General features: G+C 46.7%; 1 protein-coding gene across 1 annotated transcript; it reads right to left on the reverse strand.

Moving 5' to 3' along the window:
- Nucleotides 1-1813: 1813 nt before the first annotated feature.
- On the reverse strand, nt 1814-56537 carry HORMAD2 (HORMA domain containing 2). The gene is made up of 12 exons (XM_065417950.1): nt 56487-56537; nt 54705-54849; nt 52362-52425; nt 50143-50179; nt 47118-47138; nt 45640-45666; nt 43992-44059; nt 39109-39260; nt 37875-38122; nt 20310-20418; nt 17823-17887; nt 1814-1918 (listed from the first exon to the last, which is right to left on the reverse strand). Exons 1-12 carry the CDS (start codon nt 56535-56537, stop codon nt 1814-1816), a joined length of 1092 nt encoding a protein of 363 aa, XP_065274022.1.
- Nucleotides 56538-57408: the final 871 nt, after the last annotated feature.

Genomic DNA, 57408 nt, shown 5'->3' on the forward strand with positions numbered 1-57408 from the left:
GACAATTGTGTGTCTTCGGAGAGCAATTGGATAGGTGAGGTCCCTCACGGATCTGTCCCATCGCCACTGTTCAACATACAGAAGGATGACTTCTAAACACTATGGACCAGATCCTCAGCTAGTATGAACTGGAGTAGTTCCATTGACTTTCATGGAGCTACACTGATTTACACAATCTGAGAAATGGGCCCTGTTGCCCTGGATTTGAGGGGTGTATATACCCCAGAATGTGATCAAGCCAATTGCAACCATATTATGTGCACTCAGCAACTATACATTCATAAAATAAAACACCACATAGTTAAAAGTTAATTTAAAAACAGGCTTTCAAAAGCAAGGTCATAGTTTTCACTATTTCCCCATGCTAATTTTTCCCCCTACTGTTACTCACACCTTCTTGTCAACTATTGGAAATAGGCCATCCTGATTATCACTACAAAAGTTTTTTTTCTCCTGCTGATAATAGCCCACCTTAATTGATTAGTCTTGTTATAGCTGGTATGGCAACACCCATTTTTTCATGTTCTCTGTGTATATATATCTTCCTACTGTATTTTGCACTGCATGCATCCGATGAAGTGGGTTTTAGCCCATGAAAACTTATGCCCAAATAAATTTGTTAGTCTCTAAGGTGCCACAAGGACTCCTCGTTCTTTTTGCTGATACAGACTAAAACGGCTACCACTCTGAAACCTATCCTAGTTCTGGTTCTTAGACTGTGCTCATCACCATGGTATCTGAGCAGTTAAGGCAGTGGAATCTTTGCTGTGGTGGGTCCTTGGTTCTCATCTCCATTGCTATCCATCCTAGTCTCTCTCGCTCCCCACCATGACTATAAAGTGATTTAAAACCTTTTCCCCAGAGGTTTTTTTTTAATCAGTATGACCAGGACTGACCTCAACTATTACATTCCTCCCATTCCTCTATTATCTATTCATAGATTCCAGCACCAGAAGGAACCATTGTGATCATCCTAGACTGACCTGTATAACACAGGCCAGAGAACTTCCCTGAATTAATGTTAAGCATTGACAATGCACTCAGGGCTGTAGAAGATACAAAATACAGATTCCTTACCCCCAAAGAGCACAGAAACCACGTTCTATTGCTTTGGATCTTCTTACATTTGATTTGAATTGTAACCAAGGAGGCTTTTCATTATAGTAATGTTTTAAGTGTACTGTATTTCAAAATGGTTTACATCACACAACAGCCTAAGCCTCTTGGTATGAGGTGGGGTGATGCTTTAGAAATAAATTGATCATATAACTATAGCAACACTATTTGCAAAGTCAGAAGAAATTACTCAGTGGCATAAAATGTCTAGATAGTTTATTTCCACAGATAATAACAAACCAGAACTATTCACCGGAAATGGCAGATTTGATGCAGTTAGGTACAAACACCGAACCATCTGACTTGTGCTGCTTGGAGACACTGGCAGCTTAGAGAGATCATCCTGAAATACTGGAACTGATGCTGGGGGCCACATTAGAGAGTGAGAGGGAACAGTCAGTGTGGGAATGAAACCCAGAGAAGCTGCCCAGGAGAGATCACTGGTCCTCAGCTTCAGAGCATCCAACAAGTATCTCTAATCTACAGTGGTGTGAGAGTAACTTTGCTTGCTATCTCTATTCAATAAAAGGTTTAAAACCAGAAGAGAGATATATACCGTATGTAAAAATAGAAATATGTACACTGTCTATAGAGTTAAATATGAAGAGAAAAGATTAGACATCTCTAAAAGAATGCATAAGGTGTGTTATAATCCAAATCAGCACATTCTAAAATGTCCTATATGCCACAGCAGCTATCAGTTCCTGCCTGCTGGAAGCAGCTGCACTGGCTCACTGACCTTCCTCTTCTTCCTTGGCTTCCTCATCTCTTCCTGGCTAAATGCAAGGTCCAGGCTGTATGTCTGCAAGAACCACCAGAGAAGGAGGTCATGCTCATAGCACAGACTGCCGGGTGGTTTCTAAGCAAAATATGAGACAAGAAAGCCAAACTTCAAAACCCACATCTTACTTCAGGGATCCTTTTGGTTTGGCTAGTTCAGCCTTGCTCTCTAGAAAGGAAATCAGGCAGGGAATCAAAACTAGGGTCCTGAACAATCTGGACTGGTCGCTTTGTTAAGGCAGGAGGCTCAGTCTCACAGAGCGGGAGCACATCTGGCAGCTACTAGGAGCAGCATCCATTCCTCACTGCTGAAAGAGAAATCTTTGGGGAGCTGATTAGTGTTTGGGGGGTAAAAAACTCTCGTCACCAAATTCATCTAGCCATTCAAACAAAGAGCAGAAGGATGGTGTTCTTTATGTCTGCATGTACTAAACAAAAGGCAGCTGGAAACTGGTTCTTGGCAGGAGACATAGGGTATGTCTACATTGCAATTAAACACCTGGCGGCTAGCCCGTGTCAGCTGACTCGGGCTCGTGGGACTCAGGCTGCAGGGCTATTAAACTTCAGTGTAGACATTTAGGAGTACGGTGCCGATACCTAGATACCAAACATACTGGAATCAAAATACCATGGTGATTGGTGTAGACAGACAGACAGACCAAAAACTTCCTTACTCGTTTTCAGTTGCACTAGACACTTCAGTTGTACTTTTCAAAATAATGATCTCGCATTGCACTCAAAGCTGCTTATGTCATTGTCCCTTATTGCAGATGTAAAGTGCAATCTTTGGTAATCTAGCCCTTACTGCTAGGAACTGAAGGGATGCTCCCAATACAACACATATTCAAGGCCACTAGTTGGCATGATGTGGTCATTGCAGAATTTCTCAGTTATATCATCAAGACTTTCTATAGCCCATGTGGCTTTGGAATGGGGATTCGTAACATATAGGTATCTACGGTCTTTCAAACATGTGAAATACACAGATTACAGGTAGCATGAAAATAGTCCAAACTTTCCCCCATTCCATGATTCAATCTGTGTTTTTAACTTGTTTCTCTTTCCTCCTCTTCATTACCTACCAAAGCAGAGACACACTTGCTAACAACTTCCTTTCTTAATTCAAAAATGGAAAAAAACAGAACCACAAAGTGAGGCAGGCATGCTCTAGGCCAGCAAAACTCCCACTGAAATCAAAAGGAAGTTTTTGCATAAGAAAGGAGCAATGATAGGGTTGCCAAGTTTGGTTGGACATATTCCTGGAGGTTTCATCAAATGACATAATCTTTAATTTCTGGAGACTCCAGGACAATCCTGGAGGGTTGGCAACCCTAAGCAATGAACAGATCTCTAGGTCAGAGCCCCCAAGCTGAGAATGGCTGCTCAAATGGGCACTTCAAGCAGGTATTTATGCTACACCCCATGGAATCGCTTTGTCCCATCTGCTTCCTTATCCCACACAAAGGGCGCACAGAGGGAAACTATCGGGTCAGTACATTCTCCCACTGGCCAGATGATGAATCAAAGGCCAGATTTCCAGTTAGTGGTGTAGGGAGACCTTCCTTCTGTGCTGCTCTCGCCATGGCAGGAATAGCAGTCAAATCACTGCTGACTGGTAGATCACAAGTATGTTGTATTCCCTTCAGCAGAACCACAAAGCATTCAGGGAGAGTCAAGTTACTTCACCCAACATTAACTCTCTGCAGATCTGCGCATCTTCTTGTGAGTCCTGAGGCAGAGCAAGTTGGTTAGTGAAACTCTTCCCTCTTCTCTGATCCCATCTAGATTTCCCACATGGCCTGGACTATTTTTAGGTGGAAGAAAATGGCCATGGAGAGGAGTGTCCATGGGAGAATCCCAATGACTCCATGCAGCTGATTTTATCTCTACAGAGTGGTATCTCTACTGGTAGTGCAGCTTTGTTCCCCTTCACAATAGATAGCACGAGCAGCATAAGGATCTGAGTATGGAACTATAAAGATCTTTGCAACACCCCTAAAGACAGACAAGTATTAACCCCACCCTTTGAAAAATGGAAATTAAATCCTAGGGAGGAAAATAGAAAGGAGCATAAACTCTGGATAATGAAGTGTAAAAATACAATTAGGAAGGCCAAAAAAGAATTTGAAAAACAGTTAGCCAAAGACTCAAAAAGTAATAGCAAATTTTTTTTTAAATACATCAGAAGCAGGAAGCCTGCTAAACAACCAGTGGGGCCACTGGACGATCAAGATGCTAAAGGAGCACTCAAGAACAATAAGGCCATTGTGGAGAAACTAAATGAATTCTTTGCATTGGTCTTCATGGCTGAGGATGTGAGAGAGATTCCCAAACCTGAGCCATTTTTTTTTAGGTGACAAATCTGAGGAACTGTCCCAGATTGAGGTGTCATTAGAGACGGTTTTGGAACAAACTGATAAATTAAACAGTAATAAGTCACCAAGACCAGACGGTATTCACCCAAGAGTTCTGAAGGAACTCAAATGTGAACTTGCAGAACTACTAACTGTAGGCTGTAACCTATCATTTAAATCAGCTTCTGTACCAAATGACTGAAGGATAGTTAATGTGACGCCAATTTTTAAAAAGGGATTCAGAGGTGATCCCGGTAATTACAGGCTGGTAAGCGTGACTTCAGTAAAGGACAAACTGATTGAAACTATAGTAAAGAACAAAACTGTCAGACACAGAGATGAACATAATTTGTTGGGGAAGAGTCAACATAGTTTTATTAAAGGGAAATCATTGCCTCACCAATCCGCTAGAATTCTTTGAGGGGGTCAACAAACATGTGGACAAGGGGGATCCAGTGGATATATTGTACTTAGATTTTCAGAAAGCCTTTGACAAGGTCCCTCACCAAAGGCTCTTAAGCAAAATAAGCTGTCATGGGATAAGAGGAAAGGTGCTCTCATGGATTGGTAACTGGTTAAAAGATAGGAAGCAAAGGGTAGGAATAAATGGTCAGTTTTCAGAACGGAGAGAGGTACATAGTGGTGTCCCCTGGGGGTCTGTACTGGGACCAATTCCATTCAACATATTCATAAATGATCTGGAAAAAGGGGTAAACAGTGAGGTGACAAAATTTGCAGATGATACAAACCTACTCAAGATAGTTAAGTCCCAGGCAGACTGCAAAGAATTACAAAAGGATCTCTCAAAACTAGGTGACCGGGCAACAAAATGGCAGATGAAATTCAATGTTGATAAATGCAAAGTAATGCACATTGGAAAACATAATCCCAACTATACATATAAAATGATGGGTTATGAATTAGCTGTTACCACTCAAGAAAGAGATCTTGGAGTCATTGTGGATAGTTCTCTGAAAATATCCACTCAATGTGCAGCGTCAGTCAAAAAAGCGAACAGAACGTTGGGCATCATTAAGAAAGAGATAGATAATAGGACAGAAAATATCCTATTGCCTCTATATAAATCCATGGTACGCCCACATCTTGAATACTGCGTGCAGATGTGGTAGCCCCATCTCACAAAAGATATATTGGAATTGGAAAAGGTTCAGAAAAAGGCAATGTTATTATTTGTATTACAGCAGCTCACAGAGGTCCCAAGCTTGGTCCCACTGTGCTAGGTTCTGTACAAACTGACGAGTGAGAGACTGTCCCTGCCCCCGCTCCCATAAACTTACAATAGAAATAGACAAGATAGAAAATAGGTGGAAAGGGAAAGTCTTGCCCAATTTCATCAGCAGAGCTAGGACAGAACAGAGGTCTCTAGACTCTTAGTCCAGAGCCTTATCTACTAGATCACACCACCACCTTGGATGTAAGCAAAGGCACTACTACAGGGGTCTGCAACCTTTCAGAAGCGGTGTGCCGAATCTTCATTTATTCACTCTAATTTAAGGTTTCACGTGCCGGTAATACATTTTAATGTTTTTAGAAGGTCTCTCTAAAAATCTATATTATATAACTAAACTATTGTTGTATGTAAAGTAAACAAGGTTTTTAAAATGTTTAAGAAGCTTCATTTAAAATTAAATTAAAATGCAGATCTTATCAGTTTAGTGCAGTGGTTCTTAACCTGGGGTGCACGCACCCCCTGGGGATGCGAGATGCCCTTTCTGGGGGTGCAAGACATACGAGATTTTTTTAGAAGGTAAATCATCGAAAAAACAAATTAAGCACAGGTACATAAGTACAACTACTTTGTATATTACAGTAATCGTTAAAACATGTATAATGTTAATAAATACATAGGTTTGATGAAACAAACAAAGTTTTCAAGTTTTTAATTGTAGTAATTTTTGATAAGGGCTGCAGAACGCTGGGACCATGCCAGGAGCAGAGCCCTGGGCTGGCTGCCGGTACCCCAGGCCAGCAGCGGGCTGAGCGGGGCCGGTGGCTGAGACCCCGGCTGGCAGCAGCGTGCCAGTAAAAATTGCCTCGTGTGCCGCCTTTGGCACGCGTGCAGCAGGTTGCCAACCCCTGTACTACTATGTACTGACCTGCAGAATGCAATGCATTTCAGCACTGTACTGTGTGACAAGGTGCAATATTTCTTAGTGGAATTTTTTTGCGTAGAACTGCAGCTAAAATATGAATCATGCCATTACTAACTTCAGGCATAAAATAGGGCAGCTGGATGAAGTCTGGGAAAAGGTATTCCCAGACTTCATCCAGACCCAGATTAAAGCCCTCTTAAAGCCTGGGTGGGGGGGAGGGTCTGGCAGCCAAGTAGCTGTGATCTGAACTACCATGCAGCGTCATTCCCAGCAACACACTGCAAAATGATGGTCCAGTTCTCTTCTACACCATTTCCTATGAACAGGTAGCATTATGCCATCTTTGCCCCCCTCATAGTCTAGAGTAGTCACAGACCTGCCAAGCCCTCAGTATAAGTTAAAGCAAACCTAGGGCTCCTCTAACTTATTTTCTGCTTCCCATAGTGGATTATGGAAAGGAGAAAATAGCTAGAGAACAGCAGCATCAGCCACACCCCCTCTTTTCCCTGGCCTGCCTGCATGGTAGGGGCTGAGAGTGGGGCTGGCGCAGAGCCACCCTGATGTTTTATGCCAGCAGGGAAGTCCCTTACCCCAGAGTCCCAAAGTGTTCAAATCCAGGGAAGTGACTTACAGTCATTCCCTGGTAAATTAAAGAGCATATCAATCGATGCTAAGGAGAATCATGCCCCATCACCTAAGCCTGGAGGACAGCATCTACAACACAGGTCCTGGAAGGTGTAAAACAGCAGAATGATCCTCAGGGATTTGTCATAACAGCAGATAATTTTCAAGAGGGAAAATAATCTCAAGAGTCTTTTAATTAAAGTGAGCTGGTCAAAGTGCTATACATTCTATGTAATCAGCTGCAACTTATCCTGACTCACTGGAGCTGGAGTGCTCAGCACTTCTGAAAATCAGGCCCAAGGCTGCCCCAAACCCAAGGAACCCCAAATCAATAGCCACTTTAATCTCTCTCGCTACCTCACCTCTACAACGGGGGTAATTCTTATCCGCCTCACAGACACGGATTAATCCTTGCTTACAAAGTGCAGCAAGAGCGCTGGCTGGAAGATGCTACAGAAGCAAAAAGTGGTATTGCAAGGCTCAATTCTGATCTGATACCAGTTTACCCTGATGTGATTTCACTGACTTAGGTACTCCTGACTTATACCAGCATGAGTGGAGAATCAAACTTATTAGTTTTTTTAAACCTATTCACTCAGGGCAGAGGAGGCAGAATGAAAGCCTGTCATTGCAGCGTTCTTATGGAAACTTGCCATCTTCATGTCCCCAGTAAATTATGCCAAGACGTCACTGTCTGCTAGTGACTCTTCTTTTTCCCCTTGCTCATTGTGGTGAAAATACTATCATGAAACATGAGTTCCTCTTCCACAGGCTGGGAAGCTCACAGACCTTATCTCTACCTTGAGGTTTCTCTTGTGCCTTTTAAGGGACTAAGGAACAGAATGTTCAAGTTTAAAAAAGAAAAACAGGTTCAGAAGAAAAAAGTTCCAGATCCTCTCTACTCCCTCACCAAAGCCCCAATGGGTCTCCCAAAGGCACATGGGGCTGCATTAATAATAATACCTAGCTCTTATCTACCATTGTTGTTTGCAGTGGTGTTGTAGCCATGTTGGTCCCAAGATATGAGAGCCTAACAGAACTGATAAAGAGCTCTGTGTAGCTCTAAACTAAAGCTTGTCTCTTTCTCCAGCAGAAGTTGGTCCAATAAAAGATATTACCTCACCCACTTTGTGTCTCTGGCTCTTACCTAGCATTTTTCATCTGTGGATCATTCGTATATCTGATTGCCATAAAGCTGGGCCCCAATCTTGCATGCTCCCCACTTAGAATCATAGACTATCAGGGTTGGAAGAGACCTCAGGAGGTCATCTAGTCCAATCCCCTGCTCAAAGCAGGACCAACACCAACTAAATCATCCTTGCTTTATCAAACTTCCATGCTGACCCACTGATGGACATTCTTCATGGCAACTACCCTACTCAGCCCAAAGGGGATATCAAAGTTAATGCTGAATCAGTCATTCTTAACTTTTGAGGGTTCCTCCAGAGGGGGTTTGGGAGCCAGTGGCCAGCATAAAGAACAGGAGTACTTGTGGCACCTTAGAGACTAACAAATTTATTAGAGCATAAGCTTTCTTGGGCTACAACCCACTGCAACCGAAGAAGTGGGTTGTAGCCCACGAAAGCTTATGCTCTAATAAATTTGTTAGTCTCTAAGGTGCCACAAGTACTCCTGTTCTTTTTGCGGATACAGACTAACACGGCTGCTACTCTGAAAAGTGGCCAGCATGTATACCATGAACATCTTGTGGAGATAGTGCTGCTATGGAGGCTGACAGCCAGTGGCAGAGGCTCTGGGCATCCATGTGGATATCCCTCTGGCAGATCTCAGGAGATCTGAGGGTATCAGATCTAAACCCCACCAGCTCTACTGGGAAGCAAACCTCACTTCCCATTGTGCAGATCACTAGGACACTATTTCTTGCACCCTAGACAGGAATAACTAAGGTTAAGATTCTGTCATGGGTATTTTAGTAGAAGTCAGGGTCAGGTCACGGACAATAAACAAGAATTCACAGAAGCCTGCAACCTGTCCCTGACTTTTACTAAAAATACCATGGCGAGTGGGGAAACAAATAGAGCACTGCCAGGGACTTGCAGCTGCTCCAGCCCTACCCCTGCTCCTGCAGTAGGAGCTGACCCAACCCTGGCTGCTAGTCTGGCAGGCCACCAGCCACTGTTCTGGTGGCCCTGGGGGCCGCTGCTCCTGCTCCAGCAGCACTGGAGCTGGCCGCCAGCAGCGGCTCTAGCTCATCCACTGCTCCTGCAGCAGGGGCTGACGGCCACTGTTCCATTCCCAGTGTGCTGACTCAACCCAGCCACTGCTTCAGCTCTGCCCCAGAAGTCATGGAGGTCCCAGAAAGTCACACAATCCGTGACCTCCATGAAAGAATCCTATCCTTAGGAATAACTCATGCAGAGAATGAATGGCCCTATCCAAGACACAGCTAAGAATCTGATGAGAACCAAGAGAAGCAGCCAGGAATTTCCTGACCTCACAGTGCTGTCTTGTTCCTCCCAGAATGGCCTAACAGGAAGGGAAGAGGCAAACTCAGCTCTGAATTTCTCTTTGCACTGATTGGGTGCACGCAACCCCAGCTGAATTGGAAGAGAGATGTTCTGGGAAATTCTCATCAGATACAGCATTGTGTTGATAAGAGGACTAGAGATAAGCTTTTTTTGCAAATGTTTAAGATAATGACGTTACTACAAAAAAATAACAGAGAGTCCTGGGGCACCTTTAAGACTAACAGAAGTATTGGAGCATAAGCTTTCGTGGGTGAATACCCACTTCGTCAGACGCAGGGTATTCACCCACGAAAGTGAGTATTCACCCACGAAAGCTTATGCTCCAATACATCTGTTAGTCTTAACGGTGCCACAGGACTCTCTGTTGCTTTTTACAGATCCAGACTAACACGGCTACCCCTCTGATACTTGACTACAAAAAAAATGTTCTTCCATCACTCAGCTGAGATACTGCAGCAGGAAATTTTCACCTTGCAATGGCTTTCTTTCCCTGGCTCTTTAAAAACTGTTTTCGGTGGGAAGATCATAGGACACAGACATCAAGGACAACATTATACAAGCCCCAGCCAGGCAAAGGCCCATCTGTATTAGTGGGACCCACCACAATCTGCCTTCATGGATATGACTGTAAGATCACAGCCTTACTCACTAACAGGATGCTGTCATTCTGTCCGATGGACACTGATGCTCCTTGTTATACTGTCCCATCAATGAAAGGCTGCATTCCCACTGGCTTCAATAAGGGGTCAGTCCCTCAGGCAATCAGAAACAAGTGAATTTGAAATTAAAAGTTGAATAGTTTTCAAATTGCAAAGGCACCGTGCAATTTTTAAATTAACCTATTTTTGGTTGCCCAAGTTTGTATTTGATTTGTTACTCCCCTTTTAACTGATAGCATGGGCTTCCCAGAAACAGCAGCAACCACTGCCTGTTGGAAAACTGAAAGATTTCTTAAGACTAGGTGGCAGAATTAAACGTTTAAAAAAAATTAGGCCTTCACTCGGTTTGCTAAAACTCCTCAGGTCACTAGGAACCACTCTGAGGCCTCAAGGCACAGCTTGCCGTATGAGAGAAAAACATGTGGATATGTACACACTGCAACCTTGTACTCATCTTTTAATGAGATCTCAGTCCAAGTGGTAAGTGTATATTTGGTTGGATGCCTCTGATCTATCCTGCAAAAAGTTTGCTAGGGCCTTGATGCTTGGATGAAGCAAACAAGATCAGGGCCTCATTGTGGTAGGCACTGTACAAATATATTGTAAGAGACAGTCTCTGCCTCACAGAGCTTACAATATAAATAAACAAGACAGAAAAAGCATTGAATGGGAAACAGTGGCACAGAGAGCTGACGCGACGTGCCCAGGTCACACAGCAGGCCTGGAACAGCACCCAGGCCTTGAGTCCCTGTCCAGTGCCCTAACTGTTAGGACAGTGGTTTTCAAAGGATGGGGTGGGCCTCCAAAGGGAAAGTGTCAAAGGAGATGCCAGCTGTGTGCCTTTTTCCCCCCTCTTTCTTAAGAGCTCCGGCTTTGAGCCCCAGGTGGCTGGGGCTTGTGCAGAAGGACCATGCACACCAGGAAGGTGCGGATAAAGGGGACAGCTGGAGCCCTGCCATCCAGGCTTGGGCTTTCCTCCCCTTCCCTCAATCCCTCACTGGGAGGCGGGGGTGCTCCAGCTTCCCTGGGTTGGCAGCAGCAGCGCAGAAATAAGGGTGGCAATGGGGCACTAAGTCTGCTGTGAAAAGTGATACTGACAAATATCACCTTTCACATTGCCACTCTTACTTCTGTGCTGCTGCTAGCACATGCTGCCTTCAGAGCTGGGTGCCCAGCCAGCAGCTGCCGTTCCACTCTGCCTTCAGAGCTGGGGGTTGGTGGTATGTGTCCTTTTGGAGGTTGGGGGGGGTAAATGACTATAGACACAAAGAAGGGGGCCCCAATCAAATATTTTGAGAACCACTGAGTTAGGGTATACCTACACTTCAATAAAAGACCTGCAGACCAGCTGTGGCTGGCCTGGGTCAGCTGACTCGAGCTTGCGGGGTTCCGGCTGCAGGGCTATAAAATTGCAGTATAGATATTCAGGCTCAGGCTGGAAGCTCTGAGACCCTCCCTGTTCATGGGGTCTCAGAACCCAGGCTCCAGCCCAAGCCTGAATATCTACATTGCTATTTTTAGCCCCAGGGCCCAAGCCCTGTGAGACTCAGTACCACACGTTTTTTTACTGCAACAGAAACATACCCTAACGGCCTGATCTGCTGAAATCCTCTTAAAAGCTGTTGGAATTGAAAGTACCAAGCATTTTTCAGGATGGAACATTCAGTCTCCACAAAAGACACAAACAATCAAACAGAGCCTTGCATTTTCTGAACTTCCATTCAAGAAAGATTAGGTGTTAAACATTTAATATCAAACACACAAATGTTTCTGTAAACGCCGAGATAGAGCAGCGGACCCGCGCTCCAAACGGCCTGAAGGGAACTCGCCTGCCACCCGTCCCCTACCACCAGGCCAGAGCTCTTGACCCAGTTGACCCGGGCGGAGGAGGCCGCCGAGTAGATGGTCTGGCAAGCCTCCACCCGCACCAAGTCGCCCGGGTCCTGGACCACGAGGAGCACATCATCGGCGTATGCCGACAGGACCAGCCGCAGCTCTGGCTCCCGCAGCACCAACCCCGTCAACCTCCTACGGAGGAGACAGAGGAAGGGCTTGATCGCCAGAGCATACAGCTGGCCCGAGAGGGGTCACCCTTGACGTACTCCTCGCCCAAAGCTGACCGGTTTGGTCACGGTCCAGTTAAGCCTGACCAAACACTCTGCGGAGGCATACAGCACCTGGAGAAAACCCACAGACTGGGGCCCGAAGACAAACGCTCGCAGAGTGCCCAGGAGATACCCGTGGTCCACCCTGTCGAACGTCTTCTCCTGATCCAGGGACAGGAGGGCGAACGACAGACCATCCCTACACCCGAGTTCCAAGAGGTCCCGGACCAGATACAAGTTGTTGAAGATGGTGCGGCCCGGGACGGTGTAGGTCTGGTCTGGGTGGATCACGTCCGCCAGCATGGACCCTAGCCGCAGCGAGATGGCCTTCGCTACGACTTTATAGTCCGTGCTGAGGAGCAAGATGGGATGCCAATTCCGTAAATCGCGGAGGTCCCCCTTCTTCGGCAATAAGGCGAGCACGGCTCGCCTGCACGAAAGAGGGAGGACCCCGCCCTGCAAGGACTCAGCCCAGACTGTGACAAGGTCCGGGCCGAGGACGTCCCAAAACACGTGGTAGAACTCCACGGTCAGCCCGTCCATGCCCGGAGATTTATTGGTGGGCATGCGGCGGAGGGCTTCCGAGAACTCAGCCAGAGTGAGAGGCAGCTCCAGCCGGTCTCGGTCGCCCACGCTGACCATCGGGAGTTCATCCCAGAGCATTCTGCAAGCGTTAGGATCGGTCGGATCCGGAGAGAAAAGGCTTGCGTAGAAGGCCCTGGCCCTCCCGCACACCTCCTCCAGATCCGTGAGGGGGGTGCCGTCCTCTGCTAGAAGGCAGGTGATGTGCTTCTTGGCCCCCCTCTTTTTCTCCAGGGCGTAGAAGAAGCGGGAGCCGCGATCCATCTCCCGAAGGAGGCGGATGCGGGATCGAACAAAGGCACCTCGGGCCCGATGGTCCTCGAGGGTCCGGAGCTCCTCCCGCTTCGCCCGGCACACTCCGCAGAGGGATGGATCACTGGGGCTGGCGGCCAGACGCCTCTCCAGCTCTAAGACCTCCCGTTCCAACTGCCCTATCGCCGCATCCTTCCCTCGGCTGGCGCCCCGGGTGTAGTCACGGCAGAAGAGCCGGGCGTGCGCACCTTCCCCAGGTCCCACCACCGCCGCACCGAGGGAAAGGCACGCCGCTGCCCTTGCCAGGCCAGCCAGAACTCCCGGAAGGACGCCACGAAGCCCACATCCTCCAACAAGCTATTATTAAAGTGCCAATAGGCCGGCCCCGGCCTCTCTGCGTAGAGAGAGGCTGTCACGGTGGCTAGATGGTGATCTGAAAAAGGGGCCAGCCGGACGCTGGAGGAGTGGGCCCGTGAAAGATGGAAGCGTGACAAATAGATATGGTCCAACCGGGAGTGGCATGACCGATGGACCTCCACCCGGACAAAAGTGAACGTCGAAACATCATCCGGGTGGTGGTCACACCAGACGTCCACCAGGGAGTGATGTTCGACGATCTCCCGGAGGACGTCCGCGGCGGCCGGGTGCTGCTCGGTCCCTGAGCGGTCCCATTCCTCGAGGGTGGCGTTAAAGTCCCCGCCCAGGACCAGGCACTCGCGAGGATCCAAGGTGCCGAGGAAGGTGGACGCCTGCTGATAAAAACGCAACCTCTCCGGGCCCGATGTCGGGGCATAAACGTTGACGAGATTGACCACAAGCCCCTCCATGCAGATCCGGAGGTGCAGCAGGCGGCCCGGCACAGCCTCGGCGACCCCCAGCACCTCGGGCCATAGGTCGGGGGAGAACAGGGTCGCCACTCCAGCCGTACGAACTGTGAGGTGGCTAAAATAGACCCTGTCCCCCCACTCCAGCCGCCAGCTAGCTTCAGCGGCCGGATCCGTATGGGTCTCCTGCAGGAAGATCACAGAGTACCCCCACTCCCGAAGGAAGGAGAGCACCTGGCTCCTGCGGAGACCCATCCTACAGCCCCGGGTGTTTAATGTTGCGAAGATGATCAGTGCCATAAGGAGGGCTGGGGGGGATCCTCGCCGGCAGAGACACCCACGGCCTCCGTTGGGTTTTAAAAGGAGCTCACTTCAGTTTGTGGTGTGAGTGTGAGGAGCTGGGAGCAAGAGGCGCAAGGAGCTGAGAGTGAGAGGGGGTGCTGCTGGAGGACTGAGGAGCACAAGCATTATCAGACACCAGGAGGAAGGTCCTGTGGTGAGAATAAGGGAGGTGTTTGGAGGAGGCCATGGGGAAGTAGCCCAGGGAGTTGTAGCTGTCATGCAGCTGTTACAGGAGGCACTATAGACAGCTGCAGTCCACAGGGCCCTGGGCTGGAACCTGGAGTAGAGGGTGGGCCCGGGTTCCCCCCAAACCTCCCAATTGACCTGGACTGTGGGTTCTTCCAGAGGGGAAGGTCTCTGGGCTGTTCCCCAACCCACATGGTGAATCTCTGAGGCAAGAAAATCTGCCAATAAGCGCAAGACCCACCAAGATAGAGGAGGAACTTTGTCACAGTTTGTACAGTACCTAGTAAAATGGGGTCCTGGTCAACAACTGGGGCTCCTAGACATTATGGTAATGCAAATAATAAATAAAACAACAATAACTAATAATAACAATGGCCTTTTCCTCTTCAACAGATCTGCACCCTGTATGTCTCCCCCAAGTCACATCCGCTGACCTTATGGACAAAAATAAGACTTTAATACTTTCTAATCCTGCTTTCCCTGCACAGCTTTGGGAGAGGGAGCTGGAGTCCATCCCTACTTGAAGCTCATCTACAGAGCAATGAACTCAGCTTTCAGTATTTCTCACTTGCTTTTTATGAGCCCAATTTAAGCCTTAATAGGGTAGCTCAATTGCACATTGGTACTTGTATTTGAATGTCCATTTTTCAATTGCACAAGCTTTTGACTTGATGATGATGCACAAGACAGACAGAATGAAGCAGCTTGACTCAGATCCCAGGGTGAGTTTGTAGGACTGGCAGTTAAAAAAATACCAGAACTCTGGCCAAGATTTTTAAAAGCAACTGGTGATTTTGGGAACCTCTATTTTTGGGTGCTCAATTTGTGATTATTTTAAAGAGGCTTGGTCTAAGGGTGGGTGCTCAGCACTTTTTGAATACCTAGTCCTTACAAGATGTCTCAAGTTGGAAACCCAAATATTGAGGTTTCTAGAGTCACGTCAGTCACTTTTGAAAATCTTGGTCTCAACTTTTAACTTGTAAAATTTGATCCACAGTCAGTGAGGGAAATCAGGAACCCTAGAATGCCATGTTTACGGACACATTTATGGGCCTGGTTTATACTAAAGCCCCATCTACACCATTCTGCCAGTGTCCTTAAAGTAGGTGTACATTACATTTATAGGCCTCTTTGCATTCTCAGAGCAGTTTAAAGGGGTATTAATGTAAATGAGAATCAGGTCATCTGAGTATAACCACAATAAAGACCTCAGGATTTCTTCTACAAGAACTCATCTGAAAACATTTACCTGATTATAAAAAAAAAAATCCTGTAATAAGAGACTACTAATTCTATGAAGCTGTCTACAAAACAGGATGCCTTCATTCACTCACCAATCATTATGTCTGATAAAATGATTGCTTCTGCTCATATCACCTACACTTGACCACATCTGGCAATACTTAACCCACAAATTTCACTTAATACTCTGGCTTCCTGATTCAAGTGGAATCTATACTGGTCATTTGGTTTGCCTCCTTTCTACTCACAAATTAAGAAAGTCCCTTTGGTATGGAAAATAAGATTAATTCAAATTAGCAATGGCTTTATCAGGATGATCTGCTTCTTCTGACTAATGACCTGATTTCATTTTCCCTGAAATTGACCTAAAAACAAAAAATCAGCCAACTTTTAATCTTCCATGATGAATTTTTTGTCAGTAAAAATGGTACTAAAGAGTCAAAGTGAAGAAACCCTTGTCAAGCAGATCAGTGCAGTGCAGATGGATTTGAGGGGTGAATATTCTTTAGAGGTGTTCAATGGGTAGAGCGACTCCTCTGTTTTTTCAATCACCAACGTTGTGGTTCCGAGCACCACCTTCACAATTCCTCGCCAACACCATTGCGTGCCGACTGAAGTTTATCGCACTGCATGAGGTATGTGTCTGATGCTATGAACAGAACGTGATGTCCCACGAAGGATGTCAGAGCATGATTCAGTGGGACAAAATGAGTTACCAAAAAAAAAAAGCTCCTGTTTTCACACTGATGATGGAATAAACAACAATCAGAAGGAAACTGGAGGCTGTACTTCAGAGAAAGATGTGGTTAAAGTTTGATAAAGATCAATCTGGGCACAGATCTTCATCTTTGAGAGACAAACTGATGGCAAATGTTTCAGGCAGGGATAGTTTAGCTGCTGAAAGGCAAAGCTCACTTGGTAGCACATTCTTATCTCTGAGTTAGAGAGTCATGGGTTCAAATTCCCACAACAGTGTTTAGACTCCTATCCAATGCTGACACCACAGTGGAGTACTAGGGGGTAGCTAGAGGTGCCACCCTTTGAATGATATGTTAAGCTGAGGTCTCCACTTGCTGTGTGGGTGAAAGATAGACATCCCATGGTCTATTATCATGCGAATATGCTCATGGAGCACTTCTTTCATCACTCAAACTAACTCACTGTGTAAGGGCTTAGTCCTGCACCATTCAAGTCAATGGGAGTTTTTCCATTGACTTTAATGGGGGCAGGATCAAGCCCTAAGTTGTTTGGAGACTGATTGTTCAGTGGCTGGCACTAGTTTACCAATCATGTTCGTCCCATGGTATCTGAGGCATTGCACAGGAAAATACTAGTTTCTTAGACATTCTGGTGAGTGAATATTGATTTTTCAATGGAGACCAGTGCACAGATCCCCAAGTATGAAATGTGATGTATAAAATCAAATTCTAGGCTCCTGGTCAATGTTCAAATAAATGGGCTTTGTAAAGAAGTTTTCTGCAGTGCTTTGACAAACCTGTTACCTAAAGACAAAGAACCAACAGAGCCTGTGGTCCATGCACTTCCTCTTGGGGTGGGGATGGGAGATCCAATTTTGGCCAGTAGATCTAAATAATCCCCAAACACCACTTGTGGGGTTGCATACATTCACTGAGGAATGCTGCTCCACGATGCCCAGAGGGAATGAAGCCAGTTTAGGCCAATGACCCATCCAGTCTGGTATCGTTTCACCACAATGGCCAATACTGGATGCTCCAGAGAAATGTGCAAAAACTCTTGTAGAAGACAGTTATGGAATAAACTGCCAATACGAAGTTTCTTTCATTGTTGTATGCAGTGTTGTTGTAGTCATGTCTTTCCCAGACCTGAAGAAGAGCGCTGTATAGCTTGAACACTTGTCTCTTTCACTAACAGAAGTTTGTCCAATAAAAGATGTTACCTTACCCACCTTGTCTTTGTAAACCCCATCAGTCAGGGTTTATGCCCTGGGCTATGAGTTTATATCCTTTACAAACTTCTATCCTATTTAATAAAATTGTTGATATTCTTAATCATATTTATGTTTCATTCTTTTTTAAAAAAAATCCTAGACAAAATAAAAGGACATGGCAGTGAATTCCAGTTCTCTGGGAGTTTCTTAGTGTGAACCACAAGCAAGCCACAGTGATGCTCACCTGCTGAGAAGCCTTAGTGCAGGGTACTCTGTCTGTCCCCTTCACTCCCATGAGTTCTTTTTTACCTAAAATGTAAACATTGTAATATCAGCTGTGGCTGTGGCTACACTCAAAACTTCTAAGCTGCCGCAGGAGTGCTCCCGCGCTTTGCAGTGCGAGTGTGGTCGTGCGCCAGCGCGCTGCAGGTACTCCACCTCCACGAGGGGATTAGCTTATAGCACTGGGGCACTGTTTACAATGGCGCTTTACAGCACTGTAACTTGCTGCACTCAGGGGGGTGTTTTTTTCACACCCCAAGCGAGAAAGTTGCAGCGCTGTAAAGCGCCAGTGTAGCCAAGCCCTAAGTCTACCTTAAAGACAGCGTCCAGCAGCGTGACTGGATTTGATAGATCAAAATCTCATGGTGGCTTTGAAGTTGCACTTTGTTTTCAGACAGTGCTGACATTTCATTCTCAGAAACAAACACTCTGTGGTATATTCTCATCTCAATGTGCAGCAAATTACTTACAGAAATTTATTCAGAAATTTATACTAAAACTCAATATTTTTAATTGACTAAAATACTATTTACTGAATTGCCCACTAAGTGGTGTCATTTCACAAGCTATATTTGAGAGCTTGGAAAGTTATGTATAAATTTACAAAAAGAACAGGAGTACTTGTGGCACTTTAAAGATTAACAATTTTATTTGAGCATAAGCTTTCGTGCTCAAATAAATGTTTTAGTCTCTAAGGTGCCACAAGTACTCCTGTTCTTTTTGCGGATACAGACTAACACGGCTGCTACTCTGAAACCTATAAATTTACAGAATCAGAAGTTGGATTATGAGAGAGACAATGTGGTGAATATTCACATTTGTTCAGTTTTAACATATAGGTGGGATTTGTAATGTCTGACTGTAGATATCCAGAGGACAATAGGATTGTTATAAAAGTAGATAATACAATTCAATATTGATGAAATATCTATTTTCTATGTATTAGAACAATTTACTGAGATGCAGAAGTGGAGGACAAAGTAATAAGAATTGCATTTACTGTTAACATTTTACAAACTAAACGTACACATCAAGGCCCACTGTTATCCTCTTAATGAATCCAACCCAATTTGCTTTTTAAGAGCAGTTTAGACAACCCCAGTCAAGCAGGGCCAGTGCAAGGATAGTTCGCGCCCTAGGCGAAACTTCCACCTTGTGCCCCCCCTCCGGCCCAGGGAGCCAGGGCCGTCCCTAGCTACTTTGGTGCCCTATGCAGCCCCCCTGCAGGCCTCCACGGGGGGGAGGGGAGGTCTGGCCCCAGGCCTCCGCAGGGGGGCTGTGTGGGGCCCCGCCCCAGGCCTCCACGGGAGGGGGGGGCTGGTCCCAGGCCTCCGTGGGGGGCGTGGGGCTGGCCACTTCCTGCAGGAAGTGGAGTGACCCGGCCCCAGCCTGCTCTGCTCCCCTGGCTCCCAGCCGCACCACCGGTGAGTGCAGGGGCGGTTCCCCCCTCCCCTTAAGCCTGGAAGCCAGGGGAGTGGAGCAGGCTGGGGCCGGGTCACTCCACTTCCCGCAGGAAGTAGCCAGCCCCCCGCTCCCCTCCGCGGAGGCCTGGGGCCCCAGCCTGCTCTGCTCCCCTGACTCCCAGGCTTGGGGGGGAGGAGGGAGGGGAGAACCACCCCCCCAGCACTCGCGGCTGGGAGCCAGGAAAGCGGAGCAGGCTGGGGCCAGGTCACTCCACTTACCATGCGGTGAGTGCAGGGTCGGGCCTGGCTGCAGTCTTCAGGGGAGTGGGGGCGGGGCGGGGGCGGAGCAGGGGTGGGGGCCATGGAGAAGAGCCGGGGAGCCCACCCGCGGCAGCTCCCCAGTCCCCCCTGTGGCAGCTCTCCGCCCCCCCTCCGCCCAGGCAGCCCCCCCTGCGGCAGCTCCCCGCCCCAGCTCACCTCTGCTCCGCTCCGCCTTCTCCCCTGAGCAAGCCGGCGCCGCTCCACTTCTCCTGCCTCCCAGGCTTGCTGCGCCAATCAGCTGTTTGGCGCGGCAAGCCTGGGAGGGCAGGAGAATTAGAGCGGGAGCGGCGCGCTCAGGGGAGAAGGCGGAGCAGAAGTGAGCTGGGGCGGGGAGCGGTTCCCCTGCACGCCCCCCCCCCCCGTTACTTGCTGCGGACAGCCCTCCCCGCACCCCCCTGCCCCAGCTCACCTCCCCTGAGCGCGCTTTTCGGCGCCCCCAACCACTTGGCGCCCTAGGCGGCCGCCTAGTTCGCCTAGTGGTTGCACCGGCCCTGCCTGTCAGGGATGGGTTTACTTAATCCTGCCTCAACACGGGGTGGGTGGAGGAGGGGTTGAACTAGATGACCTCTTCAGGTCCTTTTCAGTTCTTCATTTCATGATTCTACAATGTTGAGCCATCCTGGAAAAATTCTGCTCACCCGGGGCAGGTCAGCTGATGAAACACCTGTATTGTGTCATTAATGCAGTTGTTCAGGAGCCTTTTGATTTTAAAGCAGGACCTTTACCTGTGTCTTGAGGGTTAAGGAAAGATGCTTCATTTTTGCAGCCTGGATCTGCATCAGTTTCACCCTTCCTATTTTTACTTGACTCTACTATGATGGGCAGAGGGTTGTTCTGTGAAGAAAATGGTGCATTCCCTTAACAGCCTGACAGAAAACACAATGCCTAAGGGCTTGTCCATACAAAGACTTTGCGCACATCAAGCCATGGTGTAAATCTACAGCACACTAGCTTGCCAGGGACTAAAAGTTGCACAGTACACTCTGACAACAGTACATCAGAGAGTGCACTACAGAGCTTTTAATGTGCGGTAGCAGGGTCCACATGGCCAGTTAGTGCACAGTAAGCTTAGGGCACTGTAGATTTATGCCCCATCTTGCCATGCACTAAGTCTCCATATAGACAAGCACTAAGAAATAAAATCTTACCCACAAGAACTACTCAGATTGAAGACAGAGTGAATAAAAATCAATGATTTTAAAAAAATATATTAAAAAAATCAGATTTTTTTGATAAAATGGTTTTTGAGGGAAAAACCTATCTAAAGATAGTTTTAATTAAGATACATTATAGCTCAAAGATATCGCATCATGAAATAGGGATCATAAATTCTAATTCTATAGTATGAGACAATATATTCATGTAATGTTTAAGAAAAGTTTTGTAAATGAGTTCCAATAGTTCATGGATTAGGGACACCATTTTATGGGGTTCCAGGGGCTTCTGTATAGATTATTTAGGTTAATCTTTCTATCTATCCAATGGGACTCAGTGCTCAGTCTAGAAGATACCATCAGAGATGCTTAGTTTTGCCGTTCTCAAACTGTGGATTTGTGTTTCCAGAGACAACATGCTTGTTAACAGCAAAAATGTTTTTAAATAAATAATATATAGAGGAGAAAAATAACAGACCTCAACCCTATTGTCCCTCTGCAAATTTGTGTACACAGTCAATCCCTTACCTCTCTCTAAGGCCTTGGCTACACTTGCGAGTTACAGCGCAATAAAGGAGCCCCGGGCGCCCTCGCTCGCTCCCTGTCCACACTGGCAAGGCACGTAGAGCGCTCTGACTCCGCAGCTACAGCACTGCTGGTTCTCCACCTCGGCGAGAGGAATAACGTTTGCTGTGCCCCCCTGGTGCGCCGCAGCGCCAGTGTGAACGAGGTGTTGCATTACTGCGCTACGATCAGCCTCCGGAAACGTCCCATAATCCCCTTAAGTCAAGTGGCCACTCTTGTCATTGTTGTGAAATCAGCTGCAGGAATGCGGAAATGCCCTTTCAAAGCTCTGTTTCGGAGAAGCTGGCTGCTTATCAGCTCCAAGAAAAAGCAAACATTTACTGTTTGCTTTGAGCGAGTGAGAGAGAGGCAGGAGGGGAGGGGGGTCTGAACTTACAAGACAGCATGCTGACACACTCTCAGCACCCCAAAACCCCACTCTCTCTCCCCCCACATACACACAACACACTCCCTGTCACACTCCACCCCACCCCCCTATTTGAAAAGCACGTTGCAGTCACTTGCATGCTGGGATAGCTGCCCATAATGCACCACTCCCAATGCCGCTGCAAGTGCCGCAAATGTGGCCATGCCAGTGTGCTTGAAGCTGTCAGTGTGGACAGACTGCAGCGCTTTCCCTACTGCACTCTATGAAGGCGGGTTTAACTCACAGCGCTCTACATCTGCAAGTGTAGCCATGCCCATAAAGTGCAAAGTTTCAAAAAGTTCAATGAATAGAAGATTGTTGGGGGCGGAATAGATCTGGACAAGGAAAAGAAGTCTGGAGATAAATGTGAGAAGGGAGGGACAGGCAGTAGAAACAAAAGTGAAACTGTTTGAGCAAAATATTCCGGAAGTCTTGAGGTCTTTCTGAGTGTAGCCTTCATTGATTTGAGATCTACCATGCCATTCTCTCACTACAAGGGAAAACCTATAATGGCAGCAGGCCATAAAAGAAACCCAGTTTGGGAATATTTTAATGAAGTTCCTCTACCTGTGGGTAAGACAGGCATGCGTGCAAAATGCAAACAGTGCAACAAAGAAATGCAAGGTCTGGTTGCCCAAATGAAACAACATCAGGAGAAGTGTTCCTTCTCAGGAGGAAGCTGCATTGAAGATGATGAAAGGAACATGTCTGAACAAGCAGGATCTTCAGATTGGCAAACTTTTTTATTTCATACTTCTTTCTTAAGGACAGCCTGTCTTCCTTCTGGACTATTCTTGAATTCTCACGTTTTAGCAAAAAATAGAGCTCTTTGGTATTATCATTTTAGATGCAGTTGTGATCAAAAATAAATAGCTGAAATAGGCAGATCTTCCTTTTACAATTTTAACTTTAAAGTAGTATTGAGTGTCAGTGAATGCAATGAGTAACACTAAATGAGCAGTATGGTAATAATAATAAAATAACTGCATTGACTTATTTTGTTTAGGAGAAGCCATCCTCAACATACAGGATTCTGAAGACTATCCACCTTCAAGATCACCATCATTTTCTATAGTTTCAGAGTTATCTGCCAAAGATAGTGTTTCAGTCACACCATGTATGTCGCATAGCCACAGTATATCACCTGTAGCAAAAAGAAAAAAAAATCTCCATCATCCAAAAACAACCATAGATAAGTTTGTGATAAGAACCAGCAGATTACAAAAAGAGGTAATTGATGAAAAAATTGCCTGGTTTGTTTATGCAATGAACTCTCCTTTCCGTATGATTGAGAACCCACACTTCATTAACATGGTTCAGTCATTAAGACCAGGATACAGTCCACCCAACAGAGCAGATGTCGCAGGCAAATTGCTGGATAAAGTGTATGAAAGAGAAATTGAGCAGTGTGCAAAAGGTCTAGAGGGTAAAATTGTTAACCTGAGTCTTGATGAGTGGAGCAATGTCCACAATGATCCTGTTGTATGTGCTTGTGTGACAACAGAAGAAGGGAATGTCTTCCTTACAGAAACAATTGATAGATCAGGAAATGCACACACAGCAGAATACTTACAAGAAGTAGCAGTAAAAGCTATAACAAACTGTGAAAAAAAATGCAAATGTCTAGTACGCAGCTTGGTCACAGACGATGCTGCAAATGTATCCAAGATGAGAAGAAATTATTTGGAAGAGAGTCCCAAACTAATAACATACAGTTGCAGTGCTCATTTGATGCACCTCCTAGCCAAAAACTTCAGTGTTCCAGAAATAAAGGCTAATGTTGTTGAAATTGCAAAATACTTCCACAACAACCACTTTGCAGCAGCTGCTCTGAAAAAACTGGGAGGAACCAAACTAACTCTCCCACAAGACGTGCGATGGAACTCAGTAGTGGACTTTTTGAGCACTATATCAAGAACTGGCCTAATCTGATGACAGTTTGTGAACAAAATCGTGAAAAAACAGATGGCACTGTCACAGCCAAAGTTCTCAACATTGGGCTTAAGAGAAATGTTGAACACATGTTGAGTATCCTGAAGCCTATTTCTGTGGCCTTGAACAAAAGGCAGGGAAATAGCTGTTTTATTGCTGATGCTGTTGAAATTTGGAAGGAACTGGGTGAGATCTTAAAAAGAGAAATATGCAATGACAGAGTTAAATTACAAGCATTAAAAAAACGCACGGGACAAGTACTATCTCCAGCTCATTTTCTTGCAAATATTCTCAATACTCAGTACCAGGGTCAAACTTTAACTGCTGAAGAACACACGTTGGCTATGACATGGACATCCAGCAATGCCATAATGCCAACTATAATAAACTTCAGAGCTAAGGGTGAACCATTCAAGAAATATATGTTTGCTGATGATGTTTTAAAGAAAGTCATACCAATGAACTGGTGGAAGTCACTTAAGCACTTGGATTCAGAGACTGTTGAAGTGATAATCTCACTTTTAACAGTAGTAGCTTCTTCTGCCGGTGTAGAAAGAATATTTTCTTCCTTTGGACTAATTCATTCCAAATTGAGAAATCGTTTGGGACTTGAAAAAGCAGGAAAGCTTGTTTTTCTTTTCCAGATTATGAACAAACAGGAAAATGACGGTGAAGACGACTCAGTTAGCTGCTGAAGCCAATGTTTTAAGTTTCTCATGTTGACCTGGCTGACATAGTCGATTTAATTTTTGTTTAAAAAAAAAATTTTCATATGCTTGTTTTGTTAAAATATTATATGTTTGCTGTTGAAGAAAAAAAAACAGAATACATAACTGTGACATTCCCCTCTGGTGTTGTCTGGACCAGTGATCTGCTAGGCTTCTCCAATCCTTGACTCTGGGAGCCAGCCTTACCCTGTTCTGCTGTGAGAACCTCACTCCTGGGTTGTTCACGCACAGCCTCTGGCATGTAAGCTGCTCCCAGCTACTTGCAGGTGAATGAGACTAGCCAGTATCTCCGGTCCCAGACACAACCATAGGAACCTCCGTCTTGCAGTGCCCAGTTATGCCTGCTGGACGCTGCAAGCTTATATAAGTTTGTCAATTTAACAAAGAAATTGATATATACCAGGCTTGTTATCTCAAGGGGAGTCTCTGACACACTGCAAACCAAATGCAGTGCTTCAGGTAGAATAAACAAACAGATTTATTAACTATAAAGGTAGATTTAAGTGATTATAATTCAAAGCATAACAAGTCAGATTTGGTCAAATGAAATAAAAGCAAAACGCATTCTAAGCTGATCTTAACACTTTCAATGTCCTTAAAAACATAGATGCTTCTCACCACAGGCTGGCTGGTTACTTTTCAGTCAGGCTCTCCCCTTTGATCAGCATTGCTTGGTGGTAGTGGTGTCTGTAGATGTAGGTGGGAGAGAGAGAGAGCATGGCAAACGTCTCTCCCTTTTATCATGTCCTTTCTTTCCCCTTGGCTTTGCCCCCCCCTTCAGAGTCAGGTGAGCATTACCTCATCGCAGTCCCAAACTGCCCAAAGGAAGGGGGTGACTCCCTCAAGGGTCTAACAGATTATTTTGTTGCTGCCTAAGCCAGTGTCCATTGTTCCTGTGAGGCTGGGCTGGGTTTGTCCCATCCATGCCCTGACGAGGTGTGAACTGCCTCTCTGTTCTTGGAGAGTTTTTGCATGGTCTTGCTTTAAGCCATGAGGATACATTTTCAGCCTCATAACTATATACATGAAATTATAACCTTACTATAACATTACTGTAACAATTACTATAACATCACTATAACAACCATGCTCAGTGCATTATAAGCCTTCCGAAGACACCCAACATGACAAACTTTGCATTGGATACCACACAATCATTTTAAAAAGATGAACCTGGGGGTGTAGGGTGTTCCCCCGAGGTACAGAGCATCACAATAACATTGTTGTTTTAGTTAAATAAAACAATTTAAATGTCTGTCTGGTGACAGTCTCCTCCTAATACAGCATGGCAAGAAAATCCTCCAAATATTAATGATTAACCTGTTGAATTGGAGATAGTTCATCTTCCAATGACTTCATAAATATCTGCTTCAATTACCTTTGGTAAATGAAACAACCAAACAATCATTCATTTTCTGATATAGCTGTAAAACTAATCCGAAAAATTTTCAAAATAAATCACTTTAAAAATGTATAGTGTGTACCTTCTAAAACTGAAACCTACATCTATCTCTGAGTTGTGAAGAACATGTATTAAGGTTATAACAACCAACAGGAATGCACTTTTATGTAGAAATCCACGATTAAATCGAGTCTTCCTGACAAGTGATTTAAATCAATTTGATTTAAATCAAATCCACCCTAATTGCAGATCACTCATTCTGAATTTAAATGCTTTCAGTGCTTTTCCAATCCCACTTACCCATCCTCAGCTACATGCCCTGCGTGGAAATGTAACAAAGAGAAGATTTTCAAAAGAGGTCAGGACCAGATTTTTAAGAGGTCAGCACCAAAAGCTGGGGCCAGATTTTCAAAATTGCTCAGCTGCCAGCACCTCCCACTGTGACATTCACGGGCAGATTTTCAGATCAATGTACACTGAACTGTGACAGATTTGAGACCTGGGAAGTGTAAAGAGTTCAAACAGTGATGCTGAAATGTGCCAGATGGGCATGGACTTTTGGGACAATAAGCTGTTGAGTTTCCTGGGAATCCATGGGGAATGGTTAGTGCAAATTCCACAACCGCATTTATGCAAAAACTCAGCCTTTTGAAGCTACAACCTGAGGAGAGAGCCATTGACTGGTGACTACCTGTTCTTAGAGATCAAAGGCCTGAGCTGTATAAATAAACTGCTGAATTGTCCAGGTGGGTCTGGTTCCTGATCTAAAACCTGACAAACATGTAACCAAAGGGGCAAACTCAGCCTAGGGTTTGAAAGACTGACATAAACCAGAGCCCTGTATTGGAGCTGGGGGTGACCTCTGATAAGCTTTTAGAATGCATGTAGGTTCTTTTATTGTTTTTTATATGTTTTCTCTGTAATGCTTTTGCCCTAAGAATAAATGCAGTTTGCTTTGTGAAAGCTGGTTGGTGACTGGTGAGCACTGTTATGGTCCCTAAAGAACGAGTAAACCACAGGTGCTGGACCCCAGTCAGACCTGCTGGAAAAACCACAGTGAGGTGCAGAGGGACTGCAAGCCCAAACCCCCATCTGAAGGGAGAGAGTGGCAGGTCTCTCCCCAAGGAGAGGTGATGACTGGGAAGCCTAAAACCTAAAGTGGGTGCCCTCGAAAAAGACCAGGGGTGGGTAGGTGGGTGAGGGACAAAGGTGCAGTTAACCCAGAAAACTGTGACACCAACATGCTGAGCTCTTTTGAAAAATCTGACCTCTATGGCTCCCCATTTTCCATGGTTAGTTATTGGTTATGGGAGCACAGCATCTCGCTGAATGATGCCAAGTGATGGAGAGGCACCACAATTTGTACATTTCTCTTAAAAGGCTGGGTACAATATAATGGGAATGGTTCCCATACTGGGGTAGGAGGAGTGTGGGTTTGTGTCAGACAGAGCTAGTGGAATACAGTCTCCACCATCTTTATTTAACTCATTGGCAGGTTTTCAGGCAGCTCCTCTAGATGCATGCAGGCACAGAGTTTACAGCAGCTAGATCAGGGGTTCTCAAACTTCATTGTACTGTGTCACGGAGTATGGGGGACTCAGAGCCCTGCACCCCCGGCTTCCTGCAATTCACCATGACTCTCAGCCAGCCAGTAAAGCAGAAGGTTTATTTAGACGACAGGAATACAATCCAAGACAGATCTTGCAGGCACAGACAACAGGACCCCCCTCAGTTGGGTCCATCTTGGGGTCTCAGGGCACCCCAGCCCCTTGGGAGGTCAGAGCCCCGTCTGCCTCCCAGCCATATCACCAGCCAGCTCCTGAAAAAACTCTCCCTTCAGCGACCCCTCCCACAGCCCTTTGTTCAGTTTCCCAGGCAAAGGTGTCACCTGGCCTCTAACCCCTTTCTGGGTTCTCATGTTACATGCTCAGGTATTCTCCGTCGGTCAGTCTCCCATCCCCCAATGCAGACCATCCTAGCCACACTCCCCTGTCAGCATTCAAAGACCACAGTAAGAACAGTTCCAGTTCGTCACATCTCTCCCCCCTTTGAGACCGAACTGAGCGGGGTCACTTTAGCCAGTGACCCGGGGAAGTTCGAACCTACCCCCGTTCCCGTGGATGCCCCAGCATCCCTCCCATTCCTTGGTGAGAATTACACCAGGCCCCTCCAGTTTCACGCCCCCCCTTAGGTCGGGGTGCTCGATGGCACTCGTAGTTCGCATGTGGGAAGGTTTATGCGGCCTGTGCCCTTTTCCCACCCCAATACCCCTGGGGTTCCAACTGGGCTGGGGTCTTCTCCCAGCGTTCCAGTCTGGAGGTCTGTGATTCGGGCTCTCTTGGTTCAGAGCCCCCCTTTGAACCTTGGCCACCCTCTGGAAAGGCTCCTCTATGCTGGGTAAGGGTCCTAAAGCCGTTTTCCCCTTGTCCCAGGCCTTCCTCCCCCTCTGACAGGGGTCACAGGATCGGCAGTACTGCCGGACAGTAACAAAGACCCCAGGCCAGTAAAAGCTCCGTAGAAGCCTCTGCTGGGTACGCCAGGTTCCCTGGTGCCCTGAGAGGGGAATGTTATGGGCCCGGTACAGCAGCTGGCGGCGATACTTCTGGGGTACCACCAGCTGCCTCCTGAACCCCCCTGACTCCATTTTCCCTGGGGGAGCCCATTCTCGGTACAGGAACCCTTTCTCCCACAGGAACCTTTTCCGGCCACCTCTCCCCATGGTCTGTACCGCACTGAGGTCGGCCAGGTCCCTTATCTTCCGCAAGGAGGGATCTTTCTGCAACTCGGCCTGGAACTCAGCAGCTGGGACAGGGATGGCCACCTGCTTTCCCTCGCCGGCTGGGTCTGAAGCCGCAGCCTCCCTGAGCCATGTCCCTGGGTGTTCCCTCCCCACCAGGTTAGGGTCCTGCGCCTCAGGCAAGGCACCCTCCCCAAGGCCAGGGCGCAGTGCCCCTCGCCGGCTCTGGATACGGGTCATGACCAGGGCACCCTGGGGGTTGCTTGGCCAGTCCTCCAGGTCCCCCCCCATCAACACCTCAGTGGGCAAATACGGGTGTACCCCCACGTCCTTGGGGCCCTCCTTGGCCCCCCACTTCAGGTGTACCCTCGCCACAGGCACCTTGAATGGGGTCCCACCCACCTCCGTCAGGGTCAGGTAGGTGTTGGGCACCACCCGATCTGGGGCTACCACCTCGGGCCGGGCCAGCGTCACCTCTGCGCCCGTATCCCAGTATCCATTGACCTTCCTCCCATCCACCTCCAGGGGAACAAGGTACTCTCTCCGGAGGGACAGCCCCGCGCCCACCGTATAAACCAAAAACCCTGAGTCTGGAGCATCCAGCCCCCCAGAGGAACTGGCCTGGAGCTCTCCTCCCTCCTTAGCTGGTGGTACGCTGCCAGCCCCCCTGGCCGGGGAATGCTGCCCCTCGTCCAGCTGGGTCTCTACCCAGTCAACCCTCTGTGGGTTGGGTCCGCTCAGTCTGTCCCTGAGCCTGGGGCACTGGGCCCGTATGTGGCCTCTCTGGCCACAGTGATAGCAGCCCATGTCCCGTGGGTCCCCTCGAGCGGGTCGGATGGACCTGACGCTGGATGTTCCCCTTTGGTGGGGGTTCTCCCTATTTCCCCACTGGGAGGTCCCATGGTGACTCTCGCTCTGCGTTGTGGTGGGACTGTTCCTTTGGGACTCTTCCCTGTTATCCCCTGCCCGACTGTTCACAAACTCGTCGGCCAGCTGGCCTGCGTGCTGCGGGTTCTCTGGCTTTTGGTCCATCAACCATCGCCTCAGGTCGGATGGCCACTGCTCATACACGTGCTCCAGTACGAATAGGTCAAGCAGGTCCTCTTTAGTTTGGGCCCCAGCTGTCCACTTGCGGGCATACCCCTGTGCCCGGTTGGCTAGTTGTAGGTATGTGACCTCATGGGTTTTACGCTGACTCCGGAACCTTTTCCGGTACATCTCAGGGGTCAGCCCAAACTCGCGAAGCAGGGCCTTTATGAACAGTTCGTGGTCCCCTGTCTCCGCCCCTTTCAGTCGGCTGTACACCTCCCTGGCTGTGGAGTCCAGTGAGGGGATGAGAAACTGGAGCCTGTCTGCAGGGTCAACCTGGAGCAGCTCGCAGGTATTCTCAAAGGCCGCCAGGAAGGTATCCATGTCCTCCCCCTCCTTACGCTGGGCCAGGAAGCACTTATCAAAGCTCTTTGCAGTCTTGGGTCCCCCCTTGCTCACCGCAGCCGGGGCCCCACTGCTCCTCAGCCTGGCCAGTTCCAGCTCATGCTGACGCTGGTCCCGCTCATGCTGACGTTGTTTCTCCTTCTCTTCCTGCTCATGCTGACGTTGGTTCTCCTCATGCTGACGTTGTCTCTCCTTCTCTTCCCGCTCCTGCTTCAGTTCTTGCTGCCTTAACTCGAGCTCTTTCAGTCTCAGCTCCCTGTCATATTCCAGTCGCATCGGCTCCCGGGACGGGGAGCTCCGCCGGGACGATCCCCTGCTGGCCGCCGGGGTCAGGGCGCCCTCAGTATTCGCTGGGCTTCCCCCAACCCCTCCCCAAGGCATAGGTAGGTAGGGTCTCGGGATGTCCTCGGCAGCAGTCTGACCCCCCCCCCAGCCATGTCAGGCCCCGGGGCCCACGCTGCATCCGCCGGGCGGCTTCCCTCAGGGACAGGGCTTGGTTCATCCAAGCGATCCTTCTCCTCCAGCTGGGCAATTAGCTGTTATTTGGTGGACCTCCCAATGCGCAGCCCCCTCTGCCTGCACAGCTCCACCAGGTTGCTCTTAAGACGTTTAGCATACATCCTCCTGCTGGCCACTCGCCGGCCTGTGCTCTCCGCTTTTCACCGTTCCAGGGGGACCCCTAGTGTGCCAGCCCTTCTTCAGGTCACCACCTCTCTGCCAGGGTTGAGCTGCAGACTCCCCCGCCCCGGGACCACTCGCTGCGATCCCCCGGGGGACCCTGTTACTGCAAAAGACCTTCTCACTGGTCACACACTCCCAGGGGTTAATCACTCCCTGAACCGTCTCTCTCTGACTCTTCAGCCCACCTGGTCCCCGTCGATCCCCCTTCGTTTTACTGCTCCCCAGTCACTTACTGCAGGAAGCGCCGTCCACGGGGTGCAGTAGATCCCACCTCTGCCACCAGTTGTCACGGAGTATGGGGGACTCAGGGCCCTGCACCCCCCGGCTTCCTGCGATTCACCATGACTCTCAGCCAGCCAGTAAAGCAGAAGGTTTATTTAGACGACAGGAATACAATCCAAGACAGGTCTTGCAGGCACAGACAACAGGACCCCCCTCAGTTGGGTCCATCTTGGGGTCTCAGGGCACCCCAGCCCCTTGGGAGGTCAGAGCCCCGTCTGCCTCCCAGCCATATCACCAGCCAGCTCCTGAAAAAACTCTCCCTTCAGCGACCCCTCCCACAGCCCTTTGTTCAGTTTCCCGGGCAAAGGTGTCACCTGGCCTCTAACCCCTTCCTGGGTTCTCATGTTACATGCTCAGGTATTCTCCGTCGGTCAGTCTCCCATCCCCCAATGCAGACCATCCTAGCCACACTCCCGTCAGCATTCAAAGACCACAGTAAGAACAGTCCCAGTTCGTCACATACTGCAATGCCCGTGACAACAAAAATTACTACATGACCCCAGGAGGGAGGACCAAAGCCTGAGCCAACCTGAGCCCTGCCACCCCGTGTGGCGGGAGGGGGCCAAAGCCAAAGGGCTTCAGCCCCAGTCAGGGGGCCTGTAACCTGAGCCCTGCCATACAGAGCTGAAACTCTTGGGCTTCGGGCTTCGGCTTTCATAGAATATCAGGGTTGGAAGGGACCTCAAGAGGTCATCTAGTCCAACCCCCTGCTCAAAGCAGGACCAATTCCCAACTAAATCATCCCAGCCAGGGCTTTGTCAAGCCGGGCCTTAAAAACCTCCAAGGAAGGAGACTCCACCACCTCCCTAGGTAACGCATTCCAGTGCTTCACCACCCTCCTAGTGAAATAGTGTTTCCTAATATCCAACCTGGACCTCCCCCACTGCAACTTGAGACCATTGCTCCTTGTTCTGTCATCTGCCACCACTGAGAACAGCCGAACTCCATCCTCTTTGGAACCTCCCTTCAGGTAGTTGAAGGCTGCTATCAAATCCCCCCTCATTCTTCTCTTCTGGAGACTAAACAATCCCAGTTCCCTCAGCCTCTCCTCATAAGTCATGTGCTCCAGACCCCTAATCATTTTTGTTGCCCTCCGCTGGACTCTTTCCAATTTTTCCACATCCTTCTTGTAGTGTGGGGCCCAAAATTGAACACAGTATTCCAGATGAGGCCTCACCAATGTCGAATAAAGGGGAACGATCACGTTCCTCGATCTGCTGGCAATGCCCCTACTTATACAGCCCAAAATGCCGTTAGCCTTCTTGGCAACAAGAGCACACTGTTGACTCATATCCAGCTTCTCGTCCACTGTGACCCCTAGGTCCTTTTCTGCAGAACTGCTACCTAGCCATTCGGTCCCTAGTCTGTAGCAGTGCATGGGATTCTTCCGTCCTAAGTGCAGGACTCTGCACTTATCCTTGTTGAACCTCATCAGGTTTTTTTTGGCCCAATCCTCTAATTTGTCTAGGTCCCTCTGTATCCGATCCCTACCCTCTAGTGTATCTACCACGCCTCCTAGTTTAGTGTCATCTGCAAACTTGCTGAGAGTGCAGTCCACACCATCCTCCAGATCATTAATAAAGATATTAAACAAAACCGGCCCCAGGACCGACCCTTGGGGCACTCCGCTTGAAACCGGCTGCCAACTAGACATGGAGCCATTGATCACTACCCGTTGAGCCCGACGATCTAGCCAGCTTTCTATCCACCTTACAGTCCATTCATCCAGCCCATATTTCTTTAACTTGGCGGCAAGAATACTGTGGGAGACTGTGTCAAAAGCTTTGCTAAAGTCAAGGAATAACACATCCACTGCTTTCCCCTCATCCACAGAGCCAGTTATCTCATCATAGAAGGCAATTAGGTTAGTCAGGCACGACTTCCCTTTGGTGAATCCATGCTGACTGTTCCTGATCACTTTCCTCTCCTCTAAGTGTTTCATAATTGATTCCTTGAGGACCTGTTCCATGATTTTTCCAGGGACTGAGGTGAGGCTGACTGGCCTGTAGTTCCCCGGATCCTCCTTCTTCCCTTTTTTAAAGATGGGCACTACATTAGCCTTTTTCCAGTCATCCGGGACCTCCCCCGATCGCCATGAGTTTTCAAAAATAATGGCTAATGGCTCTGCAATCTCATCCGCCAACTCCTTTAGCACCCTCGGATGCAGCGCATCCGGCCCCATGGACTTGTGCACATCCAGTTTTTCTAAATAGTCCCGAACCACTTCTTTCTCCACATAGGGCTGGTCACCTTCTCCCCATATTGTGCTGCCCAGTGCAGCAGTCTGGGAGCTGACCTTGTTTGTGAAGACAGAGGCAAAAAAATCATTGAGTACATTAGCTTTTTCCACATCCTCGGTCACTAGGTTGCCTCCCACATTCAGTAAGGGGCCCACACTTTCCTTGACTTTCTTCTTGTTGCTAACATACCTGAAGAAACCTTTCTTGTTACTCTTAACATCTCTTGCTAGCTGCAACTCCAAGTGTGATTTGGCCTTCCTGATTTCGTTCCTGCATGCCTGAGCAATAGTTTTATACTCCTCCCTGGTCATTTGTCCAATCTTCCACTTCTTGTAAGCTTCTTTCTTGCGTTTAAGTTCAGCAAGGATTTCACTGTTTAGCCAAGCTGGTCGCCTGCCATATTTACTATTCTTTCTACACATCGGGATGTTTTTTTCCTGCAACCGCAATAAGGATTCTTTAAAATACAGCCAGCTCTCCTGGACCCCTTTGCCCTTCATGTTATTCTCCCAGGGGATCCTGCCCATCTGTTCCCTGAGGGAGTCAAAGTCTGCTTTTCTGAAGTCCAGGGTCCGTATTCTGCTGCTCTCCTTTCTTCCTTGTGTCAGGATCCTGAACTCGACCATCTCATGGTCACTGCCTCCCAGGTTCCCATCCACTTTTGCTTCCCCTACTAATTCTTCCCTGTTTGTGAGCAGCAGGTCAAGAAAAGCTCTGCCCCTAGTTGGTTCCTCCAGGACTTGCACCAGGAAATTGTCCCCTACACTTTCCAAAAACTTCCTGGATTGTCTGTGCACCGCTGTATTGCTCTCCCAGCAGATATCAGGGTGATTAAAGTCTCCCATGAGAACCAGGGCCTGCGATCTAGCAACTTCTGCTAGTTGCCAGAAGAAAGCCTCATCCACCTCATCCCCCTGGTCTGGTGGTCTATAGCAGACTCCAACCACGACATCACCCTTGTTGCTCACACTTCTCAACTTTATCCAGAGACTCTCAGGTTTTTCTGCAGTTTCATATCGGAGCTCTGAGCAGTCATACTCCTCTCTTACATACAACGCAACTCCCCCACCTTTTCTGCCCTGCCTGTCCTTCCTGAACAGTTTATATCCATCCATGACAGTACTCCAGTCATGTGAGTTATCCCACCAAGTCTCTGTTATTCCAATCGCATCATAGTTCCCTGATTGTGCCAGGACTTCCAGTTCTCCCTGCTTGTTTCCCAGGCTTCTTGCATTTGTGTATAGGCACTTAAGATAACTCATCGATCGTCCCTCTTTCTCAGCATGAGACAGGAGTCCTCCCCTCTTGCGCTCTCCTGCTTGTGCTTCCTCCCAGGATCCCATTTCCCCACTTACCTCAGGGCTTTGGCCCTGGGTAGTGCGACTTGGGCACCAGCAAGTATAAAATGGGGTCACGACCCACAGTGGTGTCCCAATTCACAGTTTGAGAACCGCAAAGCTAAATAATGTATTTCTTCTATTTCCTCTTCCCGACTCTTTCAGTGGGAAGGTCTGAAGGTCCAAGTTTGGACACTGCCAAATACAGGGCATATATGGGAGGCCTTTCACCTTGGCAAGGCAGGAACCAAGTCCTACACTCTCCAGTCCTTATAGATATTAGGGTTTTAGGCCTCCATTTCCTACACATAATCCCTTTAATTTCCTAACCTACTAATATGTAGCTCACCAGGTTCACAACGTAATCCCTGGAACATACCCTAGTAATCAGATTTGTGTGATATTCTCTGAGCTGAGATCTCCCATGGCAAGTGACCCTCTAGACTGGCTCAAACTTACTCCATCATTTGCAGACACATTTGTTATTCTACAAATCCCACTAATACCATGTAATACAGGTAGATAGGGCCTAATCCAAAATCCACCAATCGTTGGGACTCTTTTCATTGACTTCAATGGGCTTTGGCTCAGGCATCTAGAGAGGTACACACACAGAATAAAACTTCAGATAGATGTGTCAGAGAGATAAGAGGCAGAAATTCACATTTTGATTTGACATGAGGCTTCATAACTTTGAAAAGGTCATTATTGGTACACATTGGAGTCTCTCTTGTTTTAGGCCTTTGGAAGCGGAACAACTATTCCAGAATAAAGTCACTTTTATTTCGGAATCCAGTAACCATACAGGGAGTTATTCCAGAATAGCTACAGTGGAATAATTATTCCATTATAGCTATGTTGGCCAATAGCCCTGTGTAGACAAGCCCTTGTATTTGGACTGTAGACTCTTTGGGGCAGGGACTGTTGCTTCTTAGGTGTTTGTATAGCAACTAGCACAGTGGGTCCCTGCTCTATGTTTGAGGCTTCTAAATGCTACCAGAATACAAATAATAACAATAATGTTTGTGACATGGTTAGGTCTGAGCTGTACAAGACACTAATGTGGAGAGAGTCTCTCCCAGAAGATCTCATGATCTAGAAGACAGACATGGGAGAAGTAAGGACACGCTGGGAAATCCAAAGAAGAGAACACTTTTTAAAAACACCACCACCATCACGCCTTTATACTGCACTTTTCATTTGTAGATCTAAAAGCACTTAACAAAAGAAGTGATCATCATTATCCCCATTTCAAAAATGAGAAAGCTGAGGCACAGGGAGTTGAAATGACTTAGAATAGAATCATAGAATATCAGGGTTGAAAGGGACCTCAGGAGGTCATCTAGTCCAACCCCCTGCTCAAAGCAGGACCAATTCCCAACTAAATCATCCCAGCCAGGGCTTTGTCAAGCCTGACCTTAAAAACCTCTAAGGAAGGAGATTCCACCACCTCCTTAGGTAACCCATTCCAGTGCTTCACCACCCTCCTAGTGAAAAAGTTTTTCCTAATATCCAACCTAAACCACCCCCACTGCAACTTGAGACCATTACTCCTTCTTCTGTCTTCTGGTACCACTGAGAACAGTCTAGATCCATCCTCTTTGGAACCCCCTTTCAGGTAGTTGAAAGCAGCTATCAAATCCCCCCTCATTCTTCTCTTCTGCAGACTAAACAATCCCAGTTCCCTCAGCCTCTCCTCATAAGTCATGTGCTCCAGCCCCCTAATCATTTTTGTTGCCCTCTGCTGTACTCTTTCCAATTTTTCCACATCCTTCTTGTAGTGTGGGGCCCAAAACTGGACATAGCAGGGCTGCCCAGAGGATTCAGGGGGCCTGGGGCAAAGCAATTTTGGGGGCCCCTTCCATAAAAAAAAGTTGCAATACTATAGAATACTATATTCTCGTGGGAGACCCTGTGGGGCCTGGAGCAAATTGCCCCACTTGCCCCCCCTGTGGGCGGCCCTGGGACACAGTACTCCAGATGAGGCCTCACCAATGTCGAATAGAGGGGAATGATCACGTCTCTCGATCTGCTGGCAATGCCCCTACTTATACAGCCCAAAATACCGTTAGCCTTCTTGGCAACAAGGGCACACTGTTGACTCATATCCAGCTTCTTGTCCACTGTAACCCCTAGGTCCTTTTCTGCAGAACTGCTGCCTAGCCACTCGGTCCCTAGTCTATACCAGTGCATGGGATTCTTCCGTCCTAAGTGCAGGACTCTGCACTTGTCCTTGTTGAACCTCAGATTACCCAGCAATCCAATGGCAGAGCTGGGCATCGAACAGCAAGTTTCCTGAATCCCAGTTGAGTGCTCTAGCCACAGTAATGAGATGGAGAAGAAAATTATGTTATTTACCCAAGGAATTAAGGTTTTTCAAATTCTAAAGAAACGGGAGGTCAGTGGAAGAAGTAGAGACTTTAACGAGAACCAGGCCAAAATCTATTCTCAGTTTTGATCATGCAGTCCCACTGGCATTGGGCTCAGGAGAGGTAATTTAATGCCAGAAAAGGTACATGAGACAATTCTGATATGATAGCATTTTAATGTTCACTTTGCACTGATGGAAATGATGCCACAAGGTTCAGGGTAATGGAGACTCAGATCCCACGGATTTAAAAAAAAGCATTTTTCAATCTGTTTACAGAAGAGGGTGAAGACAATCCAGAAAAGCTAGATTATTTGGCTAAAAAGAATTAGCTCCCTGAGATGATCTCCTCCTCCTCCTCTCAGATTGTGCACTCAGAACAAAAACCTGATACAACTTACAAGTCAACGTTAGGTCACTGTACTACTGGGGACAATTTTAAAACACTGGTCCACACATAGACCCAATGGACAAGAAGAACCAGGATGGGTCTATGGAGAAGTCACATTCAGAGACCATAAATTACAGCTATGTAACCTAGTTTCCCATCATTCTGCCTTCCTTCCTACATTGCCAGTGTGAAATCCTAGGAGTTGTACCACTGATTTCAATGAGGCAAGACTAGAGACATTATTATGATGTTCAAAACAAGAGTTTTAGCACCACCAGCAGCTGTACAGTTTTTCATCCATAGATCTTAAAGCTCTTTACAAGGGTAGGTGGGTGTCATTAGCCTCATTTTGCAGATGGGGAGAATGAGATACAGAGAGAGGATGTGGCTTGCCCAGTGAGTCAGTGCAATGTTGGGAAAAAAGCTTTAGGTCTACTGACTTCTAGCACCCTGCTCATGCCACTACAGCACTGCTGCCATACCTCAGAATACTGCTAAGCGAGAACAGGTTAAAGCTGGAATTCATAGAAAATGTCTCTCTTTTCAGAGGAGACAATAAAGGCAAAGCCCACTCCCCACAGTAACTGCTGGTGACTTGGAGCCATTTCCTTACCTTGGTACTACTCTCTTCTTCGTCACAATCTAACCCTTGATGAGAGATCTCAGTAGGGCCATTCTCCTGGATCAGGCTGCTTCCCAAAGTCCTCATCCTCTTGCTCTCAGTTGTCACTCTTACTTTCAGGATATGAAACCCAGTGGATATGGACCCAACTTTCAGGTTGACAGGGTCTCCATCAAACAACAAGTTATCTGGGCTGCTGTCTTCCTTAAAGCCAGGGGGCTGGTAATCATCAGGAGTTACTGCACAGGGAAGAGTGTCCTCAGTTGATAGACTAAATTCTAAACCACTTTAATCTGCAATAATGGACAAATCCAGAACCTAGCCCAAGTAATTAGGCGGGTCTCTGGATAGATTCAATTGGGGTGTGAAGTGCAAAGGAAACATCCTCCCCAGGACATCAAAGCTTCTGCAGCCCAATGGTAGGAGAAGCCTCCACAAGTCTTTCTGCAGCCCCCTTTTGCCCAGATATACTTGGGTAACCCCACTATCTTCATATTCTCCCCTCACTTTACATCATCTAGCCCAGCAATGAGGTTGTAGAGGTGCAATTGGGTAGCATCTGCTCTACAGAATCTTTATTATTAGTGAAGATACACAAGAAAGAAAGAGACCAGTTTAATCTCAGATTGAAGTTTGTGGGGCTGGCACGAGGAGGAAAAAAAATCTTTTTATGTGTAAACTTGCAATGGGTTGGTGGTCTAGTGGAAACCTCCTGCTTTGTATGCAAATTAAAATCCTGGCTAATCTCTTACAGAAGTAATAAAAATTCTGTCCTATGATCTATTATGCAAGATGTCAGACTAGATTATCGGAACGGTCCTTTCTGGCTTCAAAGTCTATTAACAGAGCACATTTGATCTGGAGTCACTGAGAGATAATAAACTTGGGACTCTGTGATGCCATTTATACACTCACTTTCTGGATAAATACCAACCTAGCCAAGTATGTTTGCTCCTCATACTGAGGTAAAGGGAAAGGATATGTCCCTTTTCCATTGCCCAGCTGTATTTCTTAAAAGTTTGTGATTATTTCCTTAAAAAGCATGTGTCACATCTTTATGCACTGAATGGCACTATTCTATTTTGCATGCTGTCTCATCACAGCAGCTTTCTGGGTCCAGATTTCATCTTTCTATTCTTTGTTCCCCTTTACAGTGGCATGTGTTGCTCATGGAAATTAACAGGAGGGGAAATCAGCTTGACAGGGCAGACCGTTCTCCACTTACCATCATTGTAGTAGAAGAGTTTCATGGTGAGGGTAATGTCATTGGGAAGGGGCCCGAGGTTCTGCATTAAGAGGTACAGCTTGCGAATCAGCAGGATGCTGCCTTTCTTAATCTCTTCACTGCTCACCCCCTTTGCAAAGCTCATTTTGGTGCTGGAGCCAAAACAAAAGAGCAACTGAATCATTAATGTCCAAATCCCAATTAAAAATATTCAGCTCCCACTGGTTTGTCTTGCACTATAGTAACAGAGCTTCAGTGCTTTTATGTAGTCCTAGCATGAATAGGGAAGTGACACAGACTTTCGAAAGTGGGAGATGGCATGAAGGAACACAATAGTCCAGAGTTAAGAATCGTGTAATTGACAAGTGAACAGATATTGTAATGGGGCAATAAACTTCATTATACAAGTGTCGTGATTCACTTGTTTGTACATGACTAAGTTTGGCACAAACAGCCACAATACAAGTGCCTTTCACCTACTTGACTAGCTTCTAAATAATTTTCCTCTAAGGAATGGGGGGAATTGGGTGAGAATCACATGTACAGCAAACTCAAAGAGGTTATGTTCAAGTTCATCCTGTTCTAATTGAAGTGTGTTGAATGCCCTAACTTCAGTCCTAACATGACATGCTAGTCCAGAGATAAAATTTTCAAGAGTGCCTAAGAGACACAGGACCCTAACTCCATTGACTCTCAATGAGACTTGGACTCCTACGTGTAGTTTATTCACAGAACAGGACATTTTAATGCAGCCTGTAACCTGTTTAGAAAGTCTTTGCAAGCATACAGTCTTGCTACCAAAAGTTACCAAAAGTTGAGATGATTTAAGAAAAGGCTTTTTTCTGGAAAGATAAAAAGAGGTAGCCCTAAGTATGTCTAGTGAGTAGAGTTTAGTGTCTGTAGGCGAATCTTGAAGCTTACAAAAAAATATTGGTAAGGCAATAAATTGACTTATATGGAAGACCAAAACTACTTTTGGTAAAAAATTTGGATGATGCCTTAGAGTAAATCTGTCCTTATGAAACAAAGTATACAGAGAATCAGCCATCAAATCTTGAATTTTGGTTACCCTGCCAGCCAAGGTGATGACTACCAAACACAAAGTTTTAACAGAGAAGTGATAATGGGAGCTGTGCGAACAGCGAACCGCGGCCACTGCGAGCTGCGGGAAGTCGTGCCTGCGGACGGTCAACATAAACAAAATGTCTTGCGGTCCACCAGCGGATTACCCTGATGGGCCACGTGCCAACGGTTGCCGACCCCTGTCTTAGTGACTGCAGCAGTCATTCACCATACTGCAGTGTCAGACATCCAGTGAGGCCTGCAGAGCTGTCTTGGCCACCAACTGGCCTTCTGTAGCCACTGCCTTCAGTTCATCTATGGTCTCCTGAGGAGGTTTTTCAGACAGATGTAAAACCTTTCCCCTGAAGAAAATTGTTTTAGCTAATAAGGCTTGATTATCAGCTATGCAAGTCTGCAAACTAGCAGATGAGTAAACTTTTCTCCCCAGAAGATCCATCTGCTTGGGCTCCTTGTTCTTGGGTTTAAGTTTAGGGGGCCCAGGCAGCTTAGAGCTTTCCTAAGTTATCATTACAACCAAAGACCCAGGGCCTGTGTGTGTAACAAAGTAGTCAAACCCCTCAAAAAAGTACAAATGATCTGCCCTCTTAGATGGCCAACTCGAGAATGTCTTTCATTAATAGGCATGGTCCAACAACCCTGGGACACTGGGTGCAGCATGTCAAGAAGTTATGAGACCTCTCCTGGACATTCTCCAGGGGACTCTCTAAAGTACCCACCATTCTTTTAAGGAGGTCCTCAAAGGCCCTGACATTGCGTATTGTGGACATATCAGACAGAGTCATGGTCTTGTCAGATGGCCAAGGAATAGGCTGGTCCTCATATTCCTTCATGAGGACATCCTCACCAATTTGCAGGAGCTTCTGATGAGAGGAATGAGACTCCCTAAAAGAATCACTAAGGGAAAAGGGCAATTTTACTCTGGATCTTGATGAATCTATTGAAATCCTGGGTGCGGATGGGCTTCTGAAGGCCTCTCCCTCAGCCTAAAGGGAGGAGTCAATAAACCAAGGGTTCAAGTAAAGGCAGGGGATAACAAATGATTAAACAGGAATGGGAGTGAAGGTCACAGGGTCAAAAGCAGGAAGCCAGAGGGGAACGCTGAGCAGAGAACCCCAGACAGAGCCCACTGCTCCTCGAAGGTGTCCAGGGTGCCAGTGGACGCGGCCCAGAGGAACTCTGCGCGGATATGTGTGCAAAGAAGCAGAAAAACCCCACAGTCACAGAATACTTCCACGTCCAGCATCCTCCTCCTGGTATGGTGGATGGCCAGCTTGGCCAGCACCAGGAGGAAGTTGACCAGGAGGTCTTGCGACTTCATGGGGCCATGGATAGGGTGTGCAGACATCAGAAGGTGCTGGGGAAAGTGCAGCCAGAACCTGAGGAGAAGGTTCTGGAGGAGCTGGAAAAGGGGCTGCAGGCTGGTGTATTCGAGATAGATGTGCACCAAGATTTCCATCCTGCCACAGAAGGGGCAAGTGGTCAGGAAGGGGGCTGTACCACACCAAATACACGCCTGTGCAATGGTTCCATGAAGGAGCCACCAACTAATATTCCCGGCGGGCCGTGGAACCAAGGTGGAATACAGACTGACCCACCAGGGCTCCTCACCCCCCACAGATGGTAGGAGGCCCTGCCACTTGGTGTCGGGGCAGGAGACAAGGGTGAGGAAATTAAAAGTATAAAGCACGAGCATGTACAGCTGTGTCCTAGGCATGGTTCAGAAACACAGAGGGGGCGGCCGGAGGGGCTAGCAGGGGCAGGCACTTGATGACAAGGCCCGGAGGGCCAGGGGCAGGTAGGGAGCATCCCTAGGTTGGATCTTGAAACAGATGAATAAGCAGTAGATGGAAGAGGCTGAGGTCTCCACAGAGACCAAGAGGGCCAGGTTTGCAAACCACATGGGAAGGGCATATGGTAGCACAAATGTGGAAACCAGGGAACGAGACCTTTCTGAAGCACTCCTTCCAAGGCCATTCACATGTTGCTAGGGGAGGTGGAGATCTCCTAGAAGGGCTCCTGATGCCAGGCAAAGATGAGGATGAAAATGTATAAAATTCCTTTCACAGAGGAGCTGATTCCTGAGGTGTAGAAACAGGAAGAGCCTCACATCTGACAGCATGAGAGGTAGTCACCAACACCACAGAGGTTGGACACGGAAAAAATTTCATCTTCGGAACGTTTGGCTGTGGTACCAAAAGAGTCCTGGGTACTGGAGATAAAGGAGAGAAATCTAGCAATGGGGACTCCTGTTCCAAAGTGATCGTAGGTGATGTCAAAGCAACCTTAGTGGATGAAGAAGGCAGCGCCCATGACTCCAAGATATATGGTACTGATGCCCACAGTACCGAGATAATATTGTCAGTCACCGAAGGTATAGGATGTAGTATCGTAGCTAAGGAACATGATTCTCCCAGTCTTTGAAGACTCACAATAACAATGTGGTTTCAAAGGAGCCATTTTAGACAAGTCCTCTTCTTTGTTAGTACTAGGGATGGCAATCTGTGCTGAGCCCTGTCTGGAGATCTTTGTTCTTTCCTGCCTCTCGCAGCAGGAACTACTGATTGACCTGAGGACGACTGACAAGAAGACTCAGAGAGCTTGATAGCAGCATGAAGTCTTCTGAGGACAAAAGATCTATCTCCCAGAGAGATGTCTCTTATAGCTGAAGCACTCATTGAAACTGGTTTCAAAGCCAGAAGAGACTGTTCCCAAGGGGGTACCTCAGAGTCAGACACACTCCACACAGATCTTTCCGTTAAAAATAATTTTAAACAGGCATCATGACTCCTCTGTATGTGCTTAGAAAAAGAGTTATAAATGGCACACTAGCTAGGGATATGAGACTCCCCTAAACACTTTCTAGATGCATCATTGGCAAGCACAACAGTCTTGCAGGCAGGGCAGATTTTAAAGCTCAGAGACCTGTTCTCCACCATCAGAACTATTCCTTGGTACTAAGGCAAGACTCATAGAAAGCAAAATTGCTTTAATTTGTGTTTGCTTGTTTTAGCAGCAAGCTTAACTAAAACTTACCAAGAAAATACACTAACTCCAAGCTAACTAACTATACCTCTAAAGTACTAAAAGGCTAAGAGGAAGCAGGAGGACACTATGGGCTGTGACTTGCTACCATGGGCAGTGAGAAAGAACTGAGTAGCTGTTGGGGCTGCCCCTCCTTTTTCACCCTGATGTAGGGGGCATATGAGGCACATGTACAGCCCCAACAGGCACGGCCAGCTAAAAGATTCCAGGCTCACGCACACAGGACACATACACCTACAGTGAGAGCCGAACAAATGTTTGAAGAAGAACAATCCTTATGGTGTCGATATTATGCTGCACCCAAGGGTGGTCATTGGCAGCCAGAGATTGAACGTGGGACCACTGAATTTCAAAGCATGAGACTATTGCCTGAAGTACAACATCCTGCTCTGTTAGCCCAGGCTGTAGCAGGCTCATCGAATTCTATGTATGGCCCAGCCACCACCAGAGAGGGGCAGAGCGCTACACAGAGTGGGGGTAGGATACATCAATCTTGTCCTTAATTCAGCTCTGCTATATCAAGGTGTTACAGCACATGTACTGTGATATGTAAGCTCATCAATGCAGGAGTTCAGATCCTGCAGGATGCTGAGTGCCCTTAATTTCCACTGAGTTCAATGGCAGATGAAGCCATTCAGCACCTCATGGTATTGGAGGGGTGCATGATACAATCACAAGGGACAGTTTTTGCTTTAAAAACGTTTTGATGAAGCAAATTTCTCACTGTGTATTTTTCAGAAATAAAACAAAGCCATTACCTGACGATGTCCATCTGGGGACCGTCCTTTGTATACTTGAATTTGAACTGATACAGCTCAGTCACCCTCTAGACATTCAGAAAGGGAGCAGAAAAAAAACAAGTCTTTCAGTAACATGTTCCCAAAGAAAGCTCAACAGATTGTGCAGGAAACTCTCTGGTGTCCATGCTTCCTCATTCCTATGCCTGTCTAGCAGGATCAAATTACTGACTAGGCTCCATTTTGATCTCAAAAATCATCTGCAGATTTTTGTCAAACTTTCTTAAAAGAATCAAATGCAAATTCACTTCTGGGCTGAGAAGAAACATGAGAAACTCCAACTCAAAAGGAAGCTGGGGGAGAAAAATCAGGAGCCACTTAAAACAGGAGGCCATAATGCAAATGGCATGTTAACTAGAGCTTACACTAGTGATGTTATGGTTAGGGCTGGTCGAAAATTTTGTATCCGAATGGTTTTTCGATGGAAAATTGGGTTTTTGACTAAATAATTTTTTTTTTCTTTTTGCAAAAACTGTCTTCTTTCTGCAGATTTTTTTTTGTCAAAAAAAAAAAAAATTAGCCTGAAAACAGAAAAATGTCGATTCTGAAATGGTGCCGCAGGGTCTCATGGAAGTTGTAGTTCAGGTGCCTCTTGCTCCCATTTTCTTCTAGGACCAGGCTCCCCAGCCAGACTACATCTGCATGATGCACCTTGGCCATGCAACTGTCATTGCCAAGAGGGACCTGTGATGCACCCTGGACACACCCTTCCCTTGCCAAGAGGGGACCTATGGTGCATCATGGGAGATGCAGTCCTACCAGGGAACTTATAGAGGTGAATGGGAGCGTGAGGTGTCGGAACTACAACTCCTATGGGACAGCGGCAGCATATCAGAATGAAAATATTTCAGTTTTCGATATTTTGCTGAAAACTCAAAATTTTCTGAGGAAAATAAGAAACCATAAACAGCTCTGACTATAACACATTTAAAGAGCATTTCAGTAAGGTTTTGGAGGGGAATAATAATCCCGGCCTTGGTAGCCAAGTATATGGAGTAAATTCTTGCTCTTCTTCCATGAGCAGCATTGGGGGGCAGTGGAACAGTAGTGGATGAGCAGAGGTTCTGTCTTTATAGGACAGATGAAGACATAATGGCTCACGGGGCAATATAGAGCAGGGTGATATTCGCCACTGTACAAAAGGACCACCACGTGCTCTATGCACCACCTACATCCCAGGGCTGAAGTGGTGAGTAGGCCTTGCAGTGGACCTCTCTGATCAGACTGAAAGTCACCCTTTAACAGTGCTGCTGACAGCTGGTGCATAAAGGAACAGTGTGCATTATCCCCAGCTCCTGCTTCTGGTCTTCAGCAGAGGGGAGCAAGGTCCTACCTATGCCCCTGAGCTACCCAACAAGCATCACCAGGTGCAACAGACAGGCCAACAGCCTAGTGTTCAACAGGGGCACTTGATCACCACTCTGCCTGGCATCTGAGTTGGTCTGCTGGGGTGAAGGAATAAGAGAAAGAGGTAGCTTATGTCTCCTCGCTCAACCATGCATACCTGTCAAATCAAGGCAGAATTTAATCCTATGAGCCCATTCTGAATATAGTACAACTCACCCCTACAATTTATTTCCCCCCTAAGTAGAGCTCGACTCCTTCTTACCTGTGGCTCCTTGGGATTGGTGTAAATCTGTTTTAAGAAAGTATAGTGAATGCCTCTTTCTCTCTGGTAAAATGTAGCAGTGAGAAGTAATCAAACAACTGAATCTCTATCATGCTCTAAGAACACGGGGTATGTCTAGACTGCAATCATGAGTTGTGATTAGGGTGACCACCCGTCCCTTCACTTAAGGGATGTCTCTTGACCATTTTAAACATTAAATTGATGCTTATGATAATTGCATTGTATACTGGAGGGCAGCAGAAATGTACACTTGATATGCTAAGGTAAATCGTGTTTCCCTAAAATGTCCCTTAAAATAAAGCACTGTCCCTTATTTTTCATGTGGCTTTCCCTTATTTCCATCCAACAAAGGTGGTCACCCTAGTTGTGACTGCAGCTTGAGCTACCTAGCTTTAATCTTGCTAGTTTGGGTATGGAAACAGTGAAGCTGCTGATTTGGGGCTGGCTTGTATAGCCCATGCCAATGCTTGCAATGACGCAGCTTTACTGCTCCAGGAGCAAGCTCTCCATAAAAGATCAAACCATAGGACCATCTATATATAACAGCCTTCCTCTGGCAGCAGACAATACCTGTTGCTGCAGAGTAAGGTGGAAAAAACATATGAAATTTTGAAGGGCTCAGGAGAGATCCCATCCAGACCCTCACCAGCGATCAATGAATGCCCTCATGCATGAGGATTAGTTACCCAGATCTTCACTATGGTGTCTAGAATACCTACAAGTGCTTTACAAAGGTATGCGTCAGAGGCTGGCCGTGCACAATCTCTGCAATACCAAGGGTCCCAATGGCAACTTGCCAGAAATCTGAGAGCTAAAGGGTTTGTCCCATCAGTGGCAACAAGAAGGCAACTGAAGAGGGTGCTCATAGAGAAGGGAAGGGAAGGAGGCAGTTGCCCATTTCTGTTTGGGGCATAGGCAGAAGGAAGCAGCGATGTGAAGCACATGGCAGTACTTGTAGTCAGTATCCTAGACCTGGGCTCTGACTACACTACAGACTTGTGCTGGCACAGCTACATCAGCCAGGGCTGTAAAGAAGCCTCTACAGTAGATGCAGATATACCAGCAAAGCTGTGCTTTTACTGGTATAGCTTGCTTTGCTTGTGGGGGGTGGTTTTACTCTAGTTAGAGCCACACTAGAAGCACTTTGCCAGTATTATATACTGGTATTCCTATACCAGTAAACCGTTCCTAGTGTGGACATGGCCTTAGTAATTTAAGGATGAATATTGTCCACAACTGATGGAGGCAAAATCTGCATCCAGCAAATGTTCCCATGCAACCTAAGAAATTAGCATTTATCTTGTGAAGAGAGAGGTTATTGCTCTAAACTGAGGCTAACCCCATTGCCATGAGCTCTTTAACGCTCCCTAAGTACAGACAGAGATGGGCAGAAGGAACCTTGGTTTAACACCGTGGGGGAAGGAAAACACCTTGCTTTCATTTAACGGATGACTTACTGCCAGGACAGCCATATGTAACTGGAAGAGAAAATGAGAGCCTAGTCAAAATCTAAGTGCCAAGAGTAATTAAGGAATAAATACATTCAATATTTTTGCGGATACAGACTAACAGGGCTGCTACTCTGAAACCATTCAATGGTTTGCGAGTCAGGGTTTTTCAGACAGTGCTAATTCAGATGCACTTGGGTGCAACATCAGTGACACCCTGTGGCCAGTTTTATTAACTACATGAGGGGTCGGCAGCCTTCAACACGCAGCCCATCAGGGTAATCCCCTGGCGGGCCGCGAGACATTTTCTTTACGTTGACTGTCTGTGGGCACAGCCCCCCGCAGCTCCCAGTGGCCGCGGTTTGCCATTCCCAGCCAACGGGAGTTGCAGGAAGGGAGGAGGGATAGCTCAGTGGTTTGAGCATTGGCCTGCTAAACCCAGGGTTGTGAGTTCAATCCTTGAGAGGGCCATTTAGGGATCTGGGGCAAAAATCTGTCTGGGGATTGGTCCTGCTTTGAAGTAGGGGGTTGGACTAGATGACATTCTGAGGTCCCTTCCAACCCTGATATTCCATTCTATGAAGCAGCAGCCCGCAGCTCCCATTGGCCAGGAATGGGGGCCACATAAACAAAACATCTCACGGCCCACCAGTGGATTACCGTGATGGGCCACATGCCAAAAGTTGCCAACCCTGATCAACAATCACATTTTTCTAGGGATCTATAAATAAGGCCCTACCAAATTAATGGCCATGAAAAATGCATCACAGACCATGAAATCTGGTCTTTTGTGTGCTTTTACCCTATACTAGATCGATTTCATGGGGGAGACCAGCATTTCTCAAATTGGGGGTACTGACCCAAAAGGGGGGGGTCACAAGGTTATTTGGGGGGGGGGGACATGGTATTGCCATCCTTACTTCTATGCTGCCTTCATAGCTGGGAGGCCAGAGAGTGGTGGCTGCTGACTGAGGGCCCAGCTCTGCAGGCAGCAGCGTCCAGGCCATCCTTACTTCTGTGCTGCTGCTGGCAGTAGCTCTGCCTTCAGAGCTGGACTCCCGGCCAGCAGCCACTGCTCTCCAATTGCCCAGCTCTGAAGGCAGCACTGCCGCCTGCAGCACTAAGCTTAGCAGTACAGCACCCCCCCCACACACAATAACCTTGCGACCCCCCACACACACACAACTCCTTTTTGGGTCAGGACCCCTACAATTACAACACCCAGCAATTTCAGATTTAAATAGCTGAAATCATGAAATTTACTATTTTAAAAATCCTATGACCGTGAAATTGACCAATATGGACCGTGAATTTGGTAGGGCCCTAGCTATAAAATATCTGTATATCCAGTCTTGCCTCACAGTGCTCTCGCTTAACACATTACTTCTATTTAAAGCTACTTGATACTGGCACCCTTCTATATTCAAGTCCAATATAAGATCCCCTTTTTTATTATGAATCTCACTGTTTTTACCCCACCTGCAATTAGCTACAAGGTTTCAGTCTTTGATCTCTGATATGGACCTCATCACAGACACCTACACCTCGTTCACCTATGGACTGCACTATAGCAAGGAACTGTACTTGAGAGTAGCTTTGTAAACCACTTGAAAGCTTTGGCTAGAGAAAACATTAATTCACTTGCCTACCGAAACAAAGGAACTGCCTCAATAGATCAAACCAGTGATCCACCTGGCCCAGTACCCTCTCCCTGACACTGACTAGCACCAGATGCTTCAAAGGAATGTGCAAAAAATCTGGGAGTGGATAATTATGGAATAACTGCTCACAGGAGTTTTTTCCTAATCCCTGTCAGTTAGAAGTTGATTTATGCTCTGAAGTATGAGGGTTTGAATCTCTTGTAAATGGTGGAGACCATTACCTATTTAAAGCTGACTGTTTGAATTGTCGGTAAGCAAGTATTTGAGTTCAGAACATTTCACATCATTTCATCTACAACAACAGTAGAATTGACATAGACAAGCGTCAGTCTGATCAGCAGTGCAGATATTGACAAGAATCCATCTGATTTAGGCAAGAGTCATTCTGCTATAGATGAGAGTTAGTCTGATAAACAATGCTGATACACAGAGAGCAATCAGCCCTTTGTATTTACAGGTCAGATTTTTCCTCAGATTGAGTAAGTGAGGGCTGGGATTACTTAAAAATGTGCATTTATTCTGAAACCGGGTACTCAAGCCTTGTATTTGACAGAATACAAGAAGAAAAGAAAATCTAAACTCAGGGCAGGTCTACACTTAAAACGTTGCATCGGCACAGCTGCGCGCCGCTGTAGCGTTTAAGTCAAGACGCTCTTAGGTCTTCCGTTGGCAGAGCTAATCCACCTCCCTGAGAGACAGTAGCTATATCGACAGGAGAAGCTTTTCTGTCAACATAGCGCTGTCTACACGGGGTGGCGGGTGGTTGGTTATTATAACTATGTCGCTCAGGAGTGTGGATTTTTCACACCCCTGAGCGATGTAGTTATACCGATATAAGTCTGTAGTGTAGACCTGGCCTCTGTATGGAAAACAGAGATGACAGTAAAATGAAGAAAACGGAAAAGAGAGGAAAGAAAGGCAAGGAGACGGGAAAAAAAGGGGTGAAGGAAAGAGGGAGCAGAGAAGAATATGGCAAAAGAACAAAGGCAGGGAGAGAGATTTGCTTTGACTGACAGAATCTGCATCCATCCATTAAAGGATGTGAATGTAGAACAGAGAATGCAGGGGAGAACCTTGCAGACTGCAAATAAATGTGGAAACTATTCACAACAAGCCGGTCTAGACACTAATAATGGTTACTACGCTACGCTACCTAAAGGAGTAAGAGTCAATATCACAAACACACAGAGCAGCTTTCCTTCCTTCCCTGCGGCACAGATCTCTATTGTGTACTTGTTCGGTATGTGCAGTTTCCACTGGGATCAGTGGCGAATATATAGCAGAGATGGAATGCGCATGGAAAATTGGAGCAGAGTTTTGCCCATTGTTTGTGAAGAAGGATTATATTACCAAAATATGAAAGAAAAACTTACATAGTTCTTTTCCAAAGCATCAAAACAGCCCTGAATCCTGCCAGGAAATAAATGTTAGTAACTAGTCATGACAGTCTAGGAGCAGGAAATCCTCACTGATTAGATGGAGTTTAGAGTGCACATTTACAAGCATTAAGCAGTACAGAGCTGACAACATTTTTAGCTTTTAAAGCCCTCTTCAGGTTACTCAACAATTAAGGATCTCTTCTCCCCTCCATATGTGTGCACAGTTTATACACTAAGGCTCTGGTCCTGTGAACACTTATTACCAGGCATCCTGGGACTACTCAAAACAGTAAACACTAGACTGGGTAGTAATGGCCAGATCTTTTGACCCATTCTGTCCCCTTTGTGCTGATGGATCCAGCCAGCTGGGTGTTCCTTTGGCATAGCTGCGAGGAAGGCAGCATGGTTGGAGTGCTGCTGCAATCATAGAATCAGAGAATATCAGGGTTGGAAGGGACCTCAGGCGGTCATCTAGTCCAACCCCCTGCTCAAAGACGGACCAATCCCCAACTAAATCATCCCAGCCAGGGCTTTGTCAAGCCTGACCTTAAAAATCTCTAAGGAAGGAAATTCCACCACCTCCCTAGGTAACCCATTCCAGTGCTTCACCACCCTCCTAGTGAAAAAGTTTTTCCTAATATGCAACCTAAACCTCCCCCACTGCAACTTGAGACCATTGCTCCTTGTTTTGTCATCTGGAACCACTGAGAACAGTCTAGATCCATCCTCTTTGGAACCCCCTTTCAGGTAGTTGAAAGCAGCTATCAAATCCCCCCTCATTCTTCTCTTCTGCAGACTAAACAATCCCAGTTCCCTCAGCCTCTCCTCATAACTCATGTGCTTCAGCCCCCTAATCATTTTTGTTGCTCTCCGCTGGACTCTTTCCAATTTTTCCACATCCTTCTTGTAGTGTGGGGCCCAAAACTGGACACAGTACTCCAGATGAGGCCTCACCAATGCCGAATAGAGGGGAATGATCACGTCCCTCGATCTGCTGGCAATGCCCCTCCTTATACAGCCCAAAATGCTGTTAACCTTCTTGGCAACAAGGGCACACTGTTGACTCATAGGGCACACTGTTGACTTTTTATGATCATGATTTTAGGCTGCTCTAAACTATCCTGAGACAGTGCAGAACTGGCCCCAGGACTGGAAAACTATATATGGCTCCTCTGCAGCCTCCTCATCTGTGCCTAGTGCTTACAGGACACAGCAGATAACTGAGCCATGAGTATTTGCAGGATTGGGCCCTTACAGTATTTAAGCAACAAAGAAGTGCTACACTCCCTATAACAACTCCCTCTGCTGACAGTAAGGAGTAATGCCATGTTTCTGAAACCTGAAGAAGAGCTCTGTATAAGCTTGAAAGCTTGTCTCTCTCACCAACAGAAGTTGGTCCAATATTACCTCACCCAGCTTTCTCTCTATGTTTCTGAAATGCATTTATTAACTATAACTCCAGAAAGCTAAGGGCCTAGTTATGCCCCCAGAAACAGACACAACTTCCAGTGAAGAGAAAACACTGCACATACTAGTTAAAAATCAATCAAGCATAAACATCACTTTAAAAACTAGAAATAGCAAATATGTAACCTATGGAAACAAGTAACCTCACAACTTTGTTTAGAGTGAGCCTCATTCCTCCCTTACCTGCTTTGTTTGTTCACTTGAGGGCCTGATCCCACTCTCATTGGGGTCAATGAGATCACATTTACATTGGAAGCTCGTTGGAGAGGGACCATGTCTTTGTTATATAAAGTGCCAAGCACACACAGCTTTTATAATAAATCAATGGGAATTGCTTTGGCAAATCCAATAGCATTGGCCCTGAAGGATTTCAAATTTAGGAAGTAAAGGCGCGTGGTACAATGCCATATTGCTGTTCAGCATAATCTTATCATAGGACTTGTCTACACGAACAGTTAGACAGCGGAAATCTGAGATGTAAATCAACCCCACACTAGCTTTCTGCAGTCTAACTGCCTGAGTGCACTCTGCTGACCTGGGTTAACAGCTCTTTAATGCGTCTTGAGCTAGTCCCATTTCAAAGAAGACAAGATCAAAGCGCTCCAGCAAACCGTCAATGCGTACCAGCAGGGTGCACATGGACAGTTGGAGTGCAGCAGACTAGTGCAGGATAGATTCATACCCCAGCTTGTTGTGGTCTAATTGTTCATGTAGGCAAGCCCTAAGTTTCACTGTTATTCACTTACCACTTGACTATCTGCAGTGACCCCAGGCAGCTTTTATCTTCCCGAAGGATTTTTAGACAGAGGTCTGCAAAACAAGAGTTAGCATATAGTTACAAAGCTTATCTGCAGCCACTGGGCAAACATTGAAATCTAGTCAGTCAGCAACATATGAAGTATTTTATCTGGAAACACTTCTTGAGCTGGAAGATTGGTTTTAACAGCATCCCAGGTGGGCTGACACAGGCTCACGCTGTAGTTTAAAATGCCAAAGACCTTTGCTGAGATACATTGAACTCTTCCGGAAAAAGTACTGGAGTTACAGATTTATTGAGTGTGGCTTCATTTAGAAATGCCAGCAACTTCCTTTCTTCTTCCTTTCCCCTCAATCCCCATTCTCATCTTATTCTGGCACTTCCCAACAGCACCTTTTAGTTCTGCACTCTAGTGTTCACTAACACACAAATAAGCTAAGCAACTGTGCTCAAAATGAGCTAATGCTGTGACGTTTCCCCACCGGGCTCCTGTGGCCCTTTTGTCCTCCAAGTTTAGGAGTTAGGATCCACAAGCAGAAAACTCCTAAAGTTGAAGCCAATGCTGATATGCCAACCACAGAGGGGAATTAATGCCTTGGGGCCTAATCCTGCAGCTCTCACAGGATCGCAATATAAAGATGCGGATTAATCAAAGTTTCATCAGCTGGCGTGACCTTGCCACAAGTCTCACAATACCTTGTGTTTTTCTTAAAGCCTCATCTCTGAAGCCATCTGATTATGTGAAGTATCAGGGGGTAGCCATGTTAGTCTGTATCCACAAAAACAACAAGGAGTCCGGTGGCACCTTAAAGACTAACAGATTTATTTGGGCATAAGCTTTCGTGGGTAAAAAACCCACTTCTTCAGATGCATGGAGTGAAAATTACAGATGCAGGCATTATATACTGACACATGAAGAGAAGGGAGTTATCTCACAAGCGGAGAACCAATGTTGACAGGGCCAATTCAATCAGGGTGGATGTAGTCCACTCCCGATAATTGATGAGGAGGTGTCAATTCCAGGAGAGGTAAAGTTGCTTTTGTAGTGAGCCAGCCACTCCCAGTCCCTATTCAGGCCCAAATTAATGGTGTTAAATTTGCAAATTAATTTTAGTTCTGCAGTTTCTCTTTGAAGTCTGTTTCTGAAGTTTTTTTGTTCAAGTATGGCTACTTTTAAATCTGTTATTGAATGTCCAGGAAGACTGAATGTCCTCCTACTGGCTTTTGTATGTTATCAGTTCTGATGTCCGATTTGTGTCCATTTATTCGTTCACGTAGAGACTGTCCGGTCTGGCCAATGTACATGGCAGAGGGGCATTGCTGGCACATGATGGCATATATCACATGAGTGGATGTGCAGGTTAATGAGTCCCTGATGGTGTGGCTGATGTGGTTGGGTCCTCTGATGGTGTCGCTAGAAACTAGAAACTGCAGAACTAAAATTCATTTGCAAATTTAACACCATTAATTTGGGCCTGAATAGGGACTGGGAGTGGCTGGCTCACTACAAAAGCAACTTTACCTCTCCTGGAATTGACACCTCCTCATCAATTATCGGGAGTGGACTACATCCACCCTGATTGAATTGGCCCTGTCAACACTGGTTCTCCGCTTGTGAGATAACTCCCTTCTCTTCGTGTGTCAGTATAATAATGCCTGCATCTGTAATTTTCACTCCATGCATCTGAAGAAGTGGGTTTTTTACCCACGAAAGCTTATGCCCAAATAAATCTGTTAATCTTTAAGGTGCCACCGGACTCCTTGTTGTTTTTGTGATTATGTGAGAATCTCAGGTTTCATTAACAAAATTTCCAGATTGTGGAGAAAAGTTTGAAAATCTGACCCCTAATGGCTCAAAAAACAGAAGGCAACTATAAAAAAACCCCTGACATTTATTATAAAAATCTAATGATTTTTAAGCCAGTCTCGTGATTTTGGAGGAGCCTGATACATAGTTTTGGAATGCTTGGGATTGGCAATACTGATGAAATTGCTGAGTAATGAATGCAACTGGAAAACAAAACAAACATTGCGAGAAACAGCTGATGGTTGCCACTAGCTCTAAGTTGTCTTTCTGCCATAGGAGCTTTTTCTGTATCAGGGCTGCTGGATAAGGCCCATAGGCTCACATCCTGAAAGATATTTAGGTGCCTAATTCCCATTGATTTCAATAGGAATCTGGCACCTACATACCTCTGAGGATTTGAGCCATGGTCAACAGTCTTCCTACAAAAGACTGAACTTGTCAAATATGTGAACAGCACTGGACTAATCTGTACAGGGCAAAGATAATGCATAGAAACATGCATGTAGCATACATTGAAAACATTACCATCTAAATAGCGAGTTCCATATGAGCTCTCTGGGAAGAGCCCTCTTAGGTACGTTATACAGGAGACAGAGATGGCCAAAAGCCTTTTCACCAGCACCATGGACTGCTGGTCAGTGGCAATTTTATGTGGAAACAACACTGATTCCTGAAAAAAAGACAAAGACAAAACTATTATTAGTTTTAGACCAGTACGAAGGCCCAGAGCTAGAGGGGAGAATTAGCAGGTTTAGAGGGAGTCTAAATTAGGGTAATTTTGGTCTCCATAGTGTGTATGCCACTCACTTACACATTGGTAAACTAAGGGCAGGTCTTCACTACGGGGGGGGTCCGTTTAAGATACGTAAATTCAGCTACGCGAATAGCGTAGCTGAATTCGACGTATCGGAGCCGACTTACCCCGCTGTGAGGATGGCGGCAAAATCGACCTCCGCGGCTCCCCGTCGACGGCGCTTACTCCCACCTCCACTGGTGGAGTAAGAGCGTCGATTCGGGGATCGATTGTCGCGTCCCGACGAGATGCGATAATTCGATCCCCGAGAGATCGATTTCTACCCGCCGACTCAGGCGGGTAGTGTAGACCTAGCCTCAGTATAAGTAGCTCAAGGAGCATCTAACACACTTGGCCCAAAGTTTATTGCTACACAAAAGCTTTCGGTGACAGTATTAATATATTGTCACACAGGCAGAGAACTATTGCCACAGTTCCACAGGGCTGGTAGATGCGGTGTTACTGAATTCCAGTGACAAAACAGGGTTCTGAGGCCTACACACTGGAAAAGAAGCACTCTTCCAGGGGGGTGCTTCTCAACTGTTCAGATATTTTGAGTCCAGAAGGCAGACGCAGCCTGCAGACAGGCTTCCAACAAAGCCAGAGGTTATATGCAGATCCGGTTTCTAAAAGAATGTGGGATTCTGCTTAGTAAGAGCTAAGCACTCATATACTTTTCCATGCCTAGGACTCTGTTTATTATGAATAAGGCTAAGATTTTGTCATGGGCAACAAACAAAAATTCATGTGGTCGTGACTTTTACTAAAAATAACCATACACATCATGGCAGAGGCGCACAGCCCCAGCTGCAGCCCCCACTGCGGGGCAGGGGCACACGGCACCAGCAGCAGCCCCTGCCGCAAGCCATGGGGCAGAGACGCATGGCCCCAGCGGTGGCTCCCGCCGCAGGCTGCGGGGCAGGGGCGCACAGCCCCGGCGGCAGCTCCCACCACGGGGCTATGTGGGGAGCATAGCCTGGCTCCAGCCACGGCTTCAGCTGCTGACAGCTGAAGAAGTCACGGAGGTCCAGTAAAGTCACGGAATCCGTGACTGCCGTGACCTCCGTGACTAAATCGTAGCCTTAATTATGAATACTAAACATCAAGTAGTGGTGATGATCTAGTGGTCCCTTCTGGTCTCCATGACACCTGGTATTAACATGCAAAATCTTTGTGAAAAGGAGTCCCACTACCAGTTCATTGTCTTTTTCTCCTCTAGGGAGGCTCTGCATGCCCAAGGAGTTTTACGTAGCCAAGCACCAGTATCCAACACCTAGGCACCGATTCGCCTACAAATCCTCAGGCTGCGTAGCCAGCCTCTTCTTGGCTACCCTGGCCTGGAAACAGCTGCTTTCAAAACCCAACAAAGACACAATATAATCAGCACTGAGCACACTGCCTGCCCTGGGAGCAAAGGATGGGAAGGGTAATCAAAGCCAGGTTTCCAGCTCTGCAGGGCTGAGTACTACTAGGCCAGCATGTTGATCAGTAACATTAAGTCCTAAATCCTGTACCTTGGAGGTTTTATGCTTCTGTCCAGTATGTGAGAGCTGAGCCGTGGCCATAGCGCCTCAAAGTGCTGCCTTCCACATGCAATTAGAACCTGCAGAGAAATAAACATTAACCACTTGGCAAATACAGGATTCCTCGTATTTCTCATCTTCCTGAGCATAAGAACCAGACTGCATAAGAACTCTCTCTAGGTTTGAAAGCCGAGCTCTTGCCACGACAGCTAAATGGTGTCAGATTGACGTCACTCTGTGCCACCGTTTGGAAGTTCACATGGCAGGAAGAACCCCTCAGTATCTATAAACAAACTGTCAATAGTACTGGAAATTCAGGGCCAGATCCACAGCTGGTGGGAATTGTTGTGGCTCCAGAGACTTCAATGAAGCTAGGCCAATTTACATCAACTGAGGATCTGGCTCTCTATCTCTTTGACAGAGGTACTTTTGATCCTCATGCTGGTACACAGAACAGTGCTAATGCTCAGAAATGCTGAGCCGACTCCCAGACAGCTGTTTTAACAATCCAAAGAGCATTGTGCTTTTAAAAGAGCACTGTCAAGCTGAAAGCAAAATTTTAATCTTGACCCATTTTAAGTCTCTATCTGAAACATCCCACACATTTTAAAAATAATAGTAATCCCCATTTATCTTCCGTAGAAATAAAGGGATTTAATCCCCTTTTAAGTGAAAATTTTATCTGAGCCTTCCTACTGAGCCGCTATAGATGTCTTCATAATATAGCATTTTTCACTTTCAAAATTCTTGACAAACATTAACAAACTAACCCTCATTTCATTCCCCAAAGGTAGAGTAGCATCATAGAATCATAGAACTGGAAGGGACCTCGAGAGGTCATCTAGTCCAGTCCCCTGCACTCAAGGCAGGACTAAGTATTATCTAGACCATCCCTGACAGGTGTTTCTCCAAC

Source organism: Emys orbicularis, chromosome 16 (assembly GCF_028017835.1).
Source record: "Emys orbicularis isolate rEmyOrb1 chromosome 16, rEmyOrb1.hap1, whole genome shotgun sequence".
NCBI lineage: Eukaryota > Metazoa > Chordata > Testudines > Emydidae > Emys > Emys orbicularis.

Bases quoted from the DNA above. Each gene is read 5' to 3' on its own strand.
- HORMAD2 (XM_065417950.1), bottom strand. From the start codon at position 56,537: ATGGCCACGGCTCAGCTCTCACATACTGGACAGAAGCATAAAACCTCC. The intron at 39,261-43,991 runs GTAATGGCTTTG...TTTTGGCTCCAG, and splicing joins CCCCAGATGGACATCGTCAG to CACCAAAATGAGCTTTGCAA. The intron at 20,419-37,874 runs GTAAGGAAATGG...TTTTCTTCACAG, and splicing joins AAGAAGAGAGTAGTACCAAG to AACAACCCTCTGCCCATCAT.